General features: G+C 33.8%; 10 protein-coding genes across 10 annotated transcripts in view; 5 read left to right on the top strand and 5 right to left on the bottom strand.

Moving 5' to 3' along the window:
* The window catches only part of TRIADDRAFT_27087 (uncharacterized protein), a gene marked incomplete at both ends in the record, with an annotated part of 5,078 nt that extends 1,259 nt beyond the window's left edge, over window positions 1-3,819 (top strand). Inside the window, 7 exons of the mRNA XM_002113632.1 lie at window positions 1,338-1,465; window positions 2,551-2,781; window positions 2,901-3,005; window positions 3,083-3,154; window positions 3,236-3,387; window positions 3,488-3,622; window positions 3,724-3,819. Of these exons, the coding sequence (XP_002113668.1) occupies window positions 1,338-1,465; window positions 2,551-2,781; window positions 2,901-3,005; window positions 3,083-3,154; window positions 3,236-3,387; window positions 3,488-3,622; window positions 3,724-3,819 (919 nt within the window). The remainder of the gene's footprint in view (window positions 1-1,337; window positions 1,466-2,550; window positions 2,782-2,900; window positions 3,006-3,082; window positions 3,155-3,235; window positions 3,388-3,487; window positions 3,623-3,723) is intronic.
* A 1,477-nt stretch (window positions 3,820-5,296) lies between these two features.
* On the bottom strand, window positions 5,297-5,887 carry TRIADDRAFT_57327 (uncharacterized protein; the record flags this gene model as incomplete). The annotated part of the gene is made up of 1 exon (XM_002113271.1): window positions 5,297-5,887. One exon carries the CDS (start codon window positions 5,885-5,887, stop codon window positions 5,297-5,299), a length of 591 nt encoding a protein of 196 aa, XP_002113307.1.
* A 2,565-nt stretch (window positions 5,888-8,452) lies between these two features.
* TRIADDRAFT_57326 (uncharacterized protein) lies at window positions 8,453-13,217 on the bottom strand (the record flags this gene model as incomplete). The annotated part of the gene is made up of 12 exons (XM_002113270.1): window positions 8,453-8,611; window positions 8,712-8,867; window positions 8,947-9,118; window positions 9,210-9,268; window positions 9,666-9,807; window positions 9,898-10,117; window positions 10,243-10,417; window positions 10,543-10,740; window positions 10,875-10,986; window positions 11,178-11,362; window positions 12,262-12,288; window positions 13,161-13,217. The coding sequence occupies 12 exons, from the start codon at window positions 13,215-13,217 to the stop codon at window positions 8,453-8,455; spliced, it is 1,662 nt and encodes a 553-aa protein (XP_002113306.1).
* A 1,246-nt stretch (window positions 13,218-14,463) lies between these two features.
* Window positions 14,464-15,332, top strand: TRIADDRAFT_57325 (uncharacterized protein; the record flags this gene model as incomplete). The annotated part of the gene is made up of 3 exons (XM_002113631.1): window positions 14,464-14,583; window positions 14,823-14,950; window positions 15,278-15,332. The coding sequence occupies 3 exons, from the start codon at window positions 14,464-14,466 to the stop codon at window positions 15,330-15,332; spliced, it is 303 nt and encodes a 100-aa protein (XP_002113667.1).
* A 1,296-nt stretch (window positions 15,333-16,628) lies between these two features.
* On the bottom strand, window positions 16,629-21,989 carry TRIADDRAFT_57324 (uncharacterized protein; the record flags this gene model as incomplete). Its single annotated transcript, XM_002113269.1, has 21 exons — window positions 16,629-16,875; window positions 16,997-17,095; window positions 17,185-17,306; window positions 17,604-17,658; window positions 18,067-18,152; window positions 18,268-18,364; window positions 18,461-18,617; window positions 18,721-18,796; window positions 18,873-18,987; window positions 19,092-19,160; window positions 19,239-19,324; window positions 19,428-19,480; window positions 19,557-19,617; window positions 19,679-19,780; window positions 19,862-19,956; window positions 20,127-20,334; window positions 20,560-20,606; window positions 20,689-20,794; window positions 20,862-20,906; window positions 21,015-21,120; window positions 21,871-21,989. 21 exons carry the CDS (start codon window positions 21,987-21,989, stop codon window positions 16,629-16,631), a joined length of 2,151 nt encoding a protein of 716 aa, XP_002113305.1.
* A 1,746-nt stretch (window positions 21,990-23,735) lies between these two features.
* On the top strand, window positions 23,736-28,003 carry TRIADDRAFT_57323 (uncharacterized protein; the record flags this gene model as incomplete). Its single annotated transcript, XM_002113630.1, has 12 exons — window positions 23,736-23,778; window positions 24,214-24,311; window positions 24,465-24,598; window positions 24,710-24,818; window positions 24,985-25,051; window positions 25,209-25,241; window positions 25,878-25,969; window positions 26,075-26,153; window positions 26,797-26,960; window positions 27,226-27,295; window positions 27,463-27,653; window positions 27,917-28,003. The coding sequence occupies 12 exons, from the start codon at window positions 23,736-23,738 to the stop codon at window positions 28,001-28,003; spliced, it is 1,167 nt and encodes a 388-aa protein (XP_002113666.1).
* A 1,927-nt stretch (window positions 28,004-29,930) lies between these two features.
* On the top strand, window positions 29,931-31,793 carry TRIADDRAFT_26169 (uncharacterized protein; the record flags this gene model as incomplete). The annotated part of the gene is made up of 9 exons (XM_002113629.1): window positions 29,931-30,096; window positions 30,200-30,336; window positions 30,510-30,619; window positions 30,713-30,839; window positions 30,914-30,974; window positions 31,055-31,116; window positions 31,241-31,363; window positions 31,469-31,560; window positions 31,700-31,793. The coding sequence occupies 9 exons, from the start codon at window positions 29,931-29,933 to the stop codon at window positions 31,791-31,793; spliced, it is 972 nt and encodes a 323-aa protein (XP_002113665.1).
* Window positions 31,794-36,272: 4,479 nt separating this feature from the next.
* Window positions 36,273-38,394, bottom strand: TRIADDRAFT_26139 (uncharacterized protein; the record flags this gene model as incomplete). The annotated part of the gene is made up of 3 exons (XM_002113268.1): window positions 36,273-36,661; window positions 36,860-37,170; window positions 37,631-38,394. 3 exons carry the CDS (start codon window positions 38,392-38,394, stop codon window positions 36,273-36,275), a joined length of 1,464 nt encoding a protein of 487 aa, XP_002113304.1.
* Window positions 38,395-48,604: 10,210 nt separating this feature from the next.
* Window positions 48,605-48,817, top strand: TRIADDRAFT_9287 (uncharacterized protein; the record flags this gene model as incomplete). Its single annotated transcript, XM_002113628.1, has 1 exon — window positions 48,605-48,817. A coding segment is annotated over one exon (213 nt), but the record flags the coding sequence as incomplete, so codon positions are not given.
* Window positions 48,818-51,087: 2,270 nt separating this feature from the next.
* Window positions 51,088-53,768, bottom strand: TRIADDRAFT_57319 (uncharacterized protein; the record flags this gene model as incomplete). The annotated part of the gene is made up of 7 exons (XM_002113267.1): window positions 51,088-51,216; window positions 51,332-51,448; window positions 51,763-51,885; window positions 52,084-52,179; window positions 52,618-52,692; window positions 52,900-53,115; window positions 53,643-53,768. The coding sequence occupies 7 exons, from the start codon at window positions 53,766-53,768 to the stop codon at window positions 51,088-51,090; spliced, it is 882 nt and encodes a 293-aa protein (XP_002113303.1).
* Between the last annotated feature and the right edge of the window lie 1,056 nt (window positions 53,769-54,824).

Below are 54,824 nucleotides of genomic sequence, written 5' to 3'. Positions count from 1 at the left end.
CGCTTGTGCCGTGCATGCCTGCTTCACATATTTATGTGAAAAAATAATAGACTTTCTAAGGCCTGCGATCGGCGCTTTTAGCGCTAAATGGACAGTAGAAGAAATATTCATACGTAAGGTATTGTACACCGAGCGTACAGTGTACAGTACTGCACTCTACAATAGCGTACTGTACACTGTACATTGTACAGCTCAGTATCTCCAGTATAGTCAGTCGATTGGACGAGTCAGCAATCTGCACCGAGTGTCTGCACGATGCACCTACACGCCCATATCGAGTTCTTGACTTAGTATAAGTGGAAAGACTGATGATCTGACGGATTTGGATGCTTTTTATTACTGTAAACGGCTTTATCTGATGCTATCCGTGATCAGTAAAGTGTAATAAATGTTTATATACTATGATGATACTACGATCATTGTACTGTACTTTGTCAGTGTACGGTATACATAGTGCAGTGAAACTTCATAAACGTATGAATACGCATATTGACATTTTCAGCATGCTACATTTGCAAAAGCAGAGACTTTTGGAAAATATTCAGATTTTAAGAAGTTCCTTCGAGATTTACAGTATGCAGTTTGTACTTGGACTATATTATTAAGTCTACGGTAAAGTATATTTTGCAGTACTCTTATCAGATCATTAATAATGATGTATAAATTAAATTAAATCTAGATTTATCATCACCTAATTGAACTACCAGATACTGTACTGTACGTACATACATTCAGTAGTGACTTGGAGAAACGATAGTTTATAGTAATGGCCTATAAAAATGAGTTATCTTTGCAGTATATACCTTTGCAGCAAGAGCAGAGCGTTTTTCTAACCAGTACCAGAGACTTCTACTATGAAATACTATAGTCTTGAAGTCTCCGGGTTGCTGCACCAGCTCGAGCACAAAATTTCCCAATTGATTGCTCCCACAGTAGTGGAATTCGTATGTTGTCTGTATTGTCGCAATATACTTGAAAGAATGTTTATTTGATTTCCAATCTTCTGGAATCATTGATAATGTAATTCGTATATAACTTTATATTGACCATAATGACTTAGCATAATACTGACATGTAATATTCAGCTTTATGGGCTTAGTAATATGGCGCTGTACCTTGTCGCTACGCTACTTTTTAGGTTTATGTATAAGTACTGTATTAAAACTGATTCATTGTTGTGCGTTACTGTTCCGATCAATGTTTAACTTAATACGGCAATAGACATACAGATGCGGTGATCCCTTTTAATGATATGTTTTATTATCATTTAAATTTATACTCAAGGTGTTGCAACTTATTTAATACTAGTTTTGAATCTTTCAAAATCTAGCCCGAAGTGGTCCACGCAATATCAAAACCGTAAATTTGACGGAAGAACAAATTAGAATGTTATGCTTGAAGTCTCGTGAAATATTTCTGAGTCAGCCCATTCTGTTAGAGTTGTCTGCACCGTTAAAGATATGTGGTAAGTTATTCGCTTATTGTAGGTACTTAAAACAGTGTGATGGCTAGTGATCAGTAGCCATCAATAACGCGCAGGACATTAGACTAGTTTTAAGCTGAAATATATATTGTCAGTCTACATGACGAGTCAAACTCTTGCATTGCACTGTAGTCATCTGTGATTCAATTTGGATTCAATCATGACAGAAGTTGCAATTTTGGGAAGTACACACCATTTACATCTACATACATTTAGATTCCTTAAAATTTCGGTACACATTTCACTTACAGCTAAAGGAACAAATTATCGATTTAGATACTGTACAACTATAATAGTAGCTATTGTGCAAACAAATTAATAGTCAAACAACATAACACTCATGCATTATACGCGTCTGCTGAAAATAAGATGGCCTCGTTGGAAATTACTTACTACACGTGCAATATGTATAAGCGATTGCTTTAAAGTAAATTATGGTGCGCTAATATATCAGATAGCTTGTACTAATACTTGTATCATTTTTAGTGCAGTCTTGACGTATAGTATTAGATTTTTCGTATTCTAAACACTATACTGTACATATACTGTATATGTACGCTTATAGCGATGACAGTTGTTGTGTGATGGCGTATCGAGGTGTAATGTGTAAGAATAACAGTTTACCTACGTCGTTACTGACTATTTATCTGTTACAGTTTCGTTGTACTAGTGTGAAATATTATATCTGGAGTGATTCCGTCTGTAGAGATATTTTCATTTAGAAAATATTTTAGCTATACTCAATAATGCTACAGCATTGCTCTTCTAATTATTACTGTATTACGAACTCTATATCCCTTCTTTATTGAAGAAACTATACGGTATATACAATTTTCTCGAGAACTTCTGTGATAATCCATGTAAGAGCTAATACTCTATCCAATAGATATTATCATTACATGATACTACTCAGACGTGTGGTAATTGACAGTTTGTATAATAATGAAAATGTCGATTTGTAACTGAATTTGATTTGCAATAAGATACTGTAAAATAGCAATTGATTATCTTTCCTTAACTGTGATAGATGTATTATGGTTATAATTGACATTCTATTTCCTATCCAGGGGATATTCATGGACAATATAACGACCTGCTTCGCTTATTTGATACGGGTGGTTATCCTCCTGACTCCAATTATTTATTTCTTGGTGACTACGTTGATAGAGGCAAACAATCATTAGAATGCATATGTCTACTTTTGTCATATAAGATAAAGTATCCGGAGAATTTTTTCTTGCTACGTGGAAACCATGAATGTGCAAGCATCAATAGAATATACGGATTTTTTGATGAATGTAAGATTTGATGATTGAATCAACGACATTGCAACGCTTGTCTCTAATTCTCTTCGTATTTATGACACCTAGCATCAATAAATTCTTATTGTAAGCATCAAATTTTTCGTTATTTGTAGGCCGTCGAAGATACAGTCAAAAATTGTGGAAAACTTTCACTGATTGCTTCAATTGCTTACCAATTGCTGCTATAATCGATGAGAAGATATTCTGTTGTCATGGAGGTTATTTTAAAGATTTTATTGAATTTAAGGGTCTAATTTATGGCAATAGCGTTATTTAACATAAGGTGTTTTTATAGGTCTATCACCTGATCTTCAATCGATGGAACAAATTCGTAGGATTTCTCGACCAACCGATGTGCCTGATACTGGTGCGGCAATTATAATTATTTAATGTTTGACAATCGCTTTAATAATATTACTAAGTCATGATTTACCGTGAATAAACTTAGGTTTATTGTGCGACTTACTCTGGTCTGACCCTGATAAGGACTGTAACGGATGGGGAGAAAATGACCGTGGCGTATCTTTTACATTTGGAGGCGATATTGTTACAAAATTTTTAAATCGACATGATATGGACTTGATATGTCGCGCTCATCAGGTGAGAGTGACTGTATGAAGTTGTTTCTTTAGCTTTATTTTCTTTTTAGCATATCATTAAATATAGTTTATTATTGCTTTCATGTACATCATTTCTTAAGGTGGTTGAAGATGGCTATGAATTTTTCGCTAAAAGACAACTAGTTACACTGTTCTCTGCTCCGAATTATTGTGGGGAATTTGATAATGCTGGAGGAATGATGAGCGTTGATGAAACCTTAATGTGTTCTTTCCATGTAAGTAGCTTGCCTGTCGATCCTTGTAGTTGTAAGAATTAGAGTTTTATCATGGATTGGTTAGCTATATCGGTAAACGAATTATATTCTTTATTTGACAGATACTTAAACCGTCTGATAAAAAGGCGAAATATCAATACAGTGGAATAAATGCTAGACCAGGAACACCCAAGCTTGGTAAATTATACAAGAAGTAATTTTATTAATATGTTTGGTAGAGCTGCTCATTTTATTCCATCGGTATAATATCGGCAGTAATGAAGGATATTTTGATTTTTAAAGTAAGACGCCATTTATCTAGTTTCTTTAAATTATGTTAATTTTACAAACTTTAAAATTGTAAGCAATATGATTATTTCATAATAGATTTGGTGATAACTTCTGTATACAACGGCCATTTTGCTTGTACATCATATTGACATTTGACTAACTATTGCGGATTACTTAATAAGCTCTTATTTTAGCCTTAAGTTTATTATCAGTATGCTGTCGTTTTAGTGCAGCAAGACTGATAATTATTAAGAAAAGATGATTGGTTTTCAAATTAAAATTATTGCCAGGTTGCGGTGGAATAGTTATATAAGTTTTCGATGAAGTTATTATTAACTATAAAATATCATTATTAACTCTTTTACTGTAGTCACTACGATAATATCATAATAATTATACGAAACAGTGTCGTGTGATCAACGTTTTTTGGAATTCATACAATGAAAGATGCTATTCCTGTATTATCTAATAATTTTACGTTGTTACGATGATACTTTATAATTTTTGTTGCATAACATATCTTTTTAAATTTGGTTTCTATTATAATTCTTATAGTTTTTTATAGTGGAGGAGTAAACTATGACTAGATTTCTGTATATGTATCGTGAAAGCAAGTTATAATATTATAACAAGAATAACGTTATCAATTTCTAATAAAGTGAATTTTACAATGACTATAAAGGTATTCTAAATTACTGATTACCTTATAGTAATTCTGTCCAGATTTATAACAGAATTAAAACGGCTGACAAATTTGTCCGTTTAGCGGTTTGTAAGGAACTAAAACTTTTTACGGCATTATTTTATCGATTTATCCCTATAAATGTAGTTTATTTCGTAGCTAGAGATGCTAAAGTAGGCTGTGATTACGGCACTTAGGTTAACTTGATCAAGCGTACTGATCGACAGAAAACTAGTACTGTAACTCAAAATATTCGCAACTACGACATGCACATTAGTTCCATATATTTAGTGACGTTAACTGGTTAACATGCACACAGTTTAGCTGGATAGATAGTTTATCTGGTTAATTGAAATATTATGCAGAATACCAACAGAAATACGAATACTCGTATATACGACGTGACTTTTATCCAGGGATTCGGGTAAAACAGCGAAGCAATACGCCGAAGGAGTCATGTGGTAACTTTATTAAGTTCATCACATTTAATCAAACGTACAATAAATTAATTAAAATGCTACAAAATTTTAAGGAGAACATTATTTCGATGTTCTACAGTAGTAACTTCCGGTATATTACATCATTTTAAAACATTTAGTAATAAGAATTGAAAGAATAACAATATATCAGTACTATACGCATGTGAGTAAGAGCTTTGACTTCAGGATAAATTTTCGAAGACTTTTTATGCTCTAAGTTAGTATACGTACATGGTTTGATTTTTACGGTTTGGCTGCAAAATAGGTGGCAGCAGGGATTATATCTGCACCTCCAAAAAAGTCTAGGGCAACTACCGCTGTAATATTAATTTTATAAATAGCAAAATGATGACCTTTAGGCCAAGACTTCATTGCAGGATGACGACTGAACAAAGCATGCTGACTAAATTGCAATTCCTTAGCTTTGGTGACCTTTACTAAATTACCCATAACAGTTACGCGAGCGCATCGAGGATCTTCTGGATCATAGTGCTTACTGAAGCAGTAACCAGTTTGGCTTAAGGTCATGGTTGCAGTGACCTGTGGATGCTGGACGATATCCTTTAAAGCAAAATCGAAAGGTGAGAGATAAAAGTAAGGAATACCACTGCTGTTACCGATAGGTCCATCACTAAATGATTCCACATTTCCAAAAGGTATGCCATCAAACGGTTTCGATATAGTTGATATGACAGACCAGTTGGTTTGGTGTACGACATATCTTGCCATTGCCACTTTTTGCATAAATGGAGGCGGCTGCAAACTGCTCTTGCCGACAATACTTGCCAAGAAGATAGTACATTGTACGATAAAAATTATGCATAGAAGCTTCATCTTTGATATAGTTAGGCGTATTAGTGAAGCAGCGATCAGTTATAAATCAGAGAACAAGTTCGCGAAGTTTATAGCTAACAAACCACAGAGATTCCAGAAAAATCTATGTTAGCGGGCTAATCCTGCCAAAGAGGAAATTCACAAGTCCTATTTCACTGCACAAAAATGTGGAGGATTGCGTCACGTAGACCGATCGCCTGATATTGTCGAAAAGGCGAAACCTGGAGGTCATGACGTCGTGACCCTCGAGGGTCCCTTAGGCATCGGTGCCATCGATTAATTATGCTTTATTAATGCACTTGCAGTGTTGTACACGTTTCTACAATTTACAATAGCATTACCTCCGGAAATTGTACAGTATAATTAACTGTGTGATTATCAAGACTACATCAAAGCAATTTACATCATACAATATAGACTGTATTAGATACTCAAGTGCGAACGTGACCATGAGTAAATTAATTAATAAATAAATTATAGTACGTATAGTAATGTGCAGCCAAAAGCACAAGTTAAAACACTGGGCAGGATCATAGTGTACTTATTTTCTTTTATTTTTAAGAACCACCGCGCTGTACGTTGTACAGCATATTACATTTATTAATGCATACTGTAGTACAGGTACAGCACTATAATGACGAAATAATAAGTAATCAAAACTCAATGAAACATATTGATTTTCGACAGCTTTCATCGTACGAGTATATGCAAATTTTACCATCAAAATACTGCACTAAGTGTGAAGCCTTAAACGAAGTGAACACGTGTTAACTATGTCAGGTACTTTGGAGAGAAAATTCACGACTATGTAATGAATTTTGACATTTCTTTGGAGTCTAACTTAAGGCCAATCATATCATATTTCTTTGGCCATAGCTTTCAGAGCATAGTTCTACCCATCGATGATCTATCTAATTTTTATTTATTTCCTATAACATAGCCTGAATAAATTTACTAGTGCCATGAATTAACTAATTATACAGTACTGTATACTGTACAGTATTATCACTCAAGGTGAAATAGATGCGCGTGACTTCAGTACTGTATACCAAATGAAATGCTCGCCCATTTACCAGTGACTGGTGATTTGTATTCTAAATTTCATAGAGGATGAAATAAACTCAATGCGGCAGTAAAAATTAATTAATAAAATACATCAAGTAGCCGATTGCTCAAGATTGTATGTATCGATTTACGTGAAATTTTATCCAAATTGAAAAGGAAATCCTTAAAAACTAGAAGCCTGAGTTGCTTTCAATCGGTTCGAGTGTAAAGAGCTCGCCCCGCCCACGAAACAGAGAACTAGCCAATCAAACGCTAAAACTTACGAAATGACTTTTTTAACAATAAAGTTATTGATAATATTAGCAGGGCCTGTAGAGAGGTGCAACCTTGACGAGGTGTAAAAAAAGGAAATGAAAGGTGATCACTATTGATCACAGCTGAGAATTTGGACAATCTGATGGTATCAAGTATAAAAATCGAATCAGATTGGTCACCATGAAATTTTTCATAATTGTAATGTGATGGTAATAAGATCTAATGATAATTGATTGGTCATTTCTTTCTCAGTTTGAAAAAGTTGACTCATCTATACCTCACCATTAATAATTAATTAATTGCTATCCTATGCAAGCGGCTAATACATACTCTAAGTGAATCCGTTATTCAGGTCGCTATTGTAACGATCGTAGCAATCTTAGGAATGATACAGTATAGCAGTTTACCTGTAACTCATAAATCGCCATTAATGTTTCAATAAAGGCTTAATTAAAAAAGTACAATGTAGCCCTTGCCAAGGTCTGCCACGCGTCGATGCAACGGTCTTCTACGGTCACATAATACTAAACTCTACCAGATTGAAAGATAAGCATGTTCGAATATGCCAATGATACGCCGTAGCTTTGAAAAGAAAAGGGTTAAACTGTTCGGCAGCAGCTATAGGACAGAATGGCAAAATAATCCTACTCCCAGTGATCGATCAACAGCAGTAGTACTCTACAGTATAGTCATTTTGGTAGAGTCTAAGTCAAAAATTAATTTTCGGGAATAATATCACCTATAATATTTCATAATTATATAATTGGTAATTATAATTTCTGGAGTGTACAAAATCGCCAGTTGACGTAGTGGATGAGGTTATTCGATATTACTGTAAATAGAATAATTTATTCGATATACAGTAGGACATTTATAACGTCCGACACTACATACTATATAGTATACATATCGTTAAAAATCTCTTCGAATACTACACGTATTGTCGTATAAATACAGTATATTCAAAGATACTGTAAGTTTGACAATGATATACATTTTCGAGATAAAATCTTAACACTAGCACAGTATATAGACATCAAAATTTCAGTTAAAGACTAGAATTAATCTTTTCTTGTTCTAATTTTAGCTGTAACGATGTGAGCGTGCAATAGCACTATAGCAGTGACAATACAGTATTCAGAGGACCTGCCATAATGTACATGTATATTTCAGGACTGATTCGCCCATTTATGATACGTTCAGGATATAATTTACAACAGTAAAACTCGTGGTTGATTTCTAATTTTATGTGATTGCGCTTGCTGGAAGAGGTACTATGCTCTTAACGATTCCTAGGCCTATTATGTCTCCCTGGCGAAATATAATACGATTGCCTTCTATAATGTACTCGGGTTGTTTTTTCAGACGGAACCGAATTCGGACGTCATCACCTTCCATCGTGATCTGAAATTTAGAAATAATGCACAGTGTTAATGTACCCTATCTGACAAAATTAACCAACTTTATTGATTTAAAATTTAACAAAAATTGGGTATCAACGAACCCTTTCCACGACAGCACTTTGTCGGATGTTTCTAATGAATACACAAACTTGTGAGCCTTTATTTACAACTTTTTCTGATGATAGCCAAGTTACGCTGGCTTCGAACGTCTGACATGAACAAGGTTGTGTCGAGTTTTGATCTATCAAAACCATGCCCTAACCGGTGATCGATGACACATATCAGTAAATAAATAGCAATACGAATATGATTCGTCATCATCCATATAGTGACTACCTTGCGTAACTTTTCTTTATTTACATTATTAATAGCCAGCGAGGCCATTTGGCCAGCTTGTACTTTTTGACATGGTAATCTATTTCGATGTATACTACAAATTTTAACATAGTCGAAATCACCGTTTTCACATGGACCTAACCAAAGGCAATTGTTTTCGTGTATGGTTCCGCTGTAATACAAACATTGTTATTACCAAAGTTTTTTACTTAATGTGATCATAGGCTCATACATCTCTATACTAAGTTAATGATTAAGATTACCGACTCAAAAGTCCGCCAACGACTACACCAACATTTGGCACATAGTATATTTCATTTACCTATAGATAAAAGTGAAAATATCGATTTTATCCTCAAATATGTATTGTTGTTGTACTATTTACCAAGTATCCTTAATTAATCGATTGCATTTTATAATTCTGAATTTCTTTCGAGAATCACTGGAAAACAATCCAGAATTTCTATAGTGCATGCTACTTGATCGTATATATATATACGCGTATATATGCTTATGTTGATAATGATTGTTAGTAAGTAAATAGCCCCTTTATACTAATAATTCTGGGTATAAAGAAATATCAAATGCTGTCGAGTAACTATCGCTATGCTTAGTCATAGATTTAGCACGCAGTACCGAGTACGAAATAAATTTTAAAGTGCAAAAATGACCAAAACTTCGATACGTATAAAGTTTGTTACAAAATTTCGGCGTATAACCTGAAATTCGATATAATTCTTTTTTTCGGATCTAACTTGTATATCGCCACATGGCATTGGTATCAAATTTAGGAATTGTTTTACGAGGTCAAGGCCATTTCCCTTTGTACAAGATACTTGAAATACTGGAGTACTTCGCAGGCTTTACAGAGAAATAGGTACATATCTGTGAGCTATTTGCCAATAACCAGAATGATAACATTTAAAGACAATATGTTGTGCTACCAAATACCTGCTATTATTAGAAAAATTCGATGCTGCAATAATGACTTCTCCTGAATTGGTAATTAAATATGATCGGTGATCACATATTGCCTGTAAAGACTGATTCACTTGATCCGTGGTTTGATGTAAGATTTTCGCAGAACAAGCATCAATTTTATTTATGACTACAAATAGAGGAATCTTTAACGCAGCAGCTAATCGTAACTGTATTTTAGCAGTTTCAGATCCTACCATTGGATTCATATAGATATGAGTATTTGAAAAATTATAAGTAAAACGATAAGGTATATACTAATCACGGTTATATTGCAATATCATTAACAAAATATCTATTTATATCAAGAAAACATACCTAAACCAGTTCTAGCGTTTACAACAAACATAAAACAATGTGGTGCATGACCAACAAGTCCCAGAATGGTTGTTTTAAAGTATTTTTGATGGCCGGCAAGGTCAATCAAGGTAAGAAGTTTTGAAGAAATTAGCATTATATCCTCGGCAGTCCTTGAATCACTATAGTTCATTACCTAGACAAATACAATTCCGTTGTAATATCTAACTGTTTCAAGAGGTATAGCAATAATGCAAATGATTAAGGATATTTATTAGTTAATATATTTATGTATACAATATGTGTATGTGCATATCTCACATTTCCTTTACTGTCAAAGCCAAGAACTTCATGACTAACACTGGAAGTTAAACCACTCTCAATCTCATGTAAATGTTTAAATAAGTTTAATCTAGCCTTTCCTTGACCATTATCAAGCTCGTTTGTTGTCAGTACACCCAATAAAGTGCTCTTACCGACGCCACAGTCTCCCAGAACCGCTATCTTCAAATGTAATAACTGAGTAACAAAATAAATTTAGGAAGAATGTCGTAGATGAACAAGTTGTACAATATAATCGATTATAATTTTTTCTCTAAATTAATAGACCGGAGAACAGTATTCCTACGAGCGTTTACTACGTATCAAATAACCTCTTTCTTTCCTGAAACTCTCCTAACCAGAACTTCAGCTACTCTTTTAGATGAATCCTGAGCCTGATTTCGCGCGGCGTAATAGCGCAATATAGTTAAATCTGCATCCAAGCTATTTTAACATAAAGAATATACATGAGAATCTGATAATTACACAAGATATATACTGTACAGTACTAAGAAAGTTGGATTGTATTAAGGTAGATTTTGTAGCTCCTTTTCAAAAGTACGAATGCTACAGAAAACAAATTTGTTATAGGATACACCAATGCAAAACATTATCGCGCAAGTTGAACTGCATACCTTGACGCCATAGATTTTAGTGTACAGAGAGATCTCTCAAGGTCTTTTTCTTGCAACCCAATCAAGCATCCTCCGTTGCTTACACCGACTTTATAAATTGCTTCACCATAGCCTTCTTCCAACCTCCACTTCATTTGTGTGACTAATTGTTCAAATCTTTCCGAACTAACGTCAATGAGTTTGAGCTACATGATACGGAGATAACGATTTCAGTAGGTCAACAGTGTGGTGAGCTACTCTTAAGAATCAACACGCAAAAGATGGTATCATAGTAAAATACGCTACTCGCTACACTACGTATATTGTTATATCCAGCGAATAACTGCGTTTTTCCCAAAGTCTGCTTTCAGGTATCTTAGTAATATATTTATACTCAATCGTTGCAATGATATATTATTTAGATTACTCTTCATTAGATCACCAATCTTACTAGTATATAGAGAGATAATTTTAAAGTAATATATCAATAAAGAATCAGGTGAAAGTCTATCACCGTAATTCATGCGGAAAACTGTAGCACTCTAATATTTGAAAGGCTTAGTATTATTGTGAACAGGTTAACTATTACGTGTGTAAGTATTGAATCATTCTGTAGCCCAATCCTATCAATGAATACTACAGTACAACCTATATTACTATATGGATATCAAACTATCGTTGTTGTATTTTTGATAGACTCACTGCTTATCCATATATTCATACTGTATAAGCACGTATTAGTGATCACGAATGACAAGAAAGGAATATTGACAAATAAATAAATTACGTATAATGATTCACTAAAGAATCATCTATAAGTGACAAAAACTGACAAACAACCATGTGTACAGCTGTTATTGTCGTCCTTTCATTATAAATATTATTATATGGAATAGTAAAATTACAAAATTAAAAATCATTAACAAGACGAAAGAGACAGTGATAAATAATCGGACTACATGTTCTGACTTACTAAAAGAATCATCAATAAGTGATAAAAACTGAACATCAACCAGTATCTAACTGTTGTTGCTGGCCTTTCATATTCAACATTATATTGAATAGTAAAATAAATTATAATAAAGATGTCCATTTCATCACTAACCTTATATTCAACATTTCCTTCTTCTATCTGTAGAATGAATTTAGTAAAGGCTGGTTAATAATTGAGAGGTAAAAATGTTGGTCCACAGGTTAGGTTAAGCCATTTCGTTATGCTTGGGTTTTTACTTATTTATTAACATTTGATTATTTCTATTGTGTACTATTCCTTCATATACTCGTATATATATACAAGTATATGACTATACGATTATATATACTTTCCATCATCATGGTCTAACTGTACACTATTGATATACTTTCCGAAGCCATCAATTACAAATTATAATCAAGTCATTATTCATGCATAAAACGTTGCTCAATGGTTGCATACCACTGTTGCTAAATCCCCGTGCTGTATACAATAAGTATTATCTTGATTCCTACAGTCAATCACTTGGGTTGATGGAAAAATGGACATGTATAAACTGTTTTGATAACCTAACTGTGATCTCTATCGGACTTTCTAACGGTAGTCGATGTCTTAAAGTATCGCATACAGGAATTTTTTTTGTAGAAGAATCATTGGATGTGCGATAATGATGATAATATTGCATCATTTTAGTTCCTTGCCCATCCATCTATTGTACTGTCGACTGTGCAGTGTAAGGTAGTAATTTATTTACGCGATCGATTGAATGAGCTGATAGGCGAATGACTGCGTATTATTGTAAAATGGAATAAAATAGAGGGAGATTATTAATATATCTAACCGATACTACTCCCCTACAATGATAGCTTATCCAATATTAGGTAGATAGTGTATTTTCTATGCTAAGTAAAATTGGAATTGGACAACAACTGCTTTATTTTGTTGTCAATCAATGCCGAATTTCAGTGTAATTGTATTGTTTAATCTGCGGTAAAATAATCTATCCTTTCGGGTAATAGCTACTATCTTACCTCAGGTGGCAAGTCAGCGGTAGGTGAAGAGGTTATCTCCAAGTTCTTCAGTTCCATAGAATTAATTTAGTCAACTTGATTACTTTAATGATATACGAGTTCAAATGAAGAAATGATTTCCAACATTGAATGAAGGTGTAAAAATAATATGGGAATATTCCCACAATCACTAGTACCGTCTATTTATACTGTACAGTACAGTACTGTACTGTACAAATTAGGTACAGTACAATGCACTGTACACAAGACTATAATGTACTGTATGTACAGTACACTGTACTGTACTCTACTCTACTCTACTGAAGTACTGTACAGTATTATTTTTCTCTTTACTGTTTACTAGCATTTAGAAGCCATTTAATGCGCATAATATTGATGTTCCATGTACCGATTTAATGCATATAGTATTGATTTTACTTGTACCCATTTAATGCATATAGTATTGATGTTACTTGTACACATTTAATGCATATAGTATTGATGTTACTTGTACAGTATATACTGTATTGACATAGTCACTTTCGCCAAAAAATATTCCAGTAATGGCCATTAAAATTGCAATATTATACCATTCCGTATTTCGAAAGGCTGCCGTAAGCCCTCAAGTACAGCATTGCATTGCTGCTAAGTTATTTTTGTTTCAACTTCACAGCGTACTGTCGGTCATCTCTGTTTTGACCACAAACTACACTTTTCAAACTAGTACAGTAGTGCTGGCTCAGCGATACTATATCGCTTCTTCTTCTTATTTGCTCAATTAGCATCAATATTGCTTTAGAGATGGCACATTCAACTCTTCAATTTCGCAATAGAATGATGCAACAGTCAGAGACTTCTCCATCTGTACGTGGATATATATAATGTATATAGAACTAAAAAGTCCATGCATCAGTGTTCCACAGTTATGATTAAACCTTCAAGAAAACCGATCCGGTTAGTACAGTACTTTACACTGCACTCTACGGTAAAGTATTCAGTATACTGTACACTGTACACTGTAAAGTACAGTACAGTTAACGGGACTAGACCGGACCGGGACCTAGTACAGTGCAGTGATTGTAGTCTACAATATAAAGTACTGTAGTTGGCCAAATAGTTCAATACTGTACTGTGTAACGGTACAGTACTGAACGTATAGTACAGCTCTGCAAGCCTTTTTACTAGCCTTACTGTATGTAGACCGGCAACCGATTGCAAATTCCCTCAACTAAAAACATTCTCAAGCTCTCTCCATTCTCCTCTTTTTGGCCTCCATAACATGCATAGAAATAAATAATTATTAACTACTTCCAAGTTCAAAATGATGGCCAGTATAAACAAAGTGGAAATGCTATCGGAAGATAAATTCCAATATTTTAAAGATATCTGCAGCATTTATAAAGCCATTGAAAATGGTGAAGATACTGACGAGATCAAGAAAAAGGTCTCCTTTTGAAACACAAACAACTTTTTTAAAATATTAATACAATATATAATGTACAGTATAGCATTTTATGATACAGTAGCAGACTTATGGTAGATAGGATAATGCAGAATAGAATGATAATAGTTTCGTGCCAAATCAATGTAATTAAAATCAAGTTTGCTTGTTCGTGACGATAACTACGACGCAACAGCGATTTCAATAATGTCAACCATCCTTACCTATCCTCTCCAACGTAGGTCACCGATTTATTTGGCAAATTTGAAGAATTTAGGCAAAAGTTAAAGTCAGTTGCAGCCATTGATAGGAAAATAGATGATTTAAATGCTGAATTGGACAGCAGTAATCATATGATGAAGGAAAGAAGGTATAGAATATTAGTTTACATCTGGAAAAATTTCAATTGTCATGACTGAATTACTGTCATCCACGCATGGCCATTTATCCAATGGAGTAGTGAGCAGCCTAATCAGATTGACTACATGTTAAGATTAATTTACTGTAGTCCTCAATATTGCCGTATCAAGTATATTACTTTTATGATACCGTTTGTAGCGACATTAGCCAATAATTACTTAATGTTGCGTTATGACTGCACAGTATATAAAGAATATGGATATACTTTGTTATGCCGAACTGAAAGTCCCGGAAATTAAATCGCTAATACCCATATTTTCTCTTTGCTTACATATAGGAAAGTACTAAAGGAAGCATTAGAAGTTTTTCGCTCCTTTACTACCGAACTTTAAATAAAATAGTTAGACCTTTTATCGCCGTATGATTACCAAAGTTACAGTGCTTCTGTCCTCAATTTGCAATACAAAAGTTGTAAAAAAAATAGGCGACTTACACATTGATCAATGTAAAATAGTAGAATATACTCTCATTATAACAAAACTATTTTTTGTGGAAATGAAGCGAAATCTTGTATCGTAACCTACAGATGAACTAGAATTAGTTATACATGTATTACTAATTTGATTATCATCTGATTATGCCACTAAATTTGATCATTACATATTCCTAAACATGCAATAATTCTGGTAACTTATGCAGTGCCTGTAGGAGTGTTTTGATTGATGTTGGCTAGGATTGTATTGTGTACATTTGTTTAGTGATAGCACTGTATTTAAAATTATCTGTTCCTTTATACGTTAAACTGGAGTATACTAACCTCTAAATGCGTATATTTATACATATATGTTTATATCTCCCATCTCACAGTCAATAAATAATACGAACGATGTCTGTAATTTTGCTACAAGAATATCCACCCTAATATCATAAGCATGTCATTTTATACTTTGACAGCTGAACTTTGCTTGAAATAAATCATTACTTTTTACGACATTAAGAATCAGCTGGAGGTCCAGGTTATTATGTCTTAATTGTATGATTACTACAGAAAGTTTAATTCTGCCACAAAACGCAATAAATATGTTTATAATTATCTTAATGTAAGCCGTCCTAACAGATACTGCCATTAGTTAAGATTAAGATTACAGACAAGATTATTGCATTTGTACTGTATGCGGCATCCAGAATCTCAAGAGCTTACTAGCTTTTCCAATAAAAAGCATACCACGGGAGTACATAATACAATTGTATAGTTATTTGAAACAATAAAACCTTTGCACACCTATAATTAAATGAAGGAAAATTTCCCTCAGCGGTCGGCATAATTTATGTCATAATCTGTTATCAATAATATAGCCAGTAGTAAACAGTAAATAATACTCCGGTAAATATTCTCAACGGTTATAATTGTTATACGGGTAGCTTATCTGAATAGGACCCCTAACACGGCAATTCGTATATTATAGCGTATTACAATCTTTCATTATAGCAGTTTTTACCCATCCCAGTGCCTTGTTTAGCAGATATTGACCACAATGTAAAGTTCATAGAGGATATTTATTTGGAAGCAATATACATACGAGTATATAAAAACAACCAGTAATAGCAATAGCTGATTTGTCAATTTTGTGCTATTAAAATGTCAGTTATGACAATTTTTGATTATGTTTCTACCAATATTACTAATATCAATTTGTAAATAAATGCGTTTTTTTACTTGATGTCAGTAGTTGCCGACATCTTTCCGTACCAACAATCCGATTCAATTGATATATATCGTACTTTGTATATAAAACTGTACATGTAGTTCCTGGAATACTGGCTGATTTTAATTGACTACTATCAGTTTCAATCATGTTTATTATTTCTGGATAAAAGACTGCATACATTGGTAATCCATAAAAGATGACATGTCTGATTCCTCGGATTTTATACCTATTGCAAATAAACATTACATTAGTTTTAGTGATTTACATTTTAATGTTTATTAATCAGCATATTTATGCAGATATGAAGAGATGGCAAATACAAATATCAGTTGACCTTACAATATTACCTTCTGAAGAAATGAAATCTTTCAGTATATAACAAGATACTAATCTTATTGTCGGTAAAATATGCCCTAATACGTGAGATTCGCGAAGAATTGGTAGACCTAAAATATATTATCAGTCGTATCAACTTGTTTATTTTTATTCTCAGATTGCATTGAACTTTCTGTTTTTGCTACTTAACAATTCTTACTCAGAAATGCAATCAAACTTGATCTCTTCTTTCTTTAGACAATTTCTTATTCGAACAAAATCGAAATAGGAAGGAACAAAGATTAATGTCCTACATTGATCTGTGCGATATTGTGGCAGAATCTTGTTGAAAAAAATGTAGAAAATAAAAATATTAGTACACCGTATGAGGTAATATTACTACTGTACGATTACCCATATTTAATGTGCCTGGATTTGTACTTATAGTAGTAAATATTATGTTTAACCTCAGCTTTAAAAAATTCAAACTTTCTATTTGAAACGTCATTAACAGTTGCGCAATCGATTTTGTGGAATATCTAAAAATTGAACGTAGCTCTTTTTCAATTAAAGATAAACTTCTCTAGTTATATTTAGACATGGTCTAATTATAATTATTAAATAGTTCAATAATCTTACCTGAGGAACTCGAAGACCTACTTGGCATATGCTACCATCGACGCTATCAACAACACTGCATTTTACTTTACCGTTATAATGTAAGATAGTCAAGGAATAGTAAACTCAAGGCTTTTGTATACACTTTCGAAGTAGAGATAACTTAAATCAGCAATCATAATCATAATTAGTAAAGTATATCTTTTAAATACGCATAAATATTCAAATAAAGATAAAAATGTTATGTCCAAACAAAGTATGTAATGGAGAATTATGATAAATAGCATTGCATTATTAGATATTTAAAAAGGTTCGATTGAAAGCCGCTTGAATTTCTACGGTATTAAATGAGGAGAAAAAGAGGTTTTGCCTATAATAAGCTGACCTAGGGAGAATAATCATTTTAATCGAGCAAATATTTAAATAACGAAATGTCTGTAGTTCCGCTAAATAAGAAATGTCATTATCATTATTTTTGCATTACCACCCATCTAGGGTCCACATTCTTACTCTACTGAAATCCGTATCGTGAGATTCAGCTGGTTGTAGATTTAAGTGCTTGAATAGATGCTTCATATTCGAAAAGAAGATTACATAGATTATAGAATTTTGTCATTTAACAATAAGTAAAATTTCAAGAATACAACACAAGTATTATGGATATGTTTGTATTACTGTAGTTTACCGAGACGTGATCCCAGTTTTGCATTAGCAATACATCCACTTGATCAACAATAACAATATCAATAGATGACAAGAAATCATAGTCACGGTTCTTATCCCTATTCATAAACAGATAGCAATTTTTAAGGTCACTGGACTACGTATATGTTAGAACTAAAATTTAAGGTATATCAAGACTAAAACAGCATTATTACCCGTCAGCGCCAATGATTGTCCGAAGACCAAGGGGTGAGGCAACAATGATATCAGAATTATAAAACGGTGCATAAAGTTTAATGACTTTGCGAGTGATGTTGATGCCAATTCGAAAATGATCATCCGTATTACCCGCAAAAAGCTGCCAATAATCATCTGAATAAGTAATATTGGAAATTTTGTTAAGCGGCGAAGCACGATAAAGTTATTGCTTCGTTGCACATTAAGCATTATAGTTTTAGCTTTGTAGGTAAGAGACCTGGTCTGACAACATTCCGCTTTTCTTCATCTCCTGCGTACTCGCTTTGAAATCGCTTTTTATAATTGATTTGACCCTATTAATTCAATAACAATATATACTTAAACACTACTGAATTTGTTTATCTAATAAAAAAGTTAGCTGTTGCTCACTTCGTCAGGAGCTAGTAACAGATGGTTGCAAGTTTCCACAACTTTCCTTGCAGATTCACGGAACGGTACTACTATGAGCACCTTAGGACGAGTAAAACCCTGATCGCGAAGTTCTCTTCACACAAATAAAAAGCGAAAAATATTTGAGGTATGAAAATTGGTGAACTTTTCATTGCTACTAATAACAGATTTAATCTAATACTAATGTTAAAAACTTACGCTACTTCTCTGTTCTCCTTTTGAGCTTGAATAATTTTAGAATTATTTTTAAGTACTGAATGACGTATCCTATAATGTAATTATTTGATAAGAAACGAATTATAATAGCTTAAAAGAATGCTACAATCAGTTGACTAATCCACTTACTTCAATACATGATTTAAAGCATGTAAACAATATATATTTCTGATTTGATCAGCATTATTAAATGCTCTTTTTGTATACAGCACATCCTGCATATAATTAATTAATACAATTTATTACGTCGTTGCTTTTATATCTACTGGTTTTGGAAACTAAATTTTCATGATCTAAGACTTCTATATTTATAGTTACCCGATACGTAGATAACAAATTGAATAATCTCTCTTGAAGAGGAGAAAATACACCTAAGGCAAACAGTATAGCTAAATTTTACTATTCCTTTTTGTATTAAGATAATAGCTTATTTTATATTGTACTTACGGCTGGGTGATACACATTTCTTGTTTACGGTATTCCACTGGTTAATTAGCCTTTGCTTAACCTATTTACAAAATCATTAGACTTTTCCAATAGTAAAAATTATCATTTACTATCACACTTACGTGCAATTGCTGTAGACTGTCTGAAACGCCACTGGTAGGTAGGGAAATTGTTGATATTGAAACAGGAGTTGGATAATATGTAACATCATCAAGCCATTCATCCTACACGTATTTAAAATTAATGTTTTCAGGCACAATTCATTTATTTATTGACTACTAATGCATCCAATAATAAAATTCTACCTTAAAAGATTGCTGCAAATTATTTTGGCTACCATTTTTTAGTCTGTCAATGTCATCGCTTGTTAATTGCTGATCAAAATGCACCTTAAAAGGATCTATTCAGTGAATTAATGGAATGCTACGTTGAGCTAACTCAGTAATAGTAAGAGTGGATATTTATCTACTTTTTTCCAGTACTGCAGCATTTCTGAATTGATGATATACGGGCATTAAAGATTTAATGAAGCTGTTGGTATGAAATAGTAAAATATCAAGATTATTTAACCTTCGGTTAATGTAGGGGTTGAGTCTTCATCTGTATCGCTTTCGTTTATATTTACAACTGAGTCACCAGGCTCATCATCTTCAGATAACTCAGCTTCTTCTTCATTCAAATCATCACTATCATTATTATTTTCGGCGGAAGTATCACTATAGGTTGGGCTCATCGTAGTTGCTGTATGCTTATCTGCAGCATCATCATCGCCATAAAACTGAATAAAAAGAGGAAAATAAATTTATATATATATATGTAATTAATAGCTTATTAATAAAGACAAAATAGTACACTTTCGGCTTGTTGTTCTATAGTTTCTTCGTTCATTTCTTTATTCGCATATTCCTATAAAGTTATCAAGTACGGAGGCCTCTCGACAGTTAATAGGTTATACTTACAGATACAGCAGATGAGGTCAGTATTATCAACGTCGCAACTTAACCTGCTGCTGGATATCTTCTTTATTCTTTTTCTTAGTAGGTTTACGGACTATTATAAAAATTATCGATGTATGGTAGTTGTATCAACAATACGAATACTCAGTAAATTAAAAATGAGATCGTTATTTTACTTTTATTAGAATGTCGTTTTCTTTTCAAATCATGGCGTGAATCCAATGAAGAAATCAGCTTTCGATATTTGTCATTATCTTCAGAGTCTGAACTTGTATTGGAAACCTAAATACAATCCAAGAATTCTTAGATTGATGCAAAGGTCAGATAATAGTGCCACTTGTATCATTACCAGATCTTGTGCATAAGTTAGTTTCTGTACTGATGGTCGCTTCACCTATTTGTGTAGGAAATTAGTTATTCAATAACCTCAATGTTTATTTTCCGCATAGATTCATTATAGAATAATAATTGACAGCTAGTAAACAATTATAGAAGTACCTACCGTTGATGTAAGCTCATCAATAGATGTTCCATGTTGATTAGTCGATTTTTTCAAGGAGGAGATTCTCGCTTTATCAGGCAGCTTATTGGTCTTGCCTTTTAATTTTCTATCCACATTAAGAATATCGAAATAAGTGTATGATCCAATCAATCCGCTACGCAAGTTAGCGATTAATAAATTTATCTTTGTAGAAGCTATGGAGAAATAGGGCAAGTTATAGGAAACTTATAATTGCCAAGAGTTTGTGACGATCAAAGTTTAAAGTTATTGATGAGCTATTCCTATAACAAGATATTGACTGAAATTGACATGAACATGGAACTATTTTAGATAAAATAATATAATTAATCATAACTATTATGGTAACTATTATTGTCTACTCAAGCAATAATAATCAATTCATCGTGAGTAAGTAGTTTAATAAAAATTCAATCAAGTAGATTATGTAGATGTTATTCATTTAGGTCTATCGGTTTACGATATGATCCATTTCAGCCCAATGCCAAGTTAATTAATCAACCAATATACTGTATTGCGGGCGCTTGATGTTTGCATTCATATTCAGGTACATACATAGATCGTGCAGCCGATGTCGCACCTCATCAGTATCGTTGATATATATTTTACAAGTTTGATCAATGTTAATATAGAAACGATCGAAAAATCTTGATCCTATTGCAACACTTTTAAGCATTATGATTGATATTATTGCTAGCATTATTACACGGATCAACAGTAGACTAGGTAATCAATAAAGTGCTGAGTAAGATCATTGTAATCATGCATTTCTAGCTATTCGATCTCCATGGACGGTAAGCTAGATATAAGCAAAACTTGACGCATAATATTGACGTACTCCTCTACCGCTGGATGCAATTCTCCAAATTCATACAGATGCTTTTTTTCACTCTTTGATAATTGCTTACGAATATCGCCTACTCTTGTAGATCGTTTTTTCTTCCAATTTCGACCCATCTGTGGATAAATGAATCCAGCCAATCGAGCATCAAGTGTAAAATCTCTTCTGCAATGGATGGACGCAATCTGCAGGCTGCAGCACAGTCAGCTGGACCTGATGATGTGCTGCATGGTCCAATAGTATACTGTCGCCAAGTAGAGTGGCGAGTACAGCCTTTAGTATGACTGAATAGATGAAACAGTTTGAATGTATTCCGATGGTCGATTTCTATTTATGACGCTACCACGGGGCAGTTCTGGTAGTGTCTTGACCCATTTGCTAACAATGACAAGACGTTTTGCACAGTATCCTCTTTCTATGTACTATACAGTATAAAATGATGGAACGGTGTGTGCAAAATGATCTGTCGCCTCTCAATCCTCCAATCATCGTCTAGACTACTACAGCCGCGTCAAACCACACAAGCGCTTCACTCTGCCTACATTCTTCAACCCTTCAAGAGTGTCACCCGACGGCAGTCAAGTCATTCATTCCGGCCATTGCAGTTAAGCTCAAAGAAAATTCAACGCGCTGTTCGTCAGCAATAAAATGGAGAAATAGAATTCTGTCTTTAAATGGATTAAATCGTTTACAGAGAAGCTTCCATGATAGTAATTGATGTAGGTAAACCTTTATTGTTGACTATTAGACTTTGCAAACCTAGAGTAAAAAATCAAGGTAAAAAATAGAAGCTGATCGAGGTATTGGCAAAACTACAACAGTCAGCATAGTCGAGCTTGGTAAAGAAACTACTCGTATAATTTTGCTCTGTTCCGTCTGTTGGCTCTTACATCAGGGTTAAATCGGCAGCTTCATCGCACAGACTAAAAGGTAATGAAAATTAAGTATAGATTCGACAAATTTTCTTTACTTAACAATATTTCATTCGCTGGAAGGCTTTCGCTAAGGTGCAAAATTTAAAATCTTGAGCCATTCATTCTATCGATTTTACTCTATGCAAGTTCTTCGTTACGCAGAATATCCATTTCATTCGCTTACTGGCTATAACTAGTGATAGGGAATATCATGAATATGAACTTCTGGCTTAAAATTCATCAATTTATTACGCTTCTATTGAAATACTTAAGCTCTGCAAGGGCAACCATTAGTAAAGTCTTTCTCAACCAACCAGTGCTTATTTCTGCTACAACTCGTACTTGACGAGAATTGACATTTTTATGGTATAGTAAACTCGTAACTAAACTCTACTGGCAGGGTGTTTCAATCAGTACCTATTTCTACCAAATTCGTTCGATAACTACACCTTTATATGAAGACCTAAGTTCTGCAAGCGTAGCCATTAGTAAATTCTTCCTTTACCAGCCAGGGCTAATTCTTGCTAAAAGTCCTATCGTATTGATATACGAGTATTTCCATTTCTATGGTATAGTAAACTAGTACCTAAACTTGACTGGTAGAGTATTGTATACTGTACAGTACGAGGATAGGTGAGTTTTTCTGCTGTCTATCACGACCTACTTCTATTGAATTCATTAGTCTAATTACACTCCAAATGAATAATAAAACTCTGCAAGATCGACATCTGTAAGCTCTTCCTCTCATAGCATCTATTTCTACTCATGCTCATGCTTGATTTTCTCTACAAGATCATAACCGAAGCAAACCAATATAAAGTTTATTGCACTGATCTTACGCTACAAGAAGAGCCATCCTCAAGCTTTTCTTGGATAAAGTAGAGAAATAATTTCACCAGCTCTATGGTCCATAATCTTGGTTAATGACTAATACAATATTATTAAGCAATGAAATTGACCTTACAACAACGACTTGTCCAGCAGTTGTCAGGTAATGTAATAGCATCTGCCATTAAACTAAAACATTTATTTTATTCATGCTATTTGGTGCTATCATATTAGTTAACACGGAGTAATTTTTATCTCACTAATGCTTGCAAATTGCGCGTAAAACTACATTCACCTACTGTAGTATACAATACTATAGATGCAAACGAGCTATACTTAGTCAACTTAATATAGCAACGCATCATATTGAGCTCTTAGGTAGTGTTGAAATCCAAATTAAAGCTAAAGCTTAGAGATACATGATAGTATTTTACAATCGATTAGGTTCTATTTGAATAACATAGATTAAGTACTTCAATTGTTACTTGCTATTTTAGTCAAGATAAAATGTTATAGTATAACTATGAGCTTTAAATTGCGGTACATAAAAAATGAATGATTGCAACCAATTACTTATGATATCCTTCGACATATTTAGCCCATATCGAATCTGATCAACATTTAGCACTCATTGAACCTATTTTGGAATGTGCAACTACAGAAGAAACTTTATTGCAATTAAACCTCGTTAGGAAGGTTATTATAGTAATTGAAATCAGTTTGAATTATCCTTTCGCTACCCACTACAAGTGCATTCTTATATATAAAATAGTAATTTAAATTTGCTTTAAGTGTGATTATAGCAATATTTTCTTGAAGTACACACATTCATTGTCTTTTGTTAAATAGCTTGGCAATTTATTAAAGAGCTTTACTGCTAATGCAAGCTGGGAAGAGGAGCAATTACAAAGCTGTCTATTAGCTTTAGCACAGTTGCACAGTCAAACGCCTTGTCGTACACCATTGCAACGCTCTTTTACCAGGTCAGAATCGAATGTGCACATAAATCAATTTGCAGCTGTTTGTAGTTAGTAGTAGTGTACATAACTCCTTTAGTTAACGTATATGTAATGCTTTTTCATTTTAAAATCTAGTGCATTTCAAAAGGTACCATCGCTTTTCGAGACTGCAGTGCTTATTTCTCTGGAAAATATTTTACAGGAAGATATAGCAAATGGGAAGACATTATTGCTACATCGTAAGGTATCAAATATACTTATGATAAATAGTTATTAATTGAATAAGGCTTTGCTACATCTTTCATGCATATTCATAATTGGTATTATTAGATAGTGATTTCTTCACTGATAGTGATAGTGTCTTTCGTTGACAGTATGTTTATACGCGTATTTATCTTCTTATGACTTAGGTAACTGTGGATGACATTGGCAGATATCTTGAGAAAATCATGTCATTACTAGAAAATTTCAAGCTAGGTAATTGGATAGCTAGTCGTATGGCTGTAGAATATCACGCATAAATGTAACAAAATATAGATCTAGTTATCGAAAGTAGCTCCGCTTTTTTATACATATTCACCATTGGTAGACATCTTTAAATTATTTTAATTTTCGATATAATATGATTAAATAGGTCAAAAATGTTTAGAAAAAAACTCTCTGCTAGGTAATCCTGTAATAGGGTAATTAGGTTGCGTTATCATTCTGATAAGGCTGATTGCTTAATTTTTACAATTGCAAAAATTTTTGGATATTATTGTAGTTGTAGAATTTCTAACAACCTGTTTGGGTAGTTGCATGAAACCAACGGAATCATGGTAAATAAATAGATGTACTTTAAAAGTTATGTATCTTATCTGTTCCTACTCACAAATATTAATATTGTAACTATGATTGGATGATGAAATTTGCCATAATAGTACTAGCACGTTGTTACAATGTACATATACATATACATAGGTAAGATCAATTTATTATTAATTCCCTCTTTTTATCAAATATCCCGCTGTCATATGAAAACTAAGGTCAACTCAGGAGCCCTACTTTGATAAAGATTGCTTCTCCATTATTAAAGTTGTTATAGCCGTACTCCATAAGATTGGATTAAAACTAGGCCAAGTTGTAAGTAATGAAAATTTCAGTCTAGTCAACGATCAACACGAATGGCTCACTCTCTATAAAACACTCTTGACCTATTCAAACTCGATTTTTTGTTGTGGTGAGTTTACTATTATATTGTACTGAGTAATACCATCATTAACACACTAAAGTTTTTAACCTTATATGACTTGCTGAAATTCAGATTGCTACCTACATGATTCTCGAACTTCTGCTGGCATGGCAATCTTTTTAGTATTAAAGCTTATTTATAACCAAGACTCGCTAGTGATGAAGGTTAGAAGGATAAATATCTGTAATAGAAATATCAAGCTATACTTATATCTGATATAATAACTTACTTTAGCAATTTAAATAATGTTTTGCTAATATCAATTCTAGGTAAGAGACATATTGTTCCGAAATCGATTTAAGAATACTGATTTACTATCGGAAGAGTTGCCCAAGGTTCAATCCCAAGGTAGTATTTCGAACATAACACGTCACATCAAAACTTCTGATAACGTATCGTGATTTGTAATAGTGGTAATTATTTTTTGCTTTTAAAGAGGATCATAATGATGAAGCTGCATCTCTCTACCTTTATCATGGGTTGTTAGCGATGTTGAATATTGATGATATAGTCAAGGCTGAAGAAGTAAAGCATTTATTTCATGTTAATTATCGATTTTTAACTCTATGACTTTAGGCGTAGTATTTTCTTTTTATTACTGTTATCTTTATAATCGTAGTACTGTATTGTAAGTTATCGTATTTATTTTTTAGAAATATAATCAAAAATCAATAATGGGTGGTATTATTGCTAGATTGATTGAAATAAGCTACTGGTAATTTCATGCTAGTCCTACGACCCAAGATTTAATAACAATATTTTTAATTAGCTTAATTATAACCACCGTTTGCTTAATATCTGAAATTTTGTTTGTTAATCTCGATATTAACTCTATCTTGATTTTCAAATCGACTTGTACAGTATCAAATCTTCAGCTTTGGATGTCTTTTGTTATCGGACAATGGTGATGTGGGCTGTTAAGATGAGGTTCCTTGACTAAGAATCTATGATGTTGTAGTATTATATAATTACTTATAAATTCTCGAATTAGCCAAGTATCATCGCCTAAGAGGAGGCTGCTTTTGTAATTTCTTTGTAAGGAGTATCATGGGTCGAGGCGATAACTTAAACTGGAAAGAAGTACTCCGTTCAGACGGAAAAATTATACAAAATTTACTAGGGAGAATCTGGGACAATTGGGATCATCCAGTTGAAGTAATTATTGAACTTACAACCTATATAGAATGATCTTTGATGTGAAAGTTTAAAAATCTAGTTATTTTTAGTCGAAAAAGATTGTAAACAAAATTTTTAAAATTTTGTTTGATAGAAGGATGCGTTAATCTCCAATATTATGTAGCTAGCCTTGTATTGGCTATTATTTCTATAGGCCATTTATTAGCATGCTAATTAGAGGCTAGAAGTGTATAATTTTTATTCTAAATTACTTATAGTTTTACGAAATGGTTCATACTAATAGGGTGTTCGACATCAAATGAAACAACTGTTTTGTAGCATTCTAGATATCCATACCACAATGCTTGTTTCAGGTATGATGTTGGGTTAATGTTAAAGTTGTGCTTAGTATTGCTAATATCGCCGTCATTATGTAGATTAGATAACTCCAGAGGGCTTAAACTGTAATTAGTATCTCATCTTATAACATAGAGTACTTATGAAAGCGGTTAAATCAATAATTTGAACTACTGTTTCTTAGATATAAAAGAGGATACTTTCTTGCTCCAGCTAACACACTCAGTTCTAGAACAAAACTGGTTTCGACGTGGAAAATATGATATTTTATCCTCACTATTGAATTATTTACCTGCTTCAAAGTTACTATTATTACAGCCATCTTTGTTAAGTGACGTTGTGCAAGCTATGATTGATGCCAGCATTACGTCTCATGTAAGTTTAGCTTATACGTGTAACGTTTTATGCTTTCCTAGCCAAAAACTAACTACTATTCGTTACGATAGGCTGGAACTTTTCTTGATAAACTATTAACTTCGTGGAAAAGTGAATATAAATCAACGCACCTTCCAATATATTTAACAAAATTACATACCGTACGTCTTTCTTTCTATTATCATCAAATCAACATATCATTAAATATGTATTAGTGGGCTTAATAACATTCGATTTTTTAATTTTAACATGAAATTTCGTAGATTTGGCTGGAACCTATAATGTCTCTTCTCCAAAGCAATGATACAAATATTAAAAGAGTGATTATCGATGTAGGTCGAATAATTTGAAATGTGATGATTAAATCTAGGGTCTACGTTTTACGCAAAGAAATAAGTGTAACGATTGGATTTGGATATTGCTAAGCATTCTTATCATTTAGCAAGCTATTCCAAGACTGATAAATAAAGTACCAGAAAGTTTGCAGTCGGTCTTATTAATTTTTAACCAACAAATCGATACAAGTATGATCATGTAATAGTTTAAAATCTCGTGAAAGATTAGTGATTTTTTTTCTTTTATTATTTTGACATGAATTTTGCATAATTTTCTATAGGCCCTGACAGTTATATGTATAGAGGACTCATAAAAACCTTAAACGTCGCCCATATGTCTGAAACAGCTAGCAAAAGGCGCACTGAAGAAGTATTGCATGGTGATGCTAATTATGATAACGCTCTGTGGAAAGATTTAATTGATATCGGTATAATATGGAAGGCTTTACACCACAGTGATTCCCAGGTAAAATCCTAAGAAATATGACTAGCTTAATTCTAGGTCATACAATATCAAGATTGATTTAAACTACTTCATATTTTATTTCATAAGATCCGTTTGGATACCTTTGTTCTACTATGTGAATCTCGTAAAACCTGTGAAGAAATTCAAGCAACGGATCTGGAATTAATTCTTACATTTGTGACACACAATTTTGAAGCTGATAGCACTTCGTTTCGGCAGAGATTCATAGCTTCTAGCAAAAAGGTAAAACAAGAAAACTGTTAGTGTTTACATCCGATATTGCCGATATTAGTTTTGTCTGATCAAAGTTGGTTTAAGAAAAATCCTTCAATAATTATTATTTCGTAAATGAACCACCTGCTATTCTTAACGTTTAAAAGCTTATAGTAAGACTTAAAGAAAGCGCACGGACTATGATTATGCAACAGTTAAGCTCCAAAAATGACAATATTAAATCTCAACTTGAACGGAAATTAAACCATTATAAGGTTTATATAACTTAATGATAACTCTACTTCGACTTCTTTAATCCTTATTAAATTTATTTTGCTTCAGGTATTTTTAAATTGGTTATGGAAGTTCTGTATTACGTCTCTATATCCGACAGCTAGCATCATTCGTCGATCTACGGCGATCGCTTTATTACAAATAATTGTAGAAATCTTGAATACTAAAGGTATGTATTTACTTCCATCTTATCCAGATACTGTCAGACGAAGTAAAATTAACGTATTTTTGTTGACACCAAAATGGATATAGACATTGGACGAGATTGCAAAACCTTTAACCCCTTAATAATTACTTTGGAAGAAACTGAAATTTTGCTAGATAGTCTAACTGATACTTATGAAATTGTTAAGCAAGCTGCATACAAAATATTGATGACTTTGCCAGTTGATGATTTAGGATTAACGGTAAGGGGCTGTATGTTTCTCATCTTTATCGACATAATAGATTTACATGTATGCATCCGCTTCTTGGTCTTTTAATATGATGCTACTTTACTGTATTTTACAGGACCAAAGGAGGATTCAAGCGCTTTCCAATAAAATCATCAATTTAGCCAAAAGTTTCAAACCAGCTAATCATACGGCTGCCGGCTACTTATTACTACTATTGCTAAATCGATACTCGACTAAATGTAAATTTAATTTAGCCCTGGAATATTATGATCATACTGATTCAGTAAGAGAAGAAGACCAAAGAATTATCGCAACATTGTTTACTATTAAGCAATTTGTTGCATGGATCAAAGATTGCTTAAAAGTAGCTAAAAGTAATCTTCTACAAGCTGTCACCAAATCCGCTATCCATGGCTATCTTCACTGTATACGCTGTTGTCTTAAAAACTTAACCGGCGGGTTCGTCATTATTGCTACAGATCTTCTACTGCTGCAAACAAATATCAGCCGTGTATTAACATTGGCAATAATTGTAAATTAATGCCAAATTTTATGTACTATTACCATTCTTAGGATGACAGGAAATTATTTATCTATTTGGCGTGAAATTCTTACTAGCATATTAGACAACTGCTACAATCTTTCCGATATTGTTACTCCATTCGTAGCTCATACTTCTCCGGAGGGCTATTTGCCAGTAGAATTACTAATTGAGGATGGTAATACAACTAATAATAGCAGTTCCAGTAATAAAGTATTACTTAGCTAATATAATATAACGTATTGCTTTAGATAATTTACAAGCATCACCTGTATCACTCTCGGAAAATGAAAGCTATAAAGAAATAATTACGCCTCAAGTATTGGCTAGTTACTGTTGGAGAAGTATGAAGGAAGTTTTTTTAATTTTAGGCAGCATTAGCCAGTTATCGCGATATTCAATGGAACATCAATTACGTCTAGAAATATCACCCGAACAAGTACGTATAACTAATCTGTATTTTTAATGAATAAGAGACATTAGTTACACACGCAAATTCGTAAGTAATCACTTTGATATAAATACTAAGTACCGGTATTTTATGTATCGATGAATAGTATTGTTATACTGTACAGTAATTTCTTGTATGTTTTTGATATGGACTATTCATAGGCTAAAAAAATAGGAGAATTTCTTAAAGCTCAACTATGTATCGTTAAACATGTTGGCGTATTTGAATTGTGCTATAATGGCTTTGTAAGCTATTGTGATATGTTATGGACGTAAGTAAAATAGTAATTGTGAACGTGTTAAGCTACGATTTCATAACTATCGATGATTAATATGTATTCCGTTTGTTGATAATATCCATAAAGTTGTCGCTCCTTCAAATTGTCACCATCATTATGGATTGATGAATTATTGAAAGATTTAAACACATGCAATCTTTCGAAAGATTTATGTTCTACTCGACGTAGTGCAGGACTACCATTTTTTATCAAAGTGAGTTAATTTAAATTAGCTATTTTAAAATAACTCTAAATCATCCATTAATTCTGTAACTTGGATACTTTTAGGCTATTTTAACTACCGAGCCTGCATCGGCACAAAAGAGATGCTTTAAATTAATGATGACTGGTAATCACTTGTATAAACAAATTTTAACCTCATTTATATATACTGAAAAGTGAAATCAGAATATTAAATATTTATGGTAGAATTGCACGAAATTGCTTTTAAAAGTGATTATTCGGATGACGAGAATACAAGAGATGCTACGGTAAAATTATTTATTTGCTTGACTGTTGGTCGAATATTTGCTAGACTTCGAGTTAGAATTGCTTTACAAATAACCTGAAAAGAACATACAATTTTACTATAATTAATGTGCATACGTGTTATAGATTCATGCTTTTAATATTATGCGATCCATCTATCGGGATACTCATTTTGGAGATGATGTTCATGTATTTGTCCCAGATGGAGTACAGGCTGCGATTAAAGGCATGGCAGCGAATAACTGGCAGGTAATCAATTTTCTGTAACTTGTACTATACAGTATATAACTAATCTTTAATCAAGATTTTATTACAAATAATTACAATTCATGATGTAATAACGGGCTTACATAGATACGCAACGCAGCAACTCTGCTATTTAGTGCCCTTATGAATCGGATATTTGGCGTTAAAAAGGATCGTGATGAGCAATCAAAAAAAAATTGGTATCTACATAACAATTTTAGGATATCGAGTTGAATAATATTAATTATCGGCCTGATTATAATTGTTTAAATCACTAGCCATTTCTCAAAATATGAATTTTATGAAGTTTTAATGAGTAGCTGTTCTTGATTCATATAGTATGACGGGACGGGAATTCTTTTCAAGATATCCAAAATTGTATCAGTTACTATTGGAACATATCCAGGATGCTACCGACAAAATTGATGAGTAAATACTGTATATATTCTAAGGGTATTCAAAATTCATGATGAAACTAGGGATGTATGAATGCATATTGATATACAGTGATATCATAATCTTATCATAGTTTTTATATTCTGTACAGGCTACCAGTTCATAATCCAACATTATTTCCTATTCTACTCTTACTATCGAAATTATACCCTTCGACAATGGATGGCACAGCGAATGTGATGAACTTAAGCAAATTTTTGCCTTTTATTAAAAAGTGAGAAAAGACTATAATACAAATTATGTTCTCTAAATCGGTATTAAGATTAACTTCAATAATGCAATCTATTGGCGAAGCATTAGATAATACTGATCTTGGTTACATCTAGTTAATTTGCAACTAATTAGCTATTATAATACAATTCTTCTTCGCCAACTATCTACCGCTGATATTTGAAAGTGTTATAGTATTTCGGTCAACAAACTATTTGTTTGATTAATGTGCCCATATTTGATTCTAGATGTGCACACAGCGTCATATTGCGATGCCGATTACTTGCTGCTAAAGCGATTGCTCCGCTTATCGAAACTAGTAGGATTACTCAGAATATTGAAGAATTATTGGAGAAATTACCTATGAATAAACTGAAGTTGGTATACCGTAGCAGTTTTGTAGGGTTTATTCGTTACCCTAAAATAGATATGAATTTATTTCTGTTAAATAAATATTGTATTTTGTCACTCTTTAGCCATCTGTCACAAAATTTTATGCATGGCGTACTACTACAGGTATCATTTGATAAATTGTTACTTTTATGTTGTAGTATACTTAGAAATTGTAGCTACGTATATGGTACGGAAATAATACTGTATTTCGATATGTCAATAATATGCTGTAAACTACAATTACTTTTTCGATTCGTAGAAATTTTTGTTTTTTGCCAAGTAGGAGTGCAAAACAGTACTTTACTCAAGTTTTATTTCTCCATTTTTTTTTGAAGCTATAGCATGGAGTATGATATTTAGATGATCAGATTTTAGTATTAAAAATTAATTGAGGGAAGACATTCTAGATCAATAATAGAGTAGTACTTACTAGTTGATAGATATTTAATTTTATTTAGAATATAATGGATTATAAAACAGGTACAAAATCATATTTTGTGATATTGCACGTAGATTGAGAGCTTGCTAGCTTCATATATTCGTGCGCATCCGATGGGAAATAATTTCAAGGAAGATTTGCTAGACGTCTTTTCCTTAAAAGCTACTCAACGGCTTTGGATATGTACTAGGTAGGTTGTCACTGTAATTACCACTTAAAGCTTTATTTTAATTGCGATACAGTTTTAGATACGCATGGATATTTGATATGAAATGCGATGGAACTTAATCGTTTTAACAGTTTACCAAAATTTGACATTATAATAAGTTTTCAAAATGAGACGGCCCTCAATTTGTTATTTAGCCTTATTTTATTGAAATCATTGGCTATTTTAGAGAGAATAAGTGTCCCGTAACAAGGCGTTTATTTTTGCGTTTATTGCACCGTTATTACATTAAAACAAATCGCTTAGATAAGGGTGAGCTATTATTAATCTTCACAGAAAGATGTTTTGTATTATTTTTCATTAAATAGATTTTGGATAACATACGAGTAACTTACTGTAGTAACCTCATCGCTTTCATTTTATATAGGAATTAAGTTATCATTATATGAAATGCTAGCAGAAGATGTAGGAATTAATTTGCCGTCCTATACACCGGGACTTCCTTTACTGTTGAATGAGATGGTCGAGACCTTAGTTTTAATTATAATGATGGACTCGCAAGAATATTCAGATTCTCAAAAACAATGTTCGTTATTACGACAACTTGTTTTTAGCCCCAGTGATGATGTCAGATATCAATCTTTTCGAACATTAAATTATTGGATATCGAAAAGTATCAAAGAGGAATCAGATATAGATAACACCGTAGTACCTTTTATAAATAATTGTGACAGTATAACAGAAATAACATCCATCCTTTATTCCATTCCGTTTAATGACGACTTTCCAGATAAATATTTAGCAGAGGTAAACTAAAATAAGATAGGAGCTAAATCTTTATTTGCTTTTTATAAGATTGGCCATTATTTTTGTGCAAAATCATATTAACTTTTTGCATCGAAATAAAAGGTATATGAAATTTTTCGAAATTTACTTGAGATTTATCGCATAAAAAAATTTAACCAACGCTGTGTTCTGACATCATCGGAGGTGAACAATACCTTAATCTTGTTAGGATTCATAAATTTATTTATTAACTGAATTAGACTAATTCTAACCTGTAATTTCATATTATACGCCGCCTCTAATAACTGATTTAGATGTGGCATAGGTCGATTCAAATATTGACGGATAAAAGTAAACAGATTACGTAAGCTATAAGTAATTGTTTCGAGGTCATTGAATGTATTGGTAATAAAACAGTTGATCTTTAGATTATCTACATCATTACTTTTTGATTTTAGACTTCGTTCAAATGTCCTTCAATTTACACATTGTGTGTTTGCTGACGTTCTACAATTGGCTACTAAGGTATATGAGTAATCCAGTAGATATATGAGTATATGTATACATATATATACTGTATACAGTATATGTATACATATATATACTGTATACAGTATATATATTTATCTTATAGTCGCTTTTCACAACTGCTACATGAAGTACTTTGCTTCGCAATTATGAATGATTTAATGATCTCAGCTGACGTGAACATTTTTCAAATTGTCGATATAAAAATCTTAAGATAAAGCTATTTGCAATACGTTAAACTTTTACATAATCAAAAATTTCTCAATATTTAGGATAAACAAAGAATTGATTTAAGAAAGGAATATTTTCATATAATATGCCAATATGCGCTCGATATGGATACGGACTTACGATTAGTAGCACTTGAAATCCTTATTCATCATTCAGATATTATTTTGTTTGATAATTGTAAAGGTAAGTCGTCGCAAATTACGAGTACTAATCAAAGAATATTTTTTACAAGTGATTAGATATCTAAATAATTAACTTTTTGCCATTTATTAACGATAGATGATTGGAGCAACATCATAAGAATTGTTGTATGTCTTGCTATGGAAAGCGACGATTATTCGTATGGTGTTGCTAAGTTACTAGCCAAGTTATCTGGTTCGTCGAATAGATACAATAAATTACGTACATTTCTAACATACTGTAATTTCTGATATTGTTTAATATTAAGTTCTTTCTTATTGAGGACTTATATACCTTGCATAAACCCTACCAGTAAAACAGCCTACATGATTACAGTAAGACTATTTCTACTGGATATCTGTTTCACATAGGTCACAATGGTACTCAGCAAATAATTTTAGAAACTACAGCAGGGTTGAAGAAGTTAATCAACGTATTGACTGAGCTAGATTGGTATCATTGCTTCATAACAATAATTGATTTGCTCTTAACTGATGCTCCGAAGCCAAGTAAGGCGGCTTTGAAGAATGAGGATGGCGACGCTGATACTGGCCGTCAAGTTATTTTTTTTCAAGATGATGAGATGAAACGTCCAGCATATGAGATTGAGGTGTTAACTTTGTTGGCTTATCAATTATGCACTGTATGTTGGTATGGCAGAGATCAAGTAAAGATAAAAAATGTATCTTTACGGACAACTAGCGACAAAAAATCTCTAGAGCAGACGTCAGAAGCTGATATGATTATTTCAAAATATTTATACCAAGCCTTTGCTTCTTTTGAAACAGCGTGTACCTTGTATAAAGATTCATCACAAGAATTTGATTTTAGCACCTATACTGAAGTAAACTTATTCAACAAAGTATTTAGGTGTGGTATTACGATCCTGGCTTTAACTAGCACAAGAAATTGGAAATATGATGAAAAATACTTTGTTAAAGGGATCAATACCAACATCGATAATTTTGATGATAATTCCTGCATAATGGATCAACTTTCGCTTAAAGAAAACTGTCATGATACAAGTATTCCATTAAATTACCAATTTGAAAAGCTTCAGTTGATCATTAATAGCTTAGATAAGACAACTTTATTTCATTATCCATTAATACAACCAATCTTTGATCGCGTGAACTACATATGTAATAATTATAATAGAAAATGATAAAAATCTGTGTAAATTCTTCTATTTGAATATGTTTAACGTAATTTTGGTCAAATATATTCGCTATTACAACATCTGTATTCCAATAAAGATCTGTACATCTGACATAATCAAGTTCCGTAACCTGATATTCTTTCGTAATGAAATAGGAGAGTAATCGCTACTATAAAGACTTCAGAATAATAACGGGCAAAGCTGTGATATCTTAGCTGCAAGACAGACTTATACAGTAGGCGATACTTTTGTAAGTACTATGATCGATCCAGATTCCAGGGGTGTGTCTAAATGAATCATTAAGTAATCGAATCAAAAAAGCGCACGGAAAATGTTGTTGAAAAAACGTTAACACAACTGTCTATTATTCCCAATCATCATCGTCATCATCTTTATTACTATCACCCCCTTCACTAGGTGGTGAGGGTAACATTGAAGCAATTCGATCCATAGCAGAGCCGCCACCAGTAGCAATTTTTTCGCTATCACCTCCACTGCGAACTTCACTGGGAGCAGGAGAGTCTTTTTTGCCAGAAATACCCTTCCGACGCGAAAGCAATTTAGCTTTTAGATCACCCATTAGGTCCCCTCCACCGACGAGCGGTTTGCTTTCTTCTTCTTCCTGTTTGGCTTTTCGTTCTTTCTTTCGTTCTTTGACACTCTTTAATTTTGCTTTGCCTGATCCGCCTGCTGAGCGAATTGCATCCATCAAACTAGAGCGACCAGAATCAACAGCGGGAATTGTAGTACCACCTAAAAATACGTGTATAATGCCGACATCAATTTAAAACTCGGTACTATAATATTATCACGCGTAGGTACGTATTAAACTAATTTAAGTATCTGAAATTTTAATCTGATACAGTATACGCGTATCGATGCATGATACAGTGTACTGTATATGAAATGCGATATTGTTAAGATTTAAAATACGTAAATCGATTTCGTTACCTTTCGATCCATCGTCAGCTGGTGGTGGTGGCGGCGGTGCAGGTGCATTTTCAGGTGCTGGTGGTGGTGGCGGCGGTGGAGGTACATTTTCAGGTGCTGGTGGTGGTGGCGGCGGTGCTGGCCCTCCTTGGCCAGGAGCTGCAGGAGGTGGCGGTGGCGGTGGTGGTGGTGGAGCACCTCCTGACGGAGGAGGAGGAGGAGCTGCTGCTTCTGTACCACCGTTGGCAGTAGGGACAGGCGTAGTCTCCACAGTGGGTAAATCAGGAAATACAAATCCAGCTGAAGGAGCTATGCTTATTTCATTGTCAACGCTATATAGCATTCAAGTAAAATATAATTAATTAGCAAAGACGTTAATTGAATAAAATAATATCATGGTATGCTAGACTGTGTATTCACTCCCATTCAAGATAGATGATATGTTGTAATTAACAAACAGCGAGAGCAAACATTATCTCCATTATAAGGTATTAACTGTACAGTAAACTGCAAGCAATTGAAAGTAAATACAAGACCTTATTAGACACTTTTCTGTTTAAGAAATTCAATAGTAAACGATGTTAACTATAGTAGGATAGACCTTACATACAGCTATCAAATTCAACCTGTTATGTTAGCAGGTAATTTTATCACGTACACCTTGTAATATTACAATACTGTAAGTACCGTGCCATAGACTAATAGAGTGGTCTGATGGGTGCGTCCCGATTTCATATAATTTCAGATTTTAGTTTATAATAAATGAGCAATAGACGGCAATGTCATACTTACTCAAAAGTTACATCATCTGCAACACCAGATAAATTGGGTAGAAAGCTGGGTACATCGAATTCTGGTACATCTCCAAGATTGGGAACATAAAAGTAAGATTCCATAGGTTTACGTTCCATACCTTGGCGCTGGCTAATAGTCACCGGTGCATCGCCAAGAGCATTGGCTTCTTGTTCTATCGTCGATCGAGTTTTAGTCACAGCACCAGCCAAAGGATCCAATGTAATATATTTCTTATAGGGATTTTCTTGCGAATTAAATAATAATAGCGAACTGACAGAGGTTAAATCTGTCGGTAAACCACCTAAGCCTTCGTCTAGTTGATCTTCAACCATGTTTATTCTATGACGAGCATTGGGCAATTCGATCTTGGGCGATTCATCAATTAACTTTTCATTAAATGGCATGATATCGTTTGTAATGCGGTAGTGGCTGCGTTTTAATTCACCTAATTCCGAATCGATAGAAGCGAATAGGGATTCATAATTGGTCATAATATCGGCGACAGGATATTTATTAGCCGATAAGATTGTCGTTGCTTTAGTACTAGTTCGAATTTTATCGATTTTTGCTTTGGCTACTTTGGTTCGGTTTTCGATTGCTTCTAATTTCTTCTTAACATCCTCAACTCGTTGAACCACATGATCGAATGTATCGTTGCATACCTTCTCGACATGTTGTAGAACATCAGCAGTTTGCCGTAGTGATTCTTCACGTCTTAAATCCGTGGTAATGATAGGGACGGCAAATTTTTGGATAGGCATTGTTGCTCCTCTGGTCTACAATACAGTACAGTAGTAGATTACAAATCTTTCAGTACGTTGGTGACATTCAAGGCCTAGCGGGAAAGCCACCACACCAATCAATATCATGAAATATTCCCAATACTGTATTCTCCAATCGGATCGTGGTTGCAGTTTCAATTGATCCAACAATTCAAGCTGATTCCAATTTTCGTTTCTGCTAGTGTTTCAATATACCGATCCAATTCTTTTTTTTTTTCCACCAGATTTTAAGATTACGCTCTCTTACCTAGGCTAGCAGCTAGTGTCCGTGCTTACAGCGCCATTGCTTGCTTTGAACGCATAGTCTAGCGCTGGACAGTGCCCATGCCTAGTCTAGCCTTTAGTCTAAGCCGCAATCCTGATGGACAAAATACTATGCAGTAAACGACTAACCATGACATCATCGACGCACTACCGGACTGTACACTGTACACTGTACACTCAGTGTGCAGCAGTCATGCGCCTGTGCACTGTGCACAACAAACCGTCTACAGTAGAGACCCTTCTTACAGAGTGCACGTTTTCCTGTGCACTGTGCACTGTACACTGTACTCTCAGTGTACAGCAGTCATGCGCCTGTGCAGTGTGCACTACAGACCCTCTAGTCCACGTTTTCCTGTGCACTGTACAGTATAGTACAGTGTACAGTACACTGTACAGTACTCTACTGTATACTGAAGTCAGTAGACCTGATCATCATGTGACCCCCACTAAAACTTCAACTCATTTTACAGCCTTTGAAATCACACCTAAAAACGGTGTCACAGCGTACGGGCGTCCATAGTCGATCGCTGGGACTTTCTCTTCGTTAATTAGAGCATAGTTGAAAAAAATTGAAATTCAATTTTATTTTGAACCATTGCATCTGGTACGCGATGGACAAACTATAGCAATAAAGCTAATCGAGTGAATAACGCTATTAAAATCCTTATATAGAATATTTTTTAAATTAATGTGTACTTATGTATAGTATGTATGAACTGCATAACATCAATAGCTCGAGCCAATTTGCACAAATTACTTTGTACACTTCGTTAATTCTGTCCTACTGATACATTATATATTACAGGTCTTAAAAAAAAAATGAATGTCTAATGCATCAATTAGTAGGACAGCTTAAACCAAGTGTGCAGAGTAATTTATGCAAAATGGTTAAGGCTAATGTATAAGCTGTGTTGAAGAGTACTAAAAATAAAATAAAAGTTGCGCGCATACATATAATGATATTATACACCCGTTTACCTATATAGACGTACAGTGTAATGAACAGCTACAAACTCCCATGTTTTACGGCACTACGTTGCCTAAATTATGCAGTTAAGAAAGTATTGTGGCTCGCAGTGTTTCAGTGCTATAATGATTGTCAGACTTTTAGAAAGGGAGTTCTTAGGTACCATAGTAGCAGTACTATATTGTTACTACTGCTTACGACTGATTAGGGTAGTACTGCAATCTGCAGAAGCAACTCGAAGTGCTTTACGTTAGACCATACGTTAAACTAGTAAACTTGCCCGGAAATAGTCCGTGACAACATACGAGAATTTGTTTTGGAATAAAAGCGCAATAGATTCATCCTTGATCAATATGTAATGTTTGCGCAATTCGTGCAAGCGGAAAAATATTTTCAAACTTCAATTTACGAATCATTCAAGAAAGATTTCGCAATCGATTGTAAAATATTGTAGAAAGTAACAACTACACCTTCAGCAGTAATTATATTTATGTATTCATTATTATTCTTGAACAAAAAATAAAGCGAGGTAATGTGGACATTTATTAAACAAATTTATATGATGTATGCCTACGTAACCAATGATATTCCATTAGAATTCTTAATGAAATTACGATTATTTCATACAGTAGATAATCCAGTAGTGTATCAGTTAGACACAGAATTTACATATGTTACTTTAGAGCTGATTAAAACGCCAGCATGACTTGACAATTTAGTACGAAATTATTCACTATCGAAAGCTGTTAACAACTTTGAATCAGTTACTGCATGCCATAGCATTTCCAATCGCTTGATGCGAATGTTTTGCAAGTAATGTTATGTGCAGACATACAGCAGCACATTCCTATCTAATATTACGTATTATTGCAAGACTACAATATCTCAGCTTACATCACAACATAACATAAAAAATAGAGACATAGGATGAAGTACGATACATACCTATAGTCATAGTCTCAACTCCATATTTTCATATCAATCTCCTTTCCTTCAAGAAGGAGAGAACGATAGTCTAGCGTAGCTACTAAATACGCATACGGTCGTCTCGTGGTAGAATTGTATTGTGATTTAGCATTTATTGTATTTACTTCCTATCTGTTACTACCATTCTAACGCTTATATGTAGCTATTTCTAACCTAACTAGTATTTGGTATTACCATGATAATGAGCGCTAGTTTTAGCTATCTACTAACCGTACTAGTTACGAGGTTGCTAGCTACAAGATAAAAATTCGTCAAGCTCTTTCCTGCCAATTGCCTAATATCTTTACTGATTGCAACATACCCGCATACTGTACAGTAATATAACTATACAATAATGCCTTTCTAGATGTATATTTCCAAAATGAATTTAAGAAATCATTTTAATTTATAATACCTTAAACTGAGATCATTGTTGGCATTATGCAATAAACTTATGCAATATGTAAGGATCGATTAGATATATAAAGTGGATGAGACTCAGTGCGGCTCGATTATTGTAGAAACTCTCCAATATTGTACGGTAATGTCTCGAAAGTTAACGGGAGCTGAACAGCGACAATATTGGGAACTTATGCCATTATCTTAGTTCTTAGCCGAAACTTGGAGTGACTATTGATAAAACATGCTTAAAAAAAGAAGAATCGCGTTCGAGATTCGCAATTTACTGGCCAGTAAAATGGTGAGTTTTCAAAGTTAGCGTAAGAGTAACGCTAATTAAAAAAATGACTAGCTAAAACAGTAAAAAATGTGCAAAGTATATGAGTAGACTGCTGGATAGTACCAATTTTTTCATCACTGTCTGCGATGCATGAATAGTGTACTAGAGAGCAGACATATGGTAAAGTGAAAACTAATAACGAGCTAATGATACGTATTTGCAACAAAGTCAATACTTATAGCATAGCCTCTTTTAGTTGAAGCTACGCAATTTCTATCATTTCTATCAAAATAAAAAATAGCAATCGACTCAATCTTAATTGCTCTGTAACACTATAGTAATACAGGATATTACAGTAAAGCTATGTTATTATTTCATTTTATAATATAGAAAGCTTTCCATTCTTAGCTTACTGATAGTTAAGAAAAAAGTTGTTTTATGTTATGATAAGATTATTATTGTATATAAATGGGGTAAAAATAGTGCGATTCATGAGATATATTTAAAGTTGAATTTACAACAGCAAAACATTAGCTCAACAATAAGTTATTTATAGCGTAAGATCAGTATTGTTGAGCTTGAAAGAAATATAATTGCGAATAAATTTAACTTTAGACATGATGTTGTTTTCAATTTATAGCACGTGATTCAACAAAGTACTTAATATCGCGACTAATATGGACATTATTTCAATCAGAAACTTAATTACTGCAATTAATTGCATTAAAAATGGATCTATAAATTTTAGGCAATCTATCATACCTTTATTGTTTGCTATTTTTGCTAGTAAAAATGCGACACTATTGAATACTAGAATAAAAAGGATGAAATAAACAAAGCAATCATTTCAGCTACTGCAGTACATTGACCGAGCCTAGTATTAATTACACCTCCGGCATAAATTGTATAACTTAACTACGATAAAATCTTTTATATTTGATATAACCTTCCATCAAAGTACGGTGCAGTAGTTAAAATTATAGCAATGAGTACAATAGAGTCAGTATATATTATTACTATTATAGATAGAGTGATTGGACATTCTAGGCTATATTCAGCAAATCACTCGGGGTATTTTGTACGACATTATTTATCATTCTTTATAGTGAATTTACGCCTCATCTACCTTATGTTGATATTTTATCCTACTGCCGTATATGGTTAATAAATGTTAGTTACTAAGTATTGATCATGTTATTTTGACAGCTTTGTATGACTGAACTCGTAAACATAGCATGGTCTTAAATATTGTGTAGAAATATAGTAGTGATAGAGATTCATTCTTTTCTTACAGTATTTCATTTCGGTTATTAATTTATTGAGTAAGTAAGTAAGTAAGTAAGTACATTTTGATTGAACATTGAATAAATTGATCATGATAGTTGATAAAAGTATAAATTTATAATTTGCTGATACTATTTACTTCCTCTGGTATTGATAACAAAACATTTTTGGGAAATTTTAAAGTTGCTAATTTTAATAGAAACCTTGCACTTCCAATGGATTTACTGTAACTGACAAATTGCAGGTTAATACTATATCATTATTTCTTAGACGAGATTTACTTCAATTTCAAAAATAATTTCGTAGCAATTTCAACTAAATTAGATTTAGTAGTAGATACAGAAACAATTACTTAGAATGTTATTTATATTTTAAAAGCACATACCGCTTTATAATGAAAACTTTCAAAATGATTTGGGTATTTTAATTGATTAATTCCTCGGGGTTGCTTAGAATGACACTCAATCTGCTTAACAATCAACATCTATCAAGTCTATGTCAATTTATAGTTATCATTGATACCTTTTTAATATAATGAAATAATAGATACTATTATTGATTGACAAGATAGAAAAAGTTAAGAATAGATACAATTGAAAATAAAAATAACTATTTTGAGATGCAATTGAATAGAGATTATTTTATTCATCAATAAGCTTAAGTAAAATGGAAGAGTGGATGACTTTTTATGGAATATAAGCTTATGGCTAAAATTAAACCAACACTTTAACAATTTTTAGTTTAGATTCATCTATTAGTGGCAGCTGCATGTCATAGAATAATATACTTAAATATTCAGTCAAATATTTTAAGGTATCAATCTTGATGTATACTAGGAAGGTCAAGATGGAGTGGATGAGTACTTGATAATATTAGTTAAATTATGTGTACCGTCTATCGTTACGTAGATTTATGCGAATGATAATTTCGGTATTTTACTAATTTTATCATGCGAAAATCGTTGATTGTTGTAATAGTTGTTCAATATGTATGCATCAGAGTTGTCAATGAAATAGAATTCAAGTAGTAGTGATAGGAAGGCATTGAATTTTTTTTTAACAACACAGTGTCTTTCTATTTCATTTTAATTATGTAATGCTTACAATATAATTAATGACTATCTGTCTGGATATAGAGTCATTACGCCATCATAAAATTTATTGATTATTTTTATATAGTAATCAATCATTTATAATTATTTTAATGAAATTATCTCTAGAATATTTATTTTTGATTTTTTTTTAGAACAGAAAATAGGGTGGACGGAGAGTTTTTCAATTGAAGCATCAGCGGTAATAACTCCTAAAAGAAAATAATAAAAAAATTATTCTCTTTTATCGTAGTAGCATATGTTTGATAGATTGTGGCGTAGAACATTTTTGTTTTATGTATCATTTGATTGATATACTATAAACAGTTGGAAAAGGCGTCACGAATGGAGCATAGTAGTCTTTGGGGTGATACTACCTAAGCTAAATTATTAATGGCATTATCCTTATACAATAGATTGTACTGACAGCTCATATCTATAAATGGCATTAGTACAAAAAGGATTGATTTAGCTCATCGGATGGTAATTAAATTAAAAAAACGATTATTTGAAATTATAAGAAATCCTTATTGACATTACTACTACTACTACTTAAGTTGATCGTTATTGCTATCATTCTCGATCGATACTATAGCCAGATTGTATAATACCAAGCATTGAATCATAGTTCCCTGATAAACAGGATACTTACAACTACTTTAGGTGGCTTAGTAAAATGATTTTTATGTTCCAATTGATGTTGATCATAAAATATCAAATGTTCAATACAAATACTACCATTTTTGTACTTGACTACTATTTATCATCTCCATTATTTAGCGTACTACTGTAGGCATTTAAGACGACCACTTACCGAGCAAATGTAATTGCTTTACGATAACTTGATCAATTATAATGTGATTATAGATTAAGTATTATTCAAGTCGAATATTAACCACGTATGGATTGTAAGTTGAGATTGGAGATGATAGGCCATCGATCAGCTAGTGAATAGACCGCAGTTACGCCTAACATAGCGATGCTACAGACTATATGATATTAGAATTGATTAATCACATTACGATACGTCTTGTTCGATAATTGTTGAATAAACTATGGAAAATTGTAAGATTAGGAAAACACGCATCTCTTTTCTATTCTATAAACAGTAGTCACTCATTAGCGTTATCGGCTTTAGCGCAATGGATAACATAGCGTTGAAATTGTCTTTCCTAGTAGGACTGCATCGAATACTATTCGTCAATAAATATAATGCTTTGTTTACCAGCGCAGTCTAACATATAATGTGCATATATTGACTTGTCTAGTTCACTTTATTGTAACTTCGATAGGCTATACGCGTATGCCAACTCTGTTGGCAAGTCGATGAGTTTTGTTGCTTCTCTAAATGTAAAAGCAAGAAAGAATATCTGAAAATTTGAATTTGATTTTTGATGGTTGAAAATTTCTATGGTACAGTCTTTATTTGGAAATGGCATTTTAATATAATTTACTATCATTATCGAATTGACACTTTTGCTATTTCGGTTTTATGGGTATTGGTGTATGCGTTGTTATTGTTAATATTGTTGTTGCTGGTATTATCGACGAGATGGGACAATGATGATTTCTTGTAATCATTCATTCACTTGATTTAAAATAGAATATACGCGTACATATGGCGAGCGATATTTTTAATTGTCGAATACGCGGCGCCCGTTCCCCGTTGTAGTAAACATTGTTGACTACCGTATTTTGCACTCATTTGCGCTGGTGCAGCTTTCAATGAATGAATGAATTAAGATGAAACTGACGAAATGCTAGAAAAAACTGGAGTCATGATTTCTTGTCAGCTACGGACGGAAGTAATAGATGGTTGTCCCTTAGTTTACCCTTAATAGCCACTTGATCACTGCCGGAGGTATGGGAAATTGTACTATTTTGCATTTATCAGGGTGAAGGTGAATTAAGACCAGTTTGAAAAGCTTGTCGACTAGCTGGACTACTGCAGTTCATGTTGACAACATGAACTGCAGTCTTGGATTTGCTGCTCATGAAGGATGAGCAGAGCCGCGGGTGCGGTCTTCTCAACACTGGTGTGAAATACCATCGATGGGAGGGTCCCTCTCACTTCTGACCTTAGCAAGTGCCAATTGGTTTCATTCGGACTGAAGTGCAGTACCGTACAGTACGATTCCAACTGCAGTCTACAGTACTGTAGACTGTAGACTGTACAGTACTGTCTAGTTACTGACCATGGACACTTGGACAGGTCACCGCACTTCAGTCAGTACAGTACAGTACTGTACAGTGTACACTGTACTGACAGGTTTTCATGGTCTGGTCAGATCCTGTACTCTGAGTGGGTACAGTACAGTACAGTACAGTACGACAACATGACGTTATATGATGTTCTACTCCGCAAACGGAACGAAACGGTCCAGTACGGTACGGTACGCTGGAGACTCTCTTTTCATAGAGGGTCTCTCCTCTACACTGTAGAGTGCTTGAACAGGTCACAGCACTTCAGTCAGTACAGTGTACAGTACTGTCCTGACAGGTTTTCATGGTCTGGTCAGATCCTGTACTCTGAGTGGGTACAGTACGACAACATGACGTTATATGATGTTCTACTTCGCAAACGGAACGAAACGGAACCACCCAGTACGGTACGGTACGGTACGCTGGAGACTCTCTTCGACTGTACACTGTACAGTGCTTGGACACGTCACAGCACTTGAGCCTTCAGTACCGTCAATCCACCATGTCGATTCAGTACCCCTGCGCATTCACCCGACCTGCCTGCCGATCGTGGCATGCTGACCACGACTCGTCGACTGGTTGTGACCGATGATTGCATCATCCCACCCCGGCAGCAATCTATTTTTAGATCAACCCTCCTTGCCCTACCATATATATTAGGGGCATTGTCCGCTCGTCGTCTCCATATTAGTAGCGACAAAATTCCAAAACAAGTGATTGAAGATAATTGGAAAGGAAGAATTTTCTTTTCATCAAATCCAATTACTCGGGGGCAATTAAGTTAGTTGGTTAATGAGCATCTTGTGGCGGTGGGAACGCCCGGAATAGAACTTTGCAGCCAAGTGGTTAAGTGAACATTTAAAAATACTATTCCTGGAACAAATTGTCCAAGGCTATATAAATAAGCTGTAGTGGCGTGTTGAAATATCAAGGTAAATCCAAATCGATGTTTGCTTGCACATTTGGACTAGCATCACTTTGCCACTTTTTCAACGCACTGTAGACTTTTTCTTGCTTGCACTTGCTTTCCACTTATTCTTTTCCCTCTTATTGCCTATCATCGACCCTTGACTTGCCTCTCTGCCCTCTTATTTTACTTTTTTTTTTTTTTGCCTTCTTTCTCGTCTCTTGTAAACTTGTTGGCCCAAGCAAGTCTGCCTCACCTTTGTAATACGCTCACATTGCCAACATTGCTACACGACTAATTTTGATCATTGATTCCAATCACGATAACGCATCGTCTAGTATAGTACACCGGCGATTCGACGCCTACACATGTCCGATAGTTGAACATCTTTTCATCATAACAACCTTTTTGGTATACTGCCTCAATTATAGTAGTCCATTTTTCTTGTGTGTTTTTTCTTTTTTATGTGTCTACTTCTGTGTTGTTTCCTTCTATTTGTCACTATTATAACTACAGATATTAAGATTGTATTGGAGTAGAGTAAGCTGTTGTTGTTTTTTCTTTTCAATTCTTTTTAATTACAAACTTACTCAATATTCTTACTTTATGATTCATACAAGTTTTTCAATTTGCTAATGCCTTCAAGTTATATTGTACGCACAAGTTGATAGATGCAGTATTAACAAGTTGATATACCCCTCCTATTTTTTTGGTTTTTGGGGGATTGGACGCGCGTAGACAGTTGCTACAGATTAGTCAACGTCTTAAAAAGATCAACACTACACCCACATTCTATCATATCCTTTGGCGTAGACTGAGGGAAACTTACCCGAGTTTCCTTGACAGCTTACCTTAACTAAATAGTCGAGTTGAATAGTCCACTTACAGATTGGATTCTTCAACCGATTGCTACCTTCTTTTTTAATTAATTCTTTCCGTCTTATTTTGTTCAGCAGGGTACTTTTTTTCCCCTCTCTCTACTGTACGTCTATACTTTCCTGTATATCTGTAGGATTGCAACAATTTATTTATTTATCCTTTCATTGAATATTTCTATTCTGTTGACGTTGTACTGTACACTATACTGCACAGTATTGTGTGATCGGTACTGTATTTTTCTACGGTACAGTAATCTACTGACATCGAGAATCGGTCGTCAACTATTTCAGTTGTCGCTCGCTACAATTGGAAAGGCTGGACCTTTCAGCTTATTATTCCTATCGCCTGCCTAGTGCAGGATTGAATGACACACCGATCGTCTACGACGACGGCTTGATGGATCGTAAAGTAGATCGATACTCACGTTCTTGCCTTCCTTTCAGTTATTATCAAGGTAGTACTCGTAATTGTAATCCGCAAGAAGAGAAATTACTGGATAGAAGTGATCTTCGTGGAGAAATCAGTGGCTCTACTCAATTAGAAATACTTGCCAACGAATCATCGATCGATTTAGCCTCGTATTTCGTCACTGCCAACGTAACTAATATTCATCAACCCAAATCCAATCTTGCTGACGAAGATTTACTATTTCGATTGGTATCAGAATCACCTGCTGATCCTACAATCACTACGGTTGTTAACTCATTTTCTTCTACTACCTGTGCTAATCCTGCAACTGCAAGTATGGTCAATAATTATAAGAATTTATCCTTAAAAAGTTACGACGATACCAATGTTGTTACAACTAGTACCACAACATCGACTACAGCTGGTGCCATGTCGACTATGACAAACATAGTGGCCAGCGATCACAACACAAGGCAATCAGCAGCAATTACACCTGATGAAGATATAGATCTACTAACAGAATCTTTAGACGCTGGCAGCGGTAGTAACAGTAGGAAATCATTGAATAAATACAGTGATGAATACCGTCGTAAGCGTGAACGCAATAATGAAGCGGTACGAAAGAGCCGCAAGAAGACGAAGCTAAAATCGATGGAAACCCAAGAAAGGGTCATGCAATTAAGCATGGAGAATGAAGAATTAAAGACAAAGTTATCACTATTAACAAAAGAATTATCCGTCTTGAAAAGCTTATTTGTCAATTCTGGTGTCGTCTCTGCTGGTAACCTGACCGACTTCTCATCCAATAAACTGGATAATACATCTACCACGACAACAATGACTATGATAACCAGTGCAAGTACTAATAGCCTATCCACGAGGAATCAATTTGGATCAAGTCCTTCACCCTTTACATTGCCTTAAAGCACAGATAGAATTATGATTGGACGCTCTTACTATTTATCTGTCGTTGTCAAGAATGAATCAATTTCAATCTAGCTGGCAAATTTTGGATAGCCCTACGATATAGGGTCTATACCGCCTTAGACTGGTGCGTTCAGTATTATTACGATGATTTCAGCTTCGAAAAAAAAATACTTTTGTTAGTTATAGTATAATTCTCAGCTTGATTTCATTGCAACGACTCTATAGTAGATGATTTTATGAAATAAATAATAATGATAATAGTAATAGTAGTATTTATTGACGGACTGCTACCCTTCACTACTGGCGAGATCCATCTTGAATTGAAGTGTAGAGAATAGCTTAAATACTGTAATGATTCTGAATACTTACCGAGTTAAACTTATCTTTTTTAAACGTTATTATTAGAATGCTGTCATGTTTGCTCATAATTTTACGATGTTCGTCTGTCTCTTGATTTAGTCTGCTGATTGTGTACTCATAGCATTACTATGATAGTAGGACTAATTAAGAAAAGCTACGGTCACGTTGTAAGAGAAAGTCATACAGTAATATTGACATCGTGTCTACCCGTCTATATGTACGGTAGGAAAGGTTATTAGATATTCACGTGCAGCGCAAGTGCTTGTAATTCTTCTGTGCTATATGACGTGGGATTGATATTATATTATTTATTATGGAAAGGTTACAAGATATGTTGCTTGATTTTATTTTCATGGTAATGTTGACTATGAAGATGAGTACATTGTAATTGTAATGGCAGTTACTTTTCAATCATCGTATCTTTTATTCATTGAAAGTTAAAAAGGCTGTGGCTTACAGTACAGCGCTATAACAATATAGCAATGTGATAAACTTGTATTTTTAAGTTATGAGTAATAGATTAGTTGGCCTGCCAGCAGAACTAGCCCTTATACAGTACCGTACTATCATAAAGCATAAATAATAATTTTTAACCTTAAACTATCAAACTCAACAATCCTAAATTACTGTAATTTCAATTTCAATCCTTCATGTTAATTCATTTTAAAATTCTAAAAATAAAGTTATAATACCTATAATTGACTTTAAAAATGTAAACTGTTTTAAAAATTGCGTGCCAGACTGAGTTGAACCGACCGTTGGGGATCCCTAATTATATCTAAAATACGACGAATTCCTTCCTTCAAAAGTAGTAGTAGGCGTAAAGTTTTACTATCACTGCATTTTGACACAACACATTGATAAATTATCGTCTTATTATCGATTTGTTGTATAAACTGGAGTAATTAAGATGATATAGAGATTTGCTTCCAGAAAAGATGGTATCTTTTATTATTATAACGTTAAAAAATACTTGACCCTCACAAATAAACTGTCTAATCGTTATCATACAACGGATGGCGAGCGTAATTACTCGTTATCACATATAATCAAGTTATAACTATTCGCTACTACGCCACACAAGAAGTGCAAACCAATGCAATAAAATTAAATCAGTCAATCAAAACATAAAATATAACAATTGCCTTCTATAAAAGTAGAATAAGTAACCTCTACGCTGTAGTACAACTTTACAAGAACCGCAGTACAAAACAAACGTGTACAAATAAGGTACTCAAATGACAAGATTAAATACAGAAAGGAAGCTATTCTCTTGTTCAACATTTGTTTTCATTCATTAACCACGCATATACTTATCAATAGAGTAGTCATATCATCAAATTGGTTACCTTATTCATGCTGTATGTTGTGTAAGAACAATGCTACTAGATCTACAATTTTAACCATTATACGTTAACACAGTTACAGTATGTCAACCGTATTGTCAACAAAACTACTGTATAGCATATAATATAATGATAGCCTCACAACAATTTGCTTATATTTAGTAATACGCGTAGTACGATAAAGAACAGTATGTAAGATAAGTGCATATTAATAGTAAGATAAATACGTAGAAGATGGGGTAAAGTCATCGTCTGCATAATTAGTCAAGGCAGCAATACCACGCTCTAATGGCTAATTAATAAACAGCTTGTGTTTCCCCATCTTATCAATATTCTAGTACAAATACGCTTTATAAAGCCAAGCCATAGATTGCACTTTGCAGTTTCTATGCGTCAAACACCAGCATTTTCACCGGTATTTCCACCAGGCCACGTTCCGACGTCATTGTAGTACTGTTCATAATCCGTTTTAACTGCCTTAATCTCTTGAATTAGCTTACCACATAAGACTAAAACTGCCAACTAAGGCAAAAAATATCCCAAATTCAAATAAGCATTTATTATTGTAGTAATTAACTATAAACTATATCGATCAAGTGATTTCAAAATAATAAATCGACATTTTGTATTTCTCTACCTGAATTAAGCATAATCCAAACCCAATTCCAATGAACCAATATAGGTTATTCCTAATTAATGCCTTGACGGAATCAGTACAGCCGTTAGTATAAATCCTAGTTCTGGCTTGAAGTTGCTGTACGGAAAATAGATAAAACGATTTAGACTTGAGAGGGAATTGAACATATTAAAAATAGGTTATATAAGATTAAAGTATTAGGCGTAAGAGTTACAAAGTATATAACCAATATCTTAAAGTGTGAAATGTCTTAGACGATGTCAGTTGTAAGCTTACTGTTAGTCTTCTACTTCCATAGCCGCACTGCGAATTAATAGAACCCTATTATAAAAATCCACCAAAGGTAAGTTTTGAACTGAACCGATGTAATATGTCGTATATAAAGAATGTTCTACAAATGAAAGATAAATTTCTATAATTATCATACTAACCGATATAGTATAATTAATACAGCATGAGTAGGGTACGCCACAACTCTCTGGTCCAGGGCTAGTACAGTTGAAGTAGATGTTAAACTCCCAATCATTGTAATTAGCGCCACCACAACATTTTAGCTATATTTTACAATGATATAGGTGAGATAAAGAAGAGGCCAATCGATATCGCAAGAACTAATTTTGTTTGTACAGTGTAGTATTAGCTGTCGGTAAATAAATTATCCTTTGCTACGTTTATCTTAATATCCAGTATATGCTGTATACCCAAGGAGAGCATTCCTAAAATTTTCAGGATTCAAACGATGAGCAACTTACACTTGTTTGGATATAGTTAATTAATCGTTCCAAGTCAGCATTGGCTCTGTAGTCTGTGATTGAACTTCTAACGGCAGTATTGGCTAAATTCGTGGCCTGAATTATAATAGAAGCGTAGACGCAAATATTTCACCGACAAATTGAAAGCTTGACTCGAGTCGTCTTTTCTTTTACAATTTTACTGATAGTAGTAGCGAATACTAATAACTTAAAGATTGTAAAACTTCATAAACCGATTTACTAGTTGACAGCAGTGAATAAAATTACACTGAGTCATTGGTAAAGTATAGTAATGACCGCGAAGATTACTTCCGATAAATTTGATCATCATATCGGTCAAGCAGTAACATACTAGTTGTAAAGATAGAAAACAACATACAGTTTAGTCTGTAGAAAATCATGTAATCATTTGCAACAGCAAAGTATAGTCGTTTAGTACTTATATTCTATCATGTTGATAGCGAAATAAACTATGTGCGGTAATAGCTACCGAAGTTTTTAGTATAGGATCTGGTACAGTGTTTGCAATCTTACCTCCTGTGATAAGACATAAGCCAGAATTGGAGCTACAATTTGCAGTATGAGAATAATAGTAGCCGATACTAGAAACTAACGATAAGAGAGGAAAAGGAGAATACATCATCAATTTTAAGCTATTATGAATTGATTATTGATGGCACAATTACTCCTATAAGTAGCTTGACAGGATAAGATTAATGAGATTAAACTAAATCAATGTGGGGTTTGCTAAATGATTGAATAGCAATCTAGCCTTCCTATGAATTGTTATTGTATTGATTGCGATGTTATTTATACCGTATACAGCATGCAAAGATTTTCTCTTAAAGCACCAACACAGCCTAAGAAACCCATAATAAAGCCCATCAAGCCCATTACAATCAAGATGATGGCAGGTCCAGATGTCCAGTTTGCGATTTGTGAATTTACTTTACCATTGGCAGTAGTAGGGCGTAGATTGGCAGATTGCACTTCGGCCCAAATGCCAATGCCTAACGAAATGCATCCTATCAACTGATGGAGAATTTATAGTTCAATAATAAATCTATCGAATGAGTACAGCACAGAATTGAACATTGTTCATTAGGATGGAGGTATTTTAAAGGTAATAAACGATCAACAAGTAGCACAGTGATAATAATTGGCTTGTGTCGCTGTCGTCATTCCATTACAGTCTACATGTAGTGTAGCAGCTCTACATGAGCATCCATTCTTACATGTTGAATGTTTAGCGCATATAGTGTTGGTCATCTCTAAATAAGATTTACTACTATTCTGTAATACAGTATACGCTTTAATACGATCGATTTAATCTGCATTGTACATTTTACTATGATTCCATTGGTGCCTTGCTTTCACGAAAGTACTGTTTACGTATCTTGATACCAACTGTTTATATTGACCACATCGTCAGGTAAACCATCAGGACAATGTTGTCCATAGGTTGTACTTCAGACTTACTACACTAATAAAGTTGCGTAAAAATGATCGTGTTTATTATGCATTGAACGCTGTATAGAATAGTCTATCATATCATTTACCCATGTTAACAAGCAGACAATAAAGAAAGGAACTCGAATCCAAGCGCTAATCTCGGTCGGTTCGAATTTGTACCATTTTTTCTTATGGCGCTGTCGGCGTTTATTTGTAGTCTCGATGGAAGGCATTATTGCTCAGTCCTTCTTAAGTCGTCGGCCTTTGGCCTTGATAACGGCTGCAATCAAGCAGCAACTTTTCTTCAAGTCAGTCAATGAATCGAACAAGCGTTCACGGATTCAGTTTAGGGCGTTGGAAGTTTTTTTTCTGAGCAAGAAAGTCAATGAAGGCCTCCAGTAGTGGAATGCCGGAAAAGGCGACAACACAAAACTGTCCACAGTCTACAGTACTGTAATGTACAGACTGTACTGTAGACGGTAGAGATAGTACTACACAGTACAGTATGTACTGTACCGTACAACAAAAACACTAACATACAGTACAGTACAGGGTACATTGTACAGTACTGTACTGTACAGTACACTAACATACAGTACTGTACAGTATGTACTGTACTGTACAGTACAGGTTACAGATTACAGTACTGTACTGTACTGTACTGTACTGTACGTACTGCCGCGATACTGTATGTACTGTACAGTACGGCACAGTCTGCGCTTGCTTGCTGTGTTTTCCTTTGAATCCAATACGGAGTCAATAGAGAGCCTAGTGTGAACCTTTTTATGAACGGTCCTTTATACTTATACCGCAAAGAAGAAAAATAAGAAAGAGCTTGAAGTGAATTCAAATGAATGTTATTAGTTAACATTCACCAAGGGATACGTTGGAACCAATGTAGCAAAAGAGTACACAACTACAGTACTGTAAAAGAGTAGGCATGACGGATGATCCGTCAGTCTGTCAGTAGACTGGAACCAAATGTACAGTGTACACTATTGTACAATGTACAGTACCCTGTACTGTACAGTACAATATGTACAGTAGCAAAAGACTACACAACTACACCACAGTGTTCAGTTCAAGTTTGCGCGACATCACTTGAAGATTGTGTGACATCATTTCTGTAGTGTACTGTATCACCAGTTGTTACGGCGTATTGCGCTGAGCCTTGTGAGCCACCGTAGTTCAGTCTGCAGTATACTGTACTATACAGTACTTTCTAGTGTACTGTACTGTACAGTACGCGACACTACTGTGGCCTGTGGGCCAACGAACTACTGTACTGG

This window comes from Trichoplax adhaerens, genomic scaffold (genome assembly GCF_000150275.1).
Source record: "Trichoplax adhaerens TRIADscaffold_6 genomic scaffold, whole genome shotgun sequence".
In the NCBI taxonomy this organism is placed as follows: domain Eukaryota; kingdom Metazoa; phylum Placozoa; class Uniplacotomia; order Trichoplacea; family Trichoplacidae; genus Trichoplax; species Trichoplax adhaerens.
The sequence above is the reverse complement of the archived record's forward strand: the minus strand, read 5'-3'. Positions and strand labels throughout refer to the sequence as shown.